General features: G+C 44.1%; 2 non-coding genes across 2 annotated transcripts; both read right to left on the minus strand.

The window, feature by feature from the left end:
• Positions 1-21,846: 21,846 nt before the first annotated feature.
• Positions 21,847-21,928, minus strand: trnas-aga (transfer RNA serine (anticodon AGA)). The gene has a single exon. It is a non-coding gene; the product is annotated as a tRNA-Ser (tRNA).
• Positions 21,929-23,364: 1,436 nt separating this feature from the next.
• On the minus strand, positions 23,365-23,437 carry trnar-ucg (transfer RNA arginine (anticodon UCG)). Its single transcript has one exon. It is a non-coding gene; the product is annotated as a tRNA-Arg (tRNA).
• Positions 23,438-72,089: the final 48,652 nt, after the last annotated feature.

Here is a 72,089-nt window from a genome sequence, read left to right on the forward strand (position 1 = left end):
CAGACAAACTACCATATCAACAAACTACCATATCAACAGCCAAGGAATTAGAAAAAAAAACAACTCCATATCTGGAAAGGAACTCGAATGTTTCAGGCCACTGACCTTGAAGTGTTGTTAAGAAGAAGCGAATTGTGCTTTAAAGGGAATATGTGAAAGCTATCAGGCACCCATTACATGAGGCGTCTTGCCAATGTATTACCTGGGACACGGGAAAACCTGAATTTGATGGAACTCCACGCGCTACATGCTGAAAACTTTCTGGCCCAAGAGAAGGAAAAACGGAAATTAAAGATGGAACAGCAAACACATAAGGCTCAGCTGACTATGATGCAAATGGTCGCCCAGCCGTTGGAAGGAGGTGCTGCGTGAAAAGAAGGGCTGGCAGAGGTAAATTTGGCGGGTGCTTTGTTTGCAGAGCAATGAGTGAGACAGTGCACGCCCAGACAGTCTCAATCGGCCGTGGAGGCTGGGCAGCAGGGTGACTAATGGAGGAAGGTTGAGGTGGAGGTGGGCAGCCCCAAAGTTACAGGTAAACCTCTTTGCTTTATGCTTGCAAACGAATAATCGCTTATGCTCATCTCTACTACTAACCTTATTGGCACTAAAACATGTCCCACCTCTACACTGAGCATTGAGTTTGCGAAGCATGAACTATATTTTCAGTACAACGATGATGCATATAAGTCAATGCTTACATCTATGTTATATGTGGAAGGTGCGCCTCTTACTTTTTTGGAAGATACAAGGGCAACATATTCAGGTCATAAATCAAGGCAGTTCAGAGAGTCGACGCAAATAAAGATGAACGGAAGCTTCCTGAACTTAATCGGTGCATCAGGAGTCGTGACACGAGAGAGTTTTACCGCACCCCTATTGTGCAAAACCAGTAATGGGGAAACATTCCAATTCTCATTTCTGTTATCGGAATTCTGTTCTTTAAATCTGATGTCGCGGGATCTCATAGTGAGACTGGGGTCGGATTTGCGCAGTACCCCGACGGGCTTGCAGGTAATACAAAAAGAAGATTTAACAGTGCAGGCTGGAAAATACGAATCACGACCCCTGATGCATGTCAGAGAGCGATAGGTTCCATGAGCGATTCACTCACCCAGGAAGCAAGTAGCCATGTTAATCCCATTAACACCGATTTTCTTGCTGGAGATATGCTGCACTGCACAGCACACATACACCGCGATGGTCCTGACAAATCATAAGAGAAGGATTGGTTCAGGAGATTGGTTAAACCAGATCAGTTGTTATTGTGTGAATTTTATTGGAATGATCACAGATGTGCTGTCACTTTAAACGTTTTTAAGTATCTGTGACGGTAAGTAGACCATGTTTTTTTTTTTATGTGGAAGGCTTTTTTCCTCACGGATCATTGGCGAAGGCATCCAGCGACAGGTGTCAGAATTTGGGACCATGGGTACGACAGGCACAAAAAACGAAAGATTGTAAATTCAGGGTCGGTGTGGTTATCTGCTTCAATGCAGTTATAAGGACGTATAGGAAGATACTAAATTGGCTAACTCAGGCAGACAGGGCACTCCGGGTAATCCCCACCAGGAGTGTCGTCTGGCGTTTACCTATGGTAGATGTCTCGGACCCAAGATTAAGAAGGGTCCCAACTGATTTCAGGGCAAAAGGCAAACACGATGTTACTACTTGTGAATCGGGGGAATGGAGGTTTGTTCATGACCTGCAGTTTATCAAGAACGCTGTTGTTCCACACACCCCAAATGTTCCCAACCCCTATATTATATTGGCTCAAATTCCACCGGATGTAAATGGCTCTCTATTGTGGATTTAGCAAATGCCTTGTTTTGTGTACCGTTACACGCCAACATTCAATTCTGGTTCACTTTTTCATTCAAAGGCAAATAGTATACTTTCACGTGACATTTTCAAGATTACTGTGAGTCCCCGCCATAATTAAAGAGGCTCTACACAGGAGTCTGGAGAGTCTTGTTTTAACCTGGGGGATCAGCACTTCTGCAGTATGTAAGCGAATGCTTAATCGCAGCATCAACACAGAAACAATGTGAGAAAGGTAAGCTTGCGATGCTCTGCCATCGAGTCTCGCAAAATTACAACTTGTGGAACAACAGTTGAAGTTCTTAGGTTTGAAGCCCGAGACCAGACGTGTAGGATTCACCAATTTAGAATCTGGATAGGCGTTTTATTGTGGATAGGTCAGCATTCAGAAGCAAAGAGATAGGCCAGTGTCTGGTATGTTGTAGCAACTACCCACGAGGTAGTCAAAGCGGGATAACTTCCTTCTCATCTGTCAGCGCAAGCAGCAGAGCTGATTGCCTTGATTGAGGCATGTAAATTGACCGAAGGCAGAACAGTGAATATTTACATCGACAGCAGATATGCATTCGGGGTTGTACATAATTTTGGATCCTTGTGGAAATACAAGGGCTTCTTGACCTCCACTGGAAAGCCAATCACATAACATTGCCAGATCCCTGACCTCCTGAAAGCAGTTCGATTGCCTAAATCAATCACTGTGTGTCCACGTGAAGCCCACAGGAAAAATTATGATTCAATTTCTCAAGGCAATGAAGATGTAGACTCAGCGGCAAGGACGGCAGCCAATCAGCCGCCAAGTGATCAGTTTGACATGTGTATGTCAAATATTTGTAATCCAAAGCAGACTTATGGGAGTTACAGTCGCAGGCCACATCGAAGGAGAAGCGTGAATGGACAAGGGCAGGGTGCAGAATGAGGGAATGAATGTAGTGTGGTCCCAATGGCAAACCCTGTCTACGACGATCTTTATTCCCTTTCTATGCCAAAGTTACACACGGTAAGGACCATGTGTCAAAAGTGGTGATGGACGACAATATTTCAGCATGCTGGTACAGAAAGGGATTTACTCATTACTCCTAATAAAAATGTGAATAATCTGTTATCTATGCCACTAAAAATGTGGGGAGTGGAATACAAATGAATCAGGCAGAACACCCCCAATCCCAAAGACCCTTTGAACATTTACAGATGGATTTTATTGAAATAACACCCAGCGAAGGGAAAATGCATTGTCTGGTAATAGTTGATGTTTTCCCAAGGGATGGAAGTGCTCCCAAGTCTAAACAGGATGCCAGTGCGGTAGCCAAGGCTTTGCTAACTGAAAGAATTCCGAGATGGGGCATCCCTGAACGGGTAAGCAGCGACAATGGAATACCATTTATAAATATTGCCCTGCAGCAGATCAGTGATTACTTGGGAATAAAGGTGAGGCAACATTTTGCCTATCACCCAGCGAGCGGTGGGGTAGTGGAAAGAGAGAAAACTACCCTTAAAAATAAATTGGCAAAATGTTGTGAGGAACCAGAGGTGACATGGACAAAGGCATTTCCAATTGTGCTAATGTATATGAAGGAGAGGAAGAGTAAATCTTAGGACGTTTGAAATTTTGTTTGGAAGGTGGCCCAATACAGGAATTGGCCCAAGACAGATTGTAAGACAGATAACAGAGCACTGTGAGGACGAGATGGTATGTTACGGTATAAAACTCTCCACACTTCTGTCTCAAATACAGAATCAAAAGAAGGGCAGCACTACCCCAATCAGCAGAAGGGAAGATGCACAATCACGAACCTGTAGACTGGATAGTGGTGAAAGACATCAGGAGCAAAAGCATGAAGGCGAAGAGCTGGCTGGGACCGTTCCAAGGGCTCCCTGCAACACAGACAGCTGTTAAGATCGCGAAAGAGCCACGTTGATACACGCCAGCCATTGCAAACGTGTAGCTGACCTTGAGGAGACATCGGACAACACCGGATCCAAATAAGTGTAAGTAGTGATTAGAAGACTCATAGAAATATGGGGCTGCATGGCAGGACGAGTCGTGAAGGCAGGAGTGTCTGGGATACAACTGCAGACGGCAATCTTAACCAAGGATGTTAAGTTGACATTTACATGCCACCCATGCCCGTTTGGTAACCAGGGCGACTATAAATAAGGCAATAAATATTTACGCAGAGATCCTTGTGTACCCAGTTACTGGCACTAGGGAGTATCCACCACGGCTACAGGTACACCTGACACGGGATATCGCTTTCCTTTTATCAATGAAGGAGGTGCCATGGCAAGGTTAATAATAACCAAGATTCAGAAGAGCGATGAGGAAGCCTGGTGGTGTGGAATAGATAGACCCTTCTCCGATATCTATCGACAGGTGAATATAGTGGTACAGCCTCGCACCCACCCCACCCGAGATGCAGTGCAGAAGGTCCTCCAAGAAATAGTAGTTCCTGGACTCGAAAAGATGAATGTCCAACAACCCGCACTCCAGATGAGCGGAAAGGCCTTTTCCAAGCTGACAGAAATGGAAGAAAGAAAGAAACTGATGTGCAGCTAAAATGATCACAAATGAAAAAAGCAAAAGTGGATTCATTGAGAAAACTTACAGCGCCATATTTCACTTTCCGTGGAAGTCTACTGTTAAGGACTGTATGAGTGACAGTAATAGGGTGGTTGTTATGGGGGACTTTAACTTTCCTGATATTGATTGGGAAAACTATAGCTCAAGTTCGTTAGATGGGTCAGTGTTTGTTCAATGTGTGCAGGAGAGTTTCCTGACACAATATGTAGACAGGCCAACAAGAGGTGAGGCCATACTGGATTTGGTTCTGGGTAACGAACCAGGCCAGGTGTTAGAATTAGAGGTAGGTGAGCACTTTGGGGATAGTGACCATAATTCGGTGATTTTTACTCTCGTGATGGAGAGGGATAAGTGTGTACTACAGGGCAAGAGTTATAGCTGGGGTCAGGGAAATTATGATGCGGTGAGGCATGACTTAGGATGTGTGGCTTGGAAAAGTAGACTCCAAGGCAAGAGTGTAAATGATATGTGGAGCTTGTTCAAGGAGCAACTATTGAGTGTCCTTGATAATTATGTACCTGTCAGGCAGGGAGGAAAGGGTCGTGCGAGGGAGCCATGGTTTAATAAGGAATTGGAATCCCTTGTTAAATGGAAGAGGGCGGCCTATCTCAAGATGAGACGTGAAGGTTCAATTGGGGCGATTGAAAGTTATAGGGTAGCCAGGAAGGACCTGAAGAGAGAGCTAAGAGCAGCAATGAGGGGACATGAAAGGTCCTTAGTCGGTAGGATTAGGGAAAACCCTAAGGCTTTCTATAGGTATGTTAGGAATAAAAGAATGACTAGGGTAGGAATAGGTCCAGTCAAGGATAGTAGTGGGAAGTTGCGTGTGGAGGCGGAAGAGATTGGGGAGACACTGAATGAATACTTTTCTTCAGTATTTACTCAGGAACAGGGCATTGTCGTCGATGTGAATACTGAGTCACAAATAAGTAGAATGGATGGCTTTGAGGTATGTAGAGAAGAGGTGTTGGAAATCCTGGAAAAGGTGAAAATAGATAAGTCCCCTGGGCCTGATGGCATTTATCCTAGGATTCTCTGGGAAGCAAGGGAGGAGATTGCAGAGCCATTGGCCTTGATTTTTATGTCCTCTTTGTCTACAGGAGTAGTGCCAGAAGACTGGAGGATAGCAAATGTGGTTCCCTTGTTCAAAAAGGGGAGTAGGGATAACCGTAGTAACTATAGGCCGGTGAGTCTCACTTCTGTTGTGGGCAAAGTCTTAGAGAGAATGGTAAGGGATAGGATTTATGCACATCTGGATAGGAATAATATGATCAAGGATAGTCAGCATGGTTTTGTGAAGGGCAGGTCGTGCCTCACAAACCTTATTGAATTCTTTGAAAAGGTGACGAAGGAGGTTGATGAGGGGAAAGCGGTAGATGTGGTATATATGGATTTTAGTAAGGCTTTTGATAAGGTTCCCCATGGTAGGCTACTGCAGAAAATACGGAGATATGGCATTGAGGGTGAGTTGGAGGTTTGGATTAGGAATTGGCTGGATGGAAGAAGACAGAGGGTAGTAGTTGATGGCAAAGTTTCTTCATGGAGTGCCGTCACTCGCGGTGTTCCGCAAGGATCTGTTTTGGGACCATTGCTGTTTGTCATTTTTATAAATGACCTGGAAGAGGGGTTAGAAGGTTGGGTGAGCAAGTTTGCGGATGATACGAAAGTCGGAGGAGTTGTTGACAGTGAGGAAGGATGTGGCAGGTTACAGCAGGATATAGAGAAGCTGCAGAGCTGGGCAGAAAGGTGGCAAATGGAATTCAATGTAGCTAAGTGTGAGGTGATTCACTTTGGGAAGAATAACAAAAAGATGGGGTACTGGGCTAATGGTCGGATACTTGGCAGTGTGGATGAGCAGAGGGATCTTGGTGTTCATGTACACAGATCTCTGAAAGTTGCCACCCAGGTAAATAGTGCGGTGAGGAAGGCATATGGCGAACTGGCTTTTATTGGGAGAGGAATTGAGTTCCGGAGTCCTGAGGTCATGATGCAGTTGTATAAGACTCTGGTGCGGCCGCATCTAGAATATTGTGTGCAGTTTTGGTCGCCATACTATAGGAAGGATGTGGAGGCACTGGAACGGGTGCAGAGGAGGTTTACCAGGATGTTGCCTGGTATGGAAGGAAGATCGTATGAGGAAAGAATGAGACACTTGGGGCTGTTTTACATAGAACATAGAACATAGAACATCGAAGAATACAGCGCAGTACAGGCCCTTGGGCCCTCGATGTTGCGCCGATCCAAGCCCACCTAAACTACACTAACCCACTATCCTCCATATACCTATCCAATGCCCTCTTAAATGCCCATAAAGAGGGAGAGTCCACCACTGTTACTGGCAGGGCATTCCATGAACTAACGACTCGCTGAGTGAAGAACCTACCCCTAACATCAGTCCTATATCTACCCCCCCTTAATTTAAAGCTATGTCCCCTTGTAATACCCGACTCAATACGCGGGAAAAGGTTCATACTGTCGACCCTATCTAACCCCCTAATCATCTTGTACACCTCAATCAAGTCACCCCTAAACCTTCTTTTCTCTAGTGAAAACAGCCCCAAGTGCCTCAGTCTTTCCTCATACGATTTTCCTTCCATACCAGGCAACATCCTGGTAAACCTCCTCTGCACCCGTTCCAACGCCTCCACATCCTTCCTATAGTATGGCGACCAAAACTGCACACAATATTCCAGATGGGGCCGTACCAGATTCTTATACAACTGCATCATGACCTCAGGACTCCGGAACTCAATTCCTCTACCAATAAAAGCCAGTACGCCATATGCCTTCCTCACCGCACTATTTACCTGGGTGGCAACTTTCAGAGATCTGTGTACATGGACACCAAGATCCCTCTGCTCATCCACACTACCAAGTATCCAACCATTAGCCCAGTACCCCATCTTTTTGTTATTCTTCCCAAAGTGAATCACCTCGCACTTAGCTACATTGAATTCCATCTGCCACCTTTCTGCCCAGCTCTGCAGCTTCTCTTTCTCCTGCTGTAACCTGCCACATGCTTCCTCACTGTCAACAACTCCTCCGACTTTCGTATCATCCGCAAACTTGCTCACCCAACCTTCTAACCCCTCTTCCAGGTCATTTATAAAAATGACAAACAGCAATGGTCCCAAAAAAGATCCTTGCGGAACACCGCTAGTGACGGCACTCCATGAAGAAACTTTGCCATCAACTACTACCCTCTGTCTTCTTCCATCCAGCCAATTTCTAATCCAAACCTCCAACTCACCCTCAATGCCATATCTCCGTATTTTCTGCAGTAGCCTACCATGGGGAATCTTATCAAACGCCTTACTAAAATCCATATATACCACATCTACCGCTTTCCCCTCATCAACCTCCTTCGTCACCTTTTCAAAGAATTCAATAAGGTTTGTGAGGCACGACTTGCCCTTCACAAAACCATGCTGACTATCCTTGATCACATTATTCCTATCCAGACGTGCATAAATCCTATCCCTTACAATTCTCTCTAAGACTTTGCCCACAACAGAAGTGAGACTCACCGGCCTATAGTTACTAGGGCTATCCCTACTCCCCTTTTTGAACAAGGGAACCACATTTGCTATCCTCCAGTCTTCTGGGACTACTCCTGTAGACAAAGAGGACATAAAAATCAAGGCCAATGGCTCTGCAATCTCCTCCCTTGCTTCCCAGAGAATCCTAGGATAAATGCCATCAGGCCCAGGGGACTTATCTATTTTCACCTTTTCCAGGATTTCCAACACCTCTTCTCTACATACCTCAAAGCCATCCATTCTACTTATTTGTTCCTCAGTATTCTCATCGACAACAATGCCCTGTTCCTGAGTGAATACTGAAGAAAAGTATTCATTCAGTGTCTCCCCAATCTCTTCCGCCTCCACACGCAACTTCCCCCTACTATCCTTGACTGGACCTATTCCTACCCTAGTCATTCTTTTATTCCTAACATACCTATAGAAAGCCTTAGGGTTTTCCCTAATCCTATCGACTAAGGACCTTTCATGTCCCCTCCTTGCTGCTTTTAGCTCTCTCTTCAGGTCCTTCCTGGCTACCCTATAACTCTCAATCGCCCCAATTGAACCTTCACGTCTCATCTTGAGATAGGCCGCCCTCTTCCATTTAACAAGGGATTCCAATTCCTTATTAAACCACGGCTCCCTCGCACTACCCTTTCCTTCCTGCCTGACAGGTACATAATTATCAAGGACACTCAATAGTTGCCCCTTGAAAAAGTTCCACATATCATTTACACTCTTGCCTTGGAGTCTACTTTTCCAAGCCACACATCCTAAGTCATGCCTCACCGCATCATAATTTCCCTTACCCCAGCTATAACTCTTGCCCTGTAGTACACACTTATCCCTCTCCATCACGAGAGTAAAAATCACCGAATTATGGTCACTATCCCCAAAGTGCTCACCTACCTCTAATTCTAACACCTGGCCTGGTTCGTTACCCAGAACCAAATCCAGTATGGCCTCACCTCTTGTTGGCCTGTCTACATATTGTGTCAGGAAACTCTCCTGCACACATTGAACAAACACTGACCCATCTAACGAACTTGAGCTATAGCTTTCCCAATCAATATCAGGAAAGTTAAAGTCCCCCATAACAACCACCCTATTACTGTCACTCATCTCCTGAATCACCTTCCCAATCCTTTCTTCAATGATTCTAGGACTATTAGGAGGCCTGTAAAAGACTCCTAACAGGGTGACCTCACCTTTCCTATTCCTAACCTCAGCCCAAACCACCTCAGATGGCAAGTCCTCATCCATCGTCCTTTCCACCGCTGTAATACTATCTTTGACAAGCAATGCCACACCTCCCCCTCTTTTACCCCCACCTCTGACCCTACTAAAACATTTAAATCCCGGAACCTGCAACAGCCAATCCTGTCCCTGTTCTAGCCATGTCTCCGTAATAGCCACAACATCGAAGTCGCAGGTACCAACCAACGCTGCAAGTTCACCTACCTTATTTCGTATACTTCTTGCATTGAAGTATACACACTTCAAGCCACTTCCCTGTTTGCAGGCACCCTCCTTGGAAATTGATGCCATGTTCCTCACCTCCCTACACTCCAGGCCCTGCACCCTGAAGCTACAATCTGGGTTCCCATGCCCCTGCCGAGTTAGTTTAAACCCCCCTCATTAGAGAAAAGAAGGTTTAGGGGTGACTTGATTGAGGTGTACAAGATGATTATGGGGTTAGATAGGGTTGACAGTGTGAACCTTTTCCCGCGTATGGAGTCGGGTATTACAAGGGGGCATAGCTTTAAATTTAGGGGGGGGGGTAGATATAGGACTGAAGTTAGGGGTAGGTTCTTCACTCAGCGAGTCGTAAGTTCATGGAATGCCCTGCCAGTAGCAGTGGTGGACTCTCCCTCATTATGGGCATTTAAGCGGGCATTGGATAGGTATATGGAGGATAGTGGGTTAGTATAGGGTAGGTGGGCTTGGATCGGCGCAACATCGAGGGCCAAAGGGCCTGTACTGCGCTGTATTCTTCTATGTTCTATGTTCTATGACTCAGTGGTCTCACTGCTGTAGCAATGGGGGATTTCCTCTGACCGTTTATGTTGTTGACAACCTTCCCAAAGCAGCGAATGTTGTATGGAACTGGCAATTAATCGAGTATTGTCACAAACAGGATTCAGACTAGCATAAAACAAAGAAGTACGAATCCTAGAAATCTGAATCAACAACAGAAATTGACAGAGAAACTCTGCAGGCCTGACAGCATCTGTGGAGACAAAGAGATTTAATGTTTCTCTCAGAGATTCAGGCTACTTATGCTTTTTCTTGTTTTATTACCTGGGTAATTGTCAATTTCACTTCGTGAAACAGCATACTTACCAGAATCTCTCATTAACTGACAGACGTCATCTGTAAAAATGCAAAATTCCTTTATCGGCTGTAATACTGTTGCTGTTGCCCTGAGTTGGTGAAAGGCTGGCCTTCATTACCTTTTTCTTCGCCTTTATGTCAATGAGAAGCCATGGTGAATGGAGAATTTCTGTTTGTCTCCCTTTGTGTCTCTGTACTATCTCACTCTCTTCTACATTCTCACACTCTCTGTCTGTCAATATCCCTCATTTTTCATTTCTTTTCTTGGAAAAGTGTTAAAATAGAAGGCTGTTCCGTGGCTTTCTCCTCCCCCCGCCCCCCGACCAGAGTGTGTAGAACTGGACTCATAGTCTCCAAGTAATGTCTGTGTTACTTAGGTCTGAGATCAGGTGACATTTGTTCACTGAAAACGTAATGAGCTTTTACAATTCTAAATAGTATTCATAATAGACCAGAATAAAAAAAGCAGTTTCACTCCAATTATAGGATTACTATGATGCCATTGCCGTTTGCCTAAAATCAATGAATGGTGACAGCAGACAATGAGAGCAATTATCTCATTGGATGCGTTATTATTACAACATCGTCCTGCAAGTCTGCAGTGTCTCCTGTGTCTCTTCATTATTCCCAAAAAAACTTGAAAAGATGGACGGAGAATAATAGTAGAAGAGATAGACAAATCCTTGTCGAACAGAGTAAAAAGAACTCTGCGTTGAATTAGCAGGATAGAACATAGATGAATGGGTCCACATCAGGCGGTAGGGCTTGGTAGCACGAAATAACAACGGTCTGAGCTCAAACACAAGAAGCATGCTGATCCATCACTTTCGCGATGTTGGATAAACAATACGGCTTTTACAAGAAGTTTAAACAATGAACTTTCAATGTACAGAACATTTGACAGCATTTGACAGCATTTGACACCATTAACGCCTGGTTACTACCATATGCTTAAACTGACGAAACCACAGACACTGTTCTTCAAAGCAATAAGGGCATTTAATGAAGTATTTGCTCACAGTTATCCAGACCACCTTTCTGTAACAAAGCTGCTCGATGAGAATTTATATCAACGTCCTCTTGTGCAGGAAAGAAGTTCACAGCTGGTGACTCTCCACTGAAAATGTACAGGAAGAGGCAATCTCTTTTTGCTTTGATTTCAAACTGATGCCTTCACCTCTTTAACCTGACAGGATAAACGATATGCGTTCATCCTCTCGGGGCCGATTTACCGCGTGAATATGCACAGAGGGAAACTCATACTAAGAGACCAGGGTAATTGTGGTGAATTTACCAGGACTGGTGTGTGAGTCGGTGTTAACAGTGGGCAGGAAGGGCTAAATCATTGACACTGACATTGATCCTTGTACCAACAGCCCCTCACTCACTTTCTGCCTCATTCATCCCAGTCATCATTGACTTTCAGTTTATCCTACTTTCCCTTCGAAACTTTACACTTGTTCCGGACCACTTTCGGGTGTCCACTTGGAAACTGCAGCTTTTTCAAACGAAATTCTGGAGAATGCACGTCACTCTTTGGGATAGGCTTCACTGCCCAACCATAATTACTCAAGAGATTGAGATGATAAGTTACTTTACTTCGTCCTCGAAGTGCTCAACACAGTGATACAGCCATGATGTCGATAGGGAGGGAGTTCCAAGAATTAGACATAGCGACATTGAATGAATAGCGAGATAGTTTCAGCTCAGAAAGGCGAGATCCTGAGATGGGATTTGCAGTGACAATTTATTCGTGTATGTGCTGCCATGGCTGCCAGAGGATGTGGTGGAGGCTCGTACAATTGCAACATTCAAGAGGCATTTGAAATGGTATATAAGTACCATTCGGGTTTGGAGGGATATGGGCTATGTGTTGGCAAGAGGGACCAAATTGGGTTGGGATTTCCGGTCAGCATGAACAGGTTTGAACGAAGGGTCTGTTTCCCTGCAGGACATCTCTATGTCTCTATGATTCCAGTTGGATGCAATCAATCAGTGGATTCCTTCTGGCAGAACCGGGTCTGTGCTCTCTGTGGAAGCAGAAAATGGTTTTCATTCAGATTAGCCACAAGAAGAGGAGAAATAAATCTTCATTTCCTGACTTGGAATTTTATCCAGGCCTGGGCGATTCAAACCCAGACTCTGAAGCAGGGACTCCACTGAAGTTCACAATAACCCTTTCGACCTAACCTGTACAAACTCTTGTGCCTATCGTTCTTTGTCCCCACATTTTGAAGCACTGGTCCTTGCCGTGGGTGGTGAAGGAGCTAACTACTGCCTCGCAGAAAAACCGTGGGGTCAGAGACGCGATCGATCTGTCATGCAGCGGGGATTGCATTGCTCAGAACAGACGTGTTTGCTGTGTGGGACTGAAATTGAGCTCGATCACACACAGATACGGTGTAACAGCTGCCAGCAGATGTGGAGACGGTTGGGACGGTTTCATTCGCACTCTGGGAAAAAAACTGGATCCTAAATTCAGGGGGGCTAAAAGTATCTCAGATAGAAGGCTGAAAATTAGTTTGGGAACGATATGAGTCATGACCGAATGGCGGCAGACCAGATGGGCTGAAAGCTCTAACTGTCCTCCGATACCTTCTGGTCTCTTGCCATCCATTATCTAAGGAAATAGAAACAGAGTTAATCGTGCATTTCGAAGGCCTCCTCTGATAACTCGGCGAGGTGAGAGATGAAACAGTTCTGCTATTAAATTTTGAGACTGGGAGAATGTTTGGGGACGGAGTAATAAAAGAGAAACTAAGTATAAAGTTGAGAGTCAGGAGATATTCAATAAAAAGGTAGACGGAGATGGACATGGAGAAATAAATGTCACTGGTCTTGAATACTGAATTCGGATTTCCTTTCCAAGATTCTACCAGACCTGCTGAGATTTTCCCGCAATTTCTTTTGTTGATACTGAAACAGAAGGGAGAAGTGTGACCCTGGACCAGCTATGTCTGCTCTGTGGACGTTTGAATTCCCTGTTCGAACAAATCACTTCTGACCCACACAGAAACCTCACTATCCTGCATCACCCCCATCCATGTTACTGTCAATAAGCTGTTCATGACGTAAACGCATATTGGTACACAACAGCATCATTTACCGAGTGAATTGGGAAAATTTCAGGGAGAGTTCCATTCGGTTTCCATCAGAGCATTCTCATTCAGTTAATTCTATTGCAGCACCATTTGACATGCAGCTGTCACTGTCATGTGGCCATTCGCATTCGACGTCTCTGGACATTTTGGTTGGGGCACGTTTGGAATGGTACCTCACATTTTGGAAGAGACATCGTTTATAGCATATTCGGCTGAACTGATAACCTTGTCTCTTGCACCTGCAGTACAGTGGAGACAGTTTTCACTCAGAAACTAAGAGATGATCAAAAACGGAGGAAAAAATGTGTCAACAAAACCTGCCTCAGCGAGCGAATTCGCTCTTGCAACATTAATGGAAAGTGGCAAACATATTAACAAACAACAGCGCCCTGCATGGGTCTCGACCGCACATCATTGAGATTAAAGGTCTCAGGCTCTACCGACTGAGCGAGCCAGGACAGGACTGGTGTTGGTTAATTTATCATTTCATACTGAGTTGAATTCTGCTGACACGGCAATTTTCAAAAATCTCGTTCATTCCTCACCATTGCAAGTAACATTATTAAAGTCTTTCAATTCTCAGATTTATTCCTTCAAACGATTACAATCCATTTAGGCCTTGCCCCAGGATTTACTTTTCTCTGTTAATATTTTCATATTTTGACCCTGATCCTTAGGTCGCCGAAGTGATTCCCAGACAATCTGGCAGACTGCAAATCAATCGGGAAAATACCTCAGGAAATCAAATCATTTCTGATTAGAGTATAGGTAATCCAATCTGCTGAAGAGACAGAGTCATCACCATCAACACTTTCTTTGTTCTACCTGCCTACAAAATTTACCACTTCTAATATTCGAGACAGGAATTCTGATTATAATTTTTTTTAAAAACAGGAACAATCTTCTGAAGCCATTTCCAATTTGAACTAGAATTGTTTACCCTTTCACACGGTAACAGCCGTTCCTGAGGAAGGAGTTTCCATGAGCTGTGTCCCAGGTCTGGGCAGGAAGCCGCTGATTGAAACGGCAGTGGCCCTTTCTGTTGGCAGCGGGGGCTTGTAGAGAGTGGGATCACATTCTGCTGCACGTGACCGTTACACTCACTGCGGACTCAGGGTCAATCATGGATGAGTTCTCGAGGTTGTATGTCAGTACATGGTCGGTCTCAATACTTAGAGTCATAGAGTCAAAGAGATGTATAGCTCTGTGCTCTTTTTGGGCTAGGAGAACCAACATTTCAGCCAAATGCTCTGACCATCTGAGACACAGCAACTGGCAGCAAAATTGTGCGTGTACACATCCAAACGCACAGTGCTCGAGAGGATGTGGACAGCAGTAGTTCTCATTATTTTAAGAATCAGTTGCTCATGTACCCGTGTTTACCGCAGAGAGGGTGAGAGACCCGAGGAGTAACAAATACACCCATAAAACAATATCAGGACCTGTGTAGTTCATTCATAAAAAGCTGCCTGCTGTTGTTCTATTGCAAAGTTGGGTTTCAAACCCACGACGCAATAGAGACTGGACCCTAAACCCAGCACATGAAACCTCTCTGGATTAGTGGTGCTGGAAGAGCACAGCAGTTCAGGCAGCATCCGAGGAGCAGTAAAATCGACGTTTCAGGCAAAAGCCCTTCATCAGGAATACAGGGTTTCGCCCGAAACGTCGATTTTACTGCTCCTCGGATGCTGCCTGAACTGCTGCGCTCTTCAGCACCACTAATCCTGAATCTGGTCTCCAGCATCTGTATTCATTGTTTTTTACCTACATTAAACTACTCAGCGACGCTCCCTGACGATAACTAAGCGCCAAACCTGTCAAGACTAATGTTTCAGCATCGCCTCAGTTCAGGCAATTTCCCCTGGCACTTTCTATGAATACCTTCGCATAATTAAAAATAATATTTACAACGATTTGAAAGGTTTGCACGGTGTGGGCATTAGTGAGAAGCTGAATATTCTTCGACAGTTTTTCCTGGAGCTTCAGGCCTGAGGGATGTCCTTGGAAAAGTTTACAAAATCATGAGGTAGACGAGCAGAGAACATAGTCAATCTGCACTTTTTTCAGAAGTCACGCGAGTTTAAAGTGAGATAGCATAGTTTTAATGTGAGAGCAGTACAATTTGAAAGGGATGTGAGCGACACTTGATTTAATACAGACATTTTTGTGCGTGTGGAATAAATTGCCACATTTAGTGGCAGAGTTTGGTGCACTCACAACACTTCAAAGGCATCTAAATGGGTATACAGAAAGGAAGTGTTCGGAGAGATAAGGGACAAATATTGAAAAATATGTTTAGATTAGTTACGGTCATCTGTTCAGTAGGTGCAAGTTGGATAGGAAGGTTTGCTTCTGTGCTCGGCAATTCTGTGACACTCCAGTACCTGACAACAGTTTCAATAGACCACTTGCAAAAACGCATGCTGTTTGTTACTAAGTCAGCGTGTTTGAATTGTATTTTTCTTGAGGCGTAATGTTTTGAAATGACACAGAGAGGAATGTTTTCCAGACATTTACAGACAATGACCATTCTCCTTGACACATTCCCAAGTTCTCCATCAAATAATTTCGTTGACTAAAAAAAACCTCACAAATCGTGTTGTCCCCTCAACTCTCCAGTGAATCCAAAAACTGACAGCTCTTAACGTGGACCAGGTGCAAAACTCAAAAGGCAGAGTCATTATCAGACACACAAACTCATTACTTCTGTCTGTGAGGCAGTGCGAGGCGTGTATGTCCAGAACTGCTCACACAAATAGCACCGAAACAATTCCAAACGGAGCTTCCCGATATTCTGGAGATTTAGTGCATTGCCAAGTAACAGAAAGTGCTCAAGTAACATAAAACAAAACAGAAAAATGTACCATGCAATGTGAATATTACCAATTATATTCTCGATTAAATTAGCTCAACAATGCGCTGGTGCCTCCATCTGATCGAGCGAGCCAACCTCCATCCTCCCTCACCAGGACAGTAATGAAGGAAATGAGAGAAATATAACAAAGTTTTACGTTGCGATTGCCCAACTTTTAGCCACAACAACAAAAAACGAGGGAGCAGATTTAGTGCAGGATCTGGCTTCACAACAGCGGTGAAATAACGACGTCCACTCACTTTCAGGGAAAACTGTGAACAACTCAGATTGTCCAGAATATGAAAACACAGCGCAGGCTGTTTAGTTCCCATATTCTACTGCTGCCCTGACATTCATACGAAAATGTACCTTTCAAAGAGAGCGTTTGTAGCTGTGGAATGACAGTGGCAGCTGTTTCCCCTCGCTCTTACTGCCGCCCTTGGTAGTGTAGGGGCTGGTATTCTCATCTTACACGCGGTAGTTGAGTGTGCAATTCTCTGTTGTGGAAAAGCGGAGTGTTTTGGAGCAGAAAGATGTGAAGTTCGGATGCTTCTGGATTTCTTGTTGAAAAGTTCGGTGACTCGAGGAAGATGGTTTGCAGACTTTTCCTCGCCTGTCTGGGTGACATTATCAGCGCTGCAGAGGTTCCTGTGAAACGCCGCTCTCATGTTTTGGTCCGAATTCATTTGGTTTCACTCCCGCTGCATCCGTTTGTTGGGATTGCAGATTGGGTCCAACGGATGGAATCCGTGGATGAGTGCCCTGCTTCCAGGAATTGTCTGGCTGTCTTCTGCTTGCCCTGTCCTATTATTGTTGTGCTATTCTAGTCGAATGTGTGGCCCTTGCCGTTTGTACCTATTGCTACTAGGGACTGCTGGACTGACGCCCACACAAATTCTTTGCCAAGAACCAATATCCACACACCTTCATTCGCAGATGCATGGCACACAAACTTCGCAACGAGGATATGCTTTGAGGTAATTATTAAATCATGCTTCCCTGTATTAAAAACAAATTCTGGAAAACGATATCCAGACTCCTCCGAACACTCGGACTTATGACAGCTCAGAAACCGAGAGCCTCACTCAGACAACAACTCACGAGAAAACAAGGCCCAATATGCATCATGTGCAGGTCAAACGTGGTTGTCGAGATTCCACGCAGGGACTGCACGAAACACGACATAGGAGAAAGAGGCTGACAACTAGAGAGCTGCATTCATAATTTCATCTGGACTGTAAACGTCTCGGACAGCTGTTCCTTGCAGTTATGCACAGAATATTGAATGTCTCTGATTCCAGGGCTTGGAACTCGGATGATATGACCGTCTGCAGCACTGGTTAGTTCCTTTTGTGAGGTAACTCCTGATGGAACACATGTAACACTCTATTGCTCATTGAGAAATATATCCAAAATAGGAGCTCATAGCAGCATTTCTGTTGTCTTTCTGTTGCTGTCCCTGACATGCCCTGTGGCACTGCACTTATTCTATATTTCCTGAGGGTTTGGCACATGCTTCCACGATCGTATTATGGGCAGTAATCTGCATTTTCGCTTCAAGGACACGTGTGTGAAGCGGAGGTCCACCATTCTCGATGCTATTTTTCTCTTCTTATGCGCAACTGCAGTACAGTAAAGGATCAATTAATATTGTAAGATGATATACAGAGGCCTGTGAAATATTGAAGTTTTAATGACATCTCTGCAATGGTTATAGATTACCTTGATTCAGGAAATAAGGATGTAAAGTCTGTTTGGCTGGAGTTGAGGAACAGTGAGGAATGAACTCACAAGCATGTGTAGTTTACAAGCCCACTCGCAGTAACCACAAAGCGAAATAAATCGTACAAGGAAAAAATATTGTGTGTGAGTGACAAAATGGCAATAGTCATGCGTGATGTTAACTTCCCTTCTAAAACTCTCGGTTCCATTGTAAAAACGTTTGGAGAACCATAATCAAAAACATCCCACATGTCCCATAAAACATCACGAGGGATATCTTGGTAATTGCTTACTCTACTGGTGACTTAATTTTCCTATTTTCTTGGAAACCATCTCTTTAATTGTGAGCATCAGAAAAAGCTTTCTTTTGCCAGCAAGAAATAAATATGTGATTAACCTTTGTTCGTTTCATGTACAAGAACACTGAGACTCCTCTGCACTGCACATCTTTTGCGTTTCTAACGATTTTAATAGTAGCGTATCTTTTGATTCTTCCCAACAAAGTATATGACCTCGCATTCCCGACATGAAACTGCATCTGCCAAGAATACTCCAATTGTTGGAGGGAATCCTGAGGAACAGAATGTACATGTATTTGGAAAGACAAGGACTGATTCGGGACAGTTAACATGGCTTTGTGCGTGGGAAATCATGTCTCACAAATTTGATTGAGTTTTTTGAAGAAGTAACAAAGAAGATTGATGAGGGCAGAGCAGTAAATGTGATCTATATGGACTTCAGTAAGGCGTTCAACAATGTTCCCCATGGGAGACTGATTGGCAAGGTTAGATCTCATGTAACAGCAGTGGACCTAATACCGACCCTTGTGGTACGCCGCCAGTACCTGGACACCAAGAAGAACATGTTCCATCAACTACAACACTGTTTTCTATTGGCAAGCCAATTACTGATCAAAGCTGCAATCTCTCCCACAATTCCATTCCATTGGGGGGAACCTTATCGAACAACTTTCTGAAACCCATATACACCACATCAACCGGTTTACTGTCATCTCCCTGTTTGGTCACTTTGTCAAAAAAGTCAATAAGATTCGTTAGGCAAGGCATACCCATCACAAAACCGTGCTGACTGTCCCTGATCAGATTATTCTTTTCTAGATGGTCATAAATCCTACCTATAATAACCTTTTCCAACACATTACCAACAACTGCAGTGAGACTCACTGGTCTGTAATTACCAGGGTTGTCTCTACGACACTTTTTGAACACGGCAACAACATATGCTATATTCCATTCCACAGGAACTATTCCTGTAGACAACGATGATTTGACGATTGATGCCAAAAGCTCATCAATCTCTTCCCTTGCTTCCCAGAGGATCCTAGGACAGATCCCATCCGGCCCAGGGGACTTGTCTGTTATCACACTCTGCAGTATTTCTATCACCTAATCCTTGTGAACCTCAATCTCTAGTACTCTGGAAGCAAGTATCTCAGTATCTTCCTCGCCAGCATTTTCATTTTCTATAGCGAACACTGTCGAAAAATATGTATTTAGTGCTTCCCCTATCTCCTCTGACTCCACACACAACTTCCCATTATTATCCTTGATTGTCCCAAATTTAACTCTCGTCATTCTTTTAATCCTGACATACCTATGGAAAACCTTAGGGTTAACCCTGATCCTATCTGCCAACAACTTCACATGTCTCCTCCTGGCTCTTCTCAGCTCTGTTTCGATCTTTCCTGATATCGTTGGAACCCTCGAGCGCTCTAACTGAGTTTTCACATTTTGTCCTAACATAAGACTTCTTGTTCTTCTTGACCAGGGATTCCACTTCCTTTGTAAACCACGGCTCACGCGTTCTATATCTTCCTCCCTGCCTGACAGGTACATACTTATCTAGGACACACAGGAGCTTTTCCTTGAATAAGCTCCACATTTTAATGTGCTCACCCCCTGCAGTTTCCTACCCCATTCTACGCTTCCTAAATCTTACCTCATCTTCCTAAATCTTGGGACTTGTGCCTCACAACACACTTCACATTCAACAACCAGATATACGAACAAATCAACGGAACACCCATGGGCTCACCGATCTCGGGACTCATAGCAGAAGCAGCAATGCAAAGGTTAGAGCAGTCTTACCGCAAATTCAACCCAAACACTGGTTCAGATACGTGGATGACACCTTTGTAATAATTAAAAACACGGAAATAGAGAAAACACACAAGATCATCAACTCCACACTCACAGGAATCCGATTCACCAGAGAGGAAGAAAAGGACAACCAACTCCCATTCCTAGACGTGATGGTACAGAGAACACCTAACGGAGAATTCGCCACAAAGGTACACAGGAAAGCCACACATACAGACCAAGTCCTGAATTATGAGAGCAACCACCCCAACATACACAAACGAAGTTGCATCAAGACACTATTCAAAAGGGGCACAACACACTGCAGCACACCAGAACTGCAAAAAGAGGAAGAGGAACACCTATACAAGGTATTCGCCGAAAACGGATATCCTCGCAATTTTATCAACCGATGCCTAAGGGATAGACCACGGAATGAGGACATGCCACAACCCAAAGGACTAGCCACACTACCACACATCAAGAACATCTCCGAACTGACAGCCAGACTACTGCGACCACTAGGACTCTTAACAGCACACAAACCAACAGCCACACTCAGACAACAGCTTACCAGAACTAAGGACCCGATACCCAACATGAGCAAAACTAATGGAGTATACAAAATCCCATGCAAGGACTGCACAAACACTATATAGGACAAACAGGAAGACAGCTAACGATCCGCATCCAGGATCATCAACTCGCCACGAAACGAAGCGACCAACTATGCGTAGTCGCCACACACACAGACGACAAGCAACATGAATTCGAGTGGGACAACACTACTATTATAGGGCAAGCCAAACAAAGAACAGCCAGGGAATTCCCAGAAGCATGACACTCATCCACAAACACCATCAACAAACACATCGACTTGGACCCAATATACCAGCCACTGCAGCGGAGAGCTGAAACTGACAACAAGAAGCGGCAAGGACAGGCCACTATAAATGCCGCAGGAAACACCACAGAAGCGCTTCACAGGAGGCTCCCAAGCACTGAGGATGCCACCTAGACAGGGGACGAAACGTTTCCAACAAAAACTTCCAGCTCGGCGAACAGAAACACATCATTGTCTTGAGTGTTCCAGAGTTTTTCATTGTCCCAGAGTCCAGATGAAGTTTGCATTCCTCACGTACGTGAGCGAGAATGATTTCAATGTCTCAGATCAGTTCCTGTCCCGAGAACATCACAATCAATGTCCCGTCCTCTACTCGGTCCGACAGTTCACACTTCTTCATTCTCCTCTGATTCCATTTCCCAAAGAGTTTCTCAAGATTTACAAAGCTGGAGCCTAAATTATATGGATTGCTTCCTAAACATTTTTTCAACTGCCAACTGACAATATTTTCACAGTATCTCTTCACAATCCTCTGGCTTGCACCATGTCCAGGGATGAGAAGTCCCGTTTGGTGGAGAGATTCCCGAAGCTGATGAGTTTCACTTTGGAACAAAGATGGTTAAGTGGCGATTTCCTGCGGTTGTTTGTAATGATGGGAGAGGGAGCGGTGGGGAATGAGCACTTTGACGAGCAGGAGGAAGTGTTGCCACTGACCCGAGTCAGAGAACAGTGGACAGGGATTAAAGGAATCTAATGAAAAGCAGCACTTCTGCTCAGGACGTTCAATAACAGCTGCAGAAACCCGATGTGTCGAGCAGTGCATCTGGAAAGAGAAACAGAGATAATGTTTTAAATATGGAACATTTCTGATGTAGAACTCGAGTTTCCCAAGTCTAATCAAATTATCGGCCTGGTTCACAAAATAGTTTTTCTGAACTTTGAGCGAAAATTGTACCAGCAGGAAAGCATTCATAACGTAGTCAGCAGGATTCGAACCTACGTGGGGAAACCCCAATGGATTTCTAGTCCATCGCCTTAACCACTCGGCCGTGACTACAGACAGCTCAGGTGGGTTGAGCATTGACCAAATCAGCCGTGATCTCATTGAAAGCTACCGTTGACTTGATGACCGAAATGCTTCCATCTCCTTTCATCCCTTTGCTGTCATTTGTAAGGTGCGAGACACCAATGTACAAGAAGAAAAGCAGAAAGGTAGGAAAAGACATTTGCAGGCAAACTGAGTCAAAATTATTTATTGAAAGGAAAATCACACTTGGCAATTTGCCATATCTCTTTGCGAACATGACTAGCAGACGGAAGCAAGGGAGCTATTGATCTGATTATTCTCGGACCTGGAGCAAACAAAGGTTAGTGACATATTCATCTCTTTTTCTGGCGAACGAAATGATCTTTCCTGATGGTTACAATGAAAGAGATGGTTCCCAATAAAAGACAGAGATTAATTCGCATGTAGATATATTTCAATGTGACACGATTCATTTTCAGTCCCTAAGTACCCCAGAGATGGAGGAGGTGAGTTACTTTTCTTCACTCTTCAACTCCTCAGCACGAAGGTACAAACATGAAACCGCTAGAGATGGAGTTCTTGAATTGTGAACCAGAGACACTGAAGAAACTAGGCAAAAGTGAGGACTGCAAATGCTGGAAACCTGACTTTAGATCAGAGTGATGCTGGAAAAGCACAGCAGGTCAGGCTCCATCCGAGGAGCAGGAGAGTCGACGTTTCTGTTGCCAGTCATGCTCCGCTGCACAAGCAATTTTCGTTTTTGGCTCAGATTTCCAGCACCTGCAGCTATTTGTTTTATGTTAACCTTCATAATGTTTTGGACAAAACCAATGACCTGCCAGCATCGGAAAATCGGCAGAGGTACTGGTACACCGATATGTTTGCTGAATAATACAGCCATTCCATGAGCGGGAATACGATCCGAGCCACGGTGCTGAGAATACCGAATCCTCACAAGTAAATAACAAGACAAGGCGATAGATACTATCGTATTTGGTGTAAATAAAAAACCCTGTCTGAACATTTTCGTTGCAGATGTTTTTCAAATTGTCTTCGAAGATTTACAAAGTGAGAAAAGGCCATTCCGCCCGTGTGCATTGTGGCTAATCAGAGAGCCATCCATTCGAGTAGCAGTTTCGAACTTTGGCCCAAAGTCTCGTGTGTTCTAATGTTTCAGGTCAAATGTCAATGAGGTTGTCCTATTTTCTAACATGGCACAATAATTGGACAGAAGTATAACGAATTGTAACTCTTTTGAGGAACTCATGCTCATTTTCCCCCACAGAGGGAGACACACCAGAAGATACCGCCAAACTGACGGAGGTGTCCCTTGTGGAGAGCTGGAATTTGAAATGGATAAGAGGACAAATGCAAGCTTGACATGCGGAAGCACAGAGGCGATGTCCCGAGAGAACTTTGCAGGGGAGCGTCAACGTATACCACGGTTAAAGCAAAACATTCCCCCTCGAGCCAGGTAGGACTCGAACCTACAATCTTATGATCCGAAGTCAGACGCGTTATCTATTACGCCACTGGCCCATGAGAGAAGCCTGCACTTGGCAGAATGTCGATATGTTATGCCATGGACTTTCACGGAATCAGAATTAAAAAGGTGAACAAGCAGCGAAGATAATCACCAACATTGCTTCACTTCGAAGTTTCCAATTTGTGAAGCAGTGCCTTTCACTGGCAAAGGAGAAACATTTGTCCTCAGCTGCCTGCTTCACGGTCGCCACCTTTTCTGCTGGAATTTTCCATCGTTTTATTCACAGTCACGACGCGATTTCATGATCCATTCCAGTGAAAAAGTGTCATGGTGTCGTCCAAACAAGACCCTGCAGAAACTCAGCGAGAAACCTCTGGTCATTTCGAGCTCTGGATGTGGAATTAGACGAGATGCGTGACACCTTTTATTGGCGCCGCCACTTCACTGAAATTAGCGGCTCAAAACGAGCCGTTGTCAGCATCAGCTTGATTTGTACGTTCCTGCAGTGCATTTGCTAAACAACATCAGATAGATCCCATCCGGCCCAGCTGACTTATCTATTTTCACACTCTGCAGTATTTCTAATATCTCTTCCTTGTGAACCTCAATCTCTTCTAGTCTAGACGCAAGTATCTCTGTACCTTCCTCCCCAACATTTTCATTTTCTATAGCGAACACTGTCGAAAAATATGTATTTAGTGCTTCCCCTATCTCCTCTGACTCCACACACAACTTCCCAATTATCCTTGATTGTCCCAAATTTAACTCTCGTCATTCTTTTATTCCTGACATACCTATGGAAAGCCTTAGGGTTAACCCTGAACCTATCTGCCAACAACTTCTCATGTCTCCTCCTGGCTCTTCTCAGCTCTCTTTTTTGGTCTCTCCTGATATCGTTGGAACCCTCGAGCGCTCTAACTGAGTTTTCACATTTTGCTTCACATAAGACTTCTTGTTCTTCTTGACCAGGGATTCCACTTCCTTAGTAAACCATGGCTCACGCGTTCTTTTTCTTCCTCCCTGCCTCACAGGTACATACTTATCTAGGACACACAGGAGCTTTTCCTTGAATAAGCTCCACATTTGTAATGTGCTCACCCCCTGCAGTTTCCTACCCCATTCTACGCTTCCTAAATCTTACCTCAATGCAACGTAATTTCCCTTCCATGAGCTGAAACTCTTGCTCCGTGGACTACACCTATCCCTTTCCAACACGAAAGTAAACCTGAGAGAATTGTGATCGCTGTCTCCAAAGTGCTCACCTACTTCCGAATCTAAAACCTGGCCAGGCTCGTTACCCAGTACTAAATCGAAAGTGGCTTCGTCTCTTGAAGGCATGTCTACATACTGTGTCAGGAAGCCCTCCTGCACACACTGGATTAAAACTGACCCTTCTATATTACTCGTACTGTAGTGTTCCCAATCAATATTTGGATATTGTCTTGAGTGTTCCAGAGTTTTTCATTGTCCCAGAGTCCAGATGAAGTTTGTATTCCTCACGTACGGGAACGAGAATCCTTTCAATGTCTCAGATCAGTTCCTGTCCCGACAACATCAGAGTCAATGTCGCGTCCTCTACTCGGTCCGATATTTAACGCTTCTTCATTCTCCTCTGATTCCATTTCCCAAAGAGTTTCTCAAGATTTCCAAAGCTGGAGTCTAAATTATATGGTTTGCTTCCTAAACATTTTTCCAACTGCCAACTGACAATATTTTCACAGTATCTCTTCACAATCCTCTGGCTTGCACCATGTCCATGGATAAGAATCCCGTTTGGTGGAGAGATTCCCGAGGCTGGTGAGTTTCACTTTGGAACAAAGATGGTTAAGTGGCGATTTCCTGCGGTTGTTTGTAATGATGGGAGAGGGAGCGGTGGGGAATGAGCAATTTGACGAGCAGTAGGAAGTGTTGCCACTGACCAGAGTCGGAGAACAGAGGACAGGGTTTAAAGGAATCTAATGAAAAGCAGCACTTCTGCTCAGGACGTTCAATAACAACTGCAGAAACCCGATGTGTTGAGCAGTGTATCTGGAAAGAGAAATAGAGATAACGCTTTAAATATGGAACATTTCTGATGAAAAACTCGAGCTTCCCAAGTCTAATCAAATTACCGGCCTGGTTTGCAAAATAGGTTTTCTGAATTTTGAGCAAAAATTGTTCCAGCAGGAAAGCATTCATAACATAGTCAGTAGGATTCGAACCTACGTGGGGAAACCCCAAAGAATTTCTAATCCATCGCCTTAACCAATCGGCCATGACTACAGACAGCTCAGCCGCCCTGAGCATTGACCAAATCAGCCGTGATCTCATTGAAAGCTCTTGCTGACTTGATGAGGGAAATGCTTCCATCTCCTTTCATACCTTTGCTGTCATTTGTAAGGTGCGAGACACCAATGTAAAAGAAGAAAAGCACAAAGGTAGGAAAAGATATTTGCAGCCAAACTGAGTCAAAATTATTTATTAAAAGGAAAATCACACTTGGCAATTTGCTAGACCTCTTTGCGAACATGACCAGCAGAGGTCAGCAAGGGAGCTATTGATCTGAGTATTTTTGGACCTGAAGCAAACAAAGGTTAGTGACATATTCATTTCTTTTTGTGGCAAACGAAAGGGTCTTTCCTGATGGTTACAATGAAAGAAATGGTTCCCAATAAAATACAGAGATTAAGTCGCATCTAGATATACTTCAATGTGATACGATTCACTTTCAGTCCCTCATTCCCCCAGAGATGGATGGGGTGAGTTACTTTCCTTCACTTCTCAACTCCTCAGCATGGATGTACAGACATGAAACCGCGAGAGATGGAGTTCTTGAATTGGGAACCAGAGACACCGAAGTAACTAGGCAAAAGTGAGCACTGCTGATGCTGGAAACCAGATTTTAGATCAGAGTGGTGCTGGAAAAGCACAGCAGATCAGGCAGCATCCGAGGAGCAGGAAAGTCGACGTTTCTGTTGCCAGTCTTGCTGAGTTCCGCAAACAATTTTCGTTTTTGGCTCAGATTTGCAGCCTTCATAATGTTTTGGGGAAAAAACAATGACTTGCTCGCATCAGAAAATCGGCAGAATTACTGGTACACCGATATGTTTGCTGAACAATAAAACCATTCCACGATCTGGGCCACGGTGCTGAGAGCACAGAATCCTCACAAGTAAATAACAAGACAAGGCGATCGATACGATCGTATTTGGTGTAAATAAAACACCCTTTCTGAACATTTTCGTTGCAGATTATTTTCTACTTGTCTTCTAAGATTTACAAAGTGGGAAAAGGGCATTCCACCCATTGTGCATTGCGGCTAATCAGAGAGCCATCTATTCTAGTCGCAGTTTCCAACTTTGTCCAAAAGTTTGGTTATGGTGTCATGCAGAAACTCAGCGAGTTCACTCAGACATTTTTGTGTGTGCAGAATGATTTGACACATTTAAGGCAAATTCAACGGCATCCGAATGGGTATATACACAGGAAGCGTTCGGAGAGATACGGAACACATTTTGGCAAATATGGTTCAATTAATTTCGGTTATCTGTTCAGCAGGGACAGGTTCGATTGTAGGGTCTATTTCCATGCTCGGCATCTTTGATGTGCTCCCGCAGCTGACACCAGTTTTAATGGACCATTTGCAAAAGAATGCACTCTGTTTGCTACGCAGTCAGCGTGTTTGCCTATATTTCTGGAGGGTGGATGGGACGAGTTGACCCAGCGATGAGGGTCTTTCCGGACTTTTTCTGCCAATGACCATTCGTTTAGCACCTTCCCAACTTTGCCATCAAAGGGTTTGGGTGAAGAATAATACCGCACGGATAATGTTACCCTCCTCAGCTCTCCAACGAATCCAGAAACTGACAGCTCTTCATGTGGAACAGAATACACACCGAAGCATGCATGCTGCCTTTGCTGCAGTGCAAGCCGATTATGTCATGAACTGCTCAGAGAAACGGCAGCGAGGCAATTCAGGACATACTGGAGAATTAGTGCATTGCCAAGTCACAGGAAGTGCTCAACAAACATAAAACAAAACGGAACAGCAATGGAGTTTACCAATTGCACTCGTGATGAAATTAGGTCAACAATGCGCTGATGTTTCCATCTGATCGAGAGGACCAATCACCAGCCCCCTTCACCAGGACAGTAATGAAGGAAATGAGAGAAATACAAAAAAACATTTCTCATCGCGGTTGCCAACCTTTTCGCCACTGCAACACCAAAAACGACGAGCAGATACAATGCAGAATCTGGTTTCATATCAGTAATGAAATAGTAATATCCATTCACTTTCAGTGAAAACGGTGAACAAAGGAAATTGTCTGAAATATGAATACCCAGTGCAGGCTACTTGGTTCCCCGATTATACTGCTGCACAGACTTTCATATTTAAAGGTACCTTTCAAAAAGAGTGTTTGTGGCTGTCCATATGACAATGGAAATTGTTGCCCTCGCTCTCACTGCCATTATTGATCGTGTTGGGTTTGGCATCCTCAAATTGCATGCGGGAGTTCAGTGTACAATTCTCCGCTGTGAAAAATCGGAGTGCTTTGGAGCAGAAAGATGCGAAGCTCGTGTGCTTCATGGAGATGTTGTTGGAATGTTTTGCGGTGCTGGGAAGTGGGATCCTCACAGTTCTAGGTACAATCCTCAGGGTTGCAGAGCCTGTTGTGAAGCCTACTGTCCTGTGGTGGTTGGAATTGATTTAGTTTCAGTGCCGCTGGGTCCAGTTGTTGGTGTTGCAGATTGGATCCTGATCAATGTGTTTATTGATGGAATCCATGGATGGGTGCCCTGCTTCTAGAAAATCTCTGGCTGCCTTCTGATTGCCATGTTCTATTACTGTTGTGCTGCTCTCGAGGATGCTCTCTGTCTGTACGTATAGCTACTCGGGACAGCTGGCCGTGGCAATTAGTGACGGCCACACAAATTCTTTGCCAAGAATATGTATCCCACAACTGCATTCCCAGATGTCTGGCACACTAAATTGTCAACTAGGATATGCCATAAAGCTTTTGAAACACCATGCTTCACTATAATAAAATAAATTTCTGGAAACTGATAGCCAGACTCCTCTGAACACACGGATTTAGGACAGCACATAAACCAAAACCTCGCTGAGGGAAAGCTCACCAGAAAACAATATCCAATGCCCATCTTGTGCTGGACAAATGTGGTTGTCAAGATTCCACGTAGGGACTGCACGAAACACTATATCGGAGAAACAGTCGGACAACTAGCGAGCTGCAATCATGAACTTCAGCCAGCCCGTATACCCCACGGGCAGATGTTCTTGTAGTTGTATGTAGGGCATTGAGTGTTTCTGATTCAGGGGCTTGGACCGTCTGTAGCACTGGTTTATTCCTTGTGTTGTAACTACTGTGAGAACATATGTAAAACGCGATTGCTCATTGAGATGTACATCCAAAATATTAGCCGAGAGAAGGAATTTGGTGGTTTTTCTGGTGCTGTTCCTGTCATGCCCTCTGGAACTGGACTTATTGTGTGCTTCCTGACGGTTCGGTGCATGCTTCTGTGATCGTATTTTGGGCAGAAACCTGCGTTTTAGCTTCAATAGCGTGCGTTTGCAAATCTGGTACACCTCCCTGTATTTTGTTATCTCTTATTGTGTGCAATTGCAACACGGCAAATTATTAATTTACATTGGAAAGTGACAAACGGAGGCGTGTGAAATGCCAAGGTATTAGTGACATTTATCAATTGGTTGCATATTACTTTGATTCAGGAGATAAGGATGTAAAACGTGTTTGTGGAGAAATGAGGACCAGTGAGGAAAGAAGTCATCCGCAGGTGCAGTTTACAAGTGCACTCGCAGTCACCACTACGTACAAGAAAAAAAATACGACATGTGAGTGATAAAAGATGGCAATAGTTACGGGTGATCTTAGTTTCCCATCTCCCACTCACGGTTCAATGGTAAATAAAAAAGTTTGGATGACAATAATCAGTAAATCATATCTGTCCCAGAGAACAACGCGAGCCATATTTTGGTCATCGATTAGTTTACAGCTGACTTAGTATCTGTCTTTTCTTGGAAACCATCTCCTTTGTTGTGACCATCAGGAAAGATATTACTTTTGACATAAAGAAAATGAAGATTATGTCACTAATCTTTGTTTGTTTCATGCCCAAGTACAATCAGACGACCTTGATCAACTCTGTTCGTCATGCTAGCAAAGAAATCTGGAAACATGCCAAGTGTGATTTTTCGCTCAATAACTAATTTTGATTCAGTTTGATTGAAACCACCTCTCCCTAAAGTTGTGCTTTTCTTCTTTTAAAATGGTGTCCGGTATCTTCCAAATGCCGGCAAAGATATGAGAGCAGATGGAAGCAATTTAGCCGATCAAGTCTGCGACAACATTCAATGAGATCATGGCTGATTTGGTTAATTCTCAACCCCCGTTTTTATCCTCATTTCCGTGATGCTCCATGTCTGTCTATCACAGCCTTGAATACACCTCGCCTTCACAGCCCTCTGTTCTTAGGAAACCCACGGATTTGCTACCCTCTGAAAGAGTAAATCCTTATCATTTTCTTAAATGTTTGATCCCTTCAGCTGTGAGAACGCACTCTCGTCCCAATTTCTCGGGGGTGTACATCAGAGCAGAATAAGTCCCTGAAGGTAGGTCTGCACTCTCCAGTGCCGCTCCGTGTATTTGAAACATTTTCAGATTTTGACCTCTGATTAAAAATAGTAGACCTAATTTGCACATCAGATTTGCCAGTGGTGAATTTTTTCAAGAAGACTTCAATGAGAGTAATTCTACTGGCAGTGAATCGGGCTAGACAAATTAGATTACTTACAGTGGGGAAACAGGCCCTTCGGGCTAACAAGTCCACACCGCCGCGCCGAAGCACAACCCACCCATACCCCTACATTTACCCCTTACTTAACACTACGGGCAATTTAACATGGCCAATTCGCCTGACCTGACCTGCATATCTTTGGACTGTGGGAGGAAACCGGAGCACGCGGAGGAAACACACACAGACACGGGGAGAGCGTGCAAACTCCACACAGTCAGTCGCCTGAGGCGGCAATTGAACGTGGGTCTCTGGCGCTGTCAGCCAGCAGTCTTAACCACTGTGCCACCGTGCCGCCCGAATGCAAGGACATTTTTCTTTCGCGATCCAGTGCTGTGTTTATTCACCTCTCTGCGCATGAAAATGGATCCTACCCATCCACTTTATCTCTCATCAATATGTGTGCAATTCAAATTGATGCGGCCATGACGACACGCGCACAATGCTGTCTTAGTATGTCTTATGTAATGGAAAGTTCCAACCTGAAACACCAGTATTCGCTGTCAGACTCTCTTGCTTTCGAAAGGAGGAGGATGCTGGGGTGCCAAGAAAAGCCAAATCCTGGTGTTTCAGTTTGGAACTTTCCATTACATAAGATATATTAAGACAGCATTGCACCGTGTAGTCATGGCCGCGTGATACAGGTGATGGATTAGAAATCCATTGGGGCTTCCCTCCGCAGGTTCGAATTCTGCTGGTTCAGTTTTCAGTGATGTCATGCTGGACGAGTTTTCACTCACAGTTCAGAAATCTCGTCTCAACAAACAAGACCAGTCAGTTGATTAGACTTAGCAAACTCAAGTTATTAATCAAAAATGCAACACACTTAAAACATTATCTCCGTTTCTCTTTTCACAGTTACTGCCAGACCCATCGAGATTTTGCAGTATTCTTTGAATTTTCTGTGCAGAAGTGCTGCTTTTGAATAGATTCCTTTTACCGCTGTCCTCCATTGACTAACTCTGGTGAGTGGCAACACTTCCCCCCGCTCGTCGAAGAGCCAATCCCCACCACTCATTTTCCCATCATTATAAATAGCCGCAGGAAATTGCTGACAAACCATCTTTACTCCGAAGCAAAGCTCACCAACATCGGGAATCCCTCCACAAAACGGGACTTCTCATACCTGGACATGGTGAAATACAGACGATTGTGAACAGAATTTGGGAAAATATTGTCACTTGTCAGGTGAAAAAATGTTAAGAAGGCAAAACACGTCACCCAGTCTCCAGCTTTGTGAATCTTCAGAAACTCTTAGGGAAAAGGACTCAGAGGAGAATGAAGAAGGGTGAACGTCAGACTGATCGGAAACAGTCAGGACAACTTCCCATTCTTTAAGTGGACGGGACATTGATTCTGATGTTCTCAGGACAAGAACTGATTGGAGACATTGAAGTAATTCTCGGTCCTGTACATGAGGAATACAAACCTTATATGGACACTGGGACAAAGAAAATACTGATTTCACACAAGATACTGAGAGGTTCGAAGATAGATGTTCCCGATTGGAGCAGAGCTGGTTCCCAGTGACATGGGTGTGTCTGTCGTGGATGGGATCAGACTGTTCCCATGTCGCTATTATGAATGTCCCAGTCTTTATTTCGGAAAAGTAAAACTGATAGAGGACAGTTGTCGTTCTGGGAATGGCAGCCTGAAGTGGGAGGTCAATCACAGACTGCTTTCGAGGATCGTCCAAGATGTTAGGTTGGAAGTATCAGCTCATTCGACTGTTAACTGAAATATTACTGGTTCAATAGCGCCAGGGCGACAGCGATTGATGTTCTTACTGCATCTGTTTTCTGTGCAGCACCGTTTCGTGTTTCTAATGGGGTCGGGAAAATGTTTTCCAAACAGAAACATTTGGTATGACGAACGATAAAAAAAAAGTTTCTGCATTGCTTTAATGGTTAATGTAAAGAACTGCGGATTCTGGGAATCTGAAGCAAAAACAGAAACTGCTGTCGAAACTAACCTGTTTGGCAATGCCTGTGGGAGATGACCGAGTTCTGATGAAGTTTTGAAATATTTGTCTCTGATTCTCTCTGAATAGACGCTGTAAGATCTGCTGAGATTGTCCTGGTATTTCTGTTCGTGGTTTTCACTGAATGCCTATTCCATTTATAAGGATTATACAGCCAAACCCACCACAAACCAAAATTAAGAAATAACACCTCAGCAAGCCCAAGGATAACTGCACGATACTGCACTTCTCCAGCTTCCACCCTAAATATATTAAAGAAGCCATACCGTAAGGACAAGCGCTTCACCTGCATAGGAACCGCTTAGATTAGGAATAATGCGACAGACACCTAAAGATTTTGAAGGATATCCTCATGATAATGGGGTACATGTTGAACTCATTGATCGCCAGTTCCGGTGTGCCACAGTGAAAATCTGCTGTGAACTCGTCAGAAGACAGACAGAGGATGCGACTAATAGAGTATCTTTCATCGTCAGTACTTTCCTGGAGTTCAGCACGTTCTTCACAGGATTCAGCATGTCACCGATGATGATGATCATCTCACTAAGAACATCCCCATGACTTCAATTCTCACCTTCAAACACCCAGCAAAATTATAACATACGACCGTTTACAGTAAACTACTCAGCCTTCACATAGCATTAACCACAACACCACAGCACCATGCCTTCGCAACCTTTGCAAAACATGGACACTAACATCACCCGTTGGTACACTACCCACCACGTACACGACAGGTACTCATGTGACTCAGGCAATGTTGTTTGTCACATATGCAGCAGGCAATGATACCACAAGATGCCACAAGATACCCAGTAATGGTATATTGGCGGAGACCATGCAGATGGTGTGCCAATGGATGAATAGTAACGGCATAACAATTGCCAGACAGGATAATTCACACCCAGTCGGGGAAGAGGTCAGCAATCAAGGACATTTGGTTTTCAATCTTCGACTAAATGTCGGCCAAGGCGGCTTTCGAGGTACACAACAACGCAAAATCGCCAAACAGAATTGGATCGCCAACTGCCTTCGTTGGGGTGATGGCATCAACCATGATATTCGGTTCATGTCACACCACATGTGACCCACCACACTGTTCTGTATCTGTGAAATCTTCCTTATTATTCTGTTTTCACACCATCACCGTGACAAGTTGTTATTGTGTCTCTACCTTAATCACTTTGTTCAATATTGGCTAACTGATAATTGGGTCAAACTCGCGGCATGCGACTCTAGCCAAATAAAAATCAGAAGAACTAGGAATGTTGTAAACCAGGAGCAAGGGCAAGGGTTACTGGGCGGGGTGGGGGAACGGGACTGGGGCATCGTGGCGAAGGGGGCAGGTGTTTCGCTGGTCTGGGGACATCTGTGGAGGAACATGAGAGTTAATGTTTCGGAACTGGTGACCCTTCCTCTGGTGTTTTTGTTGTGGAGTGGTTTTCCAGTTGCTTCTGTTTCTGTTCCATGTCATTCCAGTGCCTTGACCTGTCTCCAGTACGACTTTATTTTAACGGTTTGTAATTATCTCTCTGCCTCACTTTGTTGGATCATCGGTCATCCATTCTGTTGGCACGCAGTTATTGACACATTACTCACACTGTGAGACACTCTTGTTCACTTGCAGAGACTAAGTCTTTCACACTCCGCACCCACAATTTGCCTGATATTTTGATCTGTCTGCCCTTGATCTCTCTTCCCTTAAATTCAGTGTTCTGTGTTATTCCATCCCACTTCACCTAACGAAAGTGCTCTGTTCCTTTATCTTGTTATTTCAAATAAACATGTGCATCTATAACCTGGTGTGATTTCTGAATTGGTCCATCGCAGTCCAAAACCGCAACCTCCACAGCAGGTACACGGAAATACCACCACACGCACTGTCCCCTCTACACTATGTTCAAGCTCATTTACTCCTGTTGCCTCATGTAATTCTGAACTTGTTGTTGTTCGTGATGAAATCTTAAGGTTCAAGCGGTTCTTTTGCAATGTATGTACTTTGGAATGTGGTTCAATGTCAAAGAAAAACATACTTCAAGGGACGATATATGCTTCAAAGCTTTGTCTGAGTTGTTTAAATGTCATTTATCCTGAACCCAGTGAGCTGACGGAAGAATAAACATGCTTTGCACTTCTACCACACGGTGCCAGGGACCCAGTTCAATTCCAGCCTGTGGCGACTGTCTGTATGGTGCTTGTACTCCTCCCATGTGTGCGTGAGTTTTCCTCCCACATTATGAAAGCTGTGTAGTTTCGGTGGATTGCCAAATGGAAAAATACCCAACTTTTCCAGGTATGTGGACGTCAGGTTATTTCGCTGTGAGAAACTGGAAGAGGATCGATTAGGAAGTGGTTTTTGTTGGGATAATCTTCACTGCTTTGGTGTGGATTTGATAGACTGAACGGCCTACTTCCACACAATTGGGATTTTACGAAAATTATTGCGATCGTGCGATTTTCCAGACAGTCCGAAAGATAAATAATGTTTCCAGGTGTCGTTTTGAATGTCTGCAAACGATATTCCAATTCTCACACAGGAACGACACCTCGAAGTCTGCACTTACGCAATTTAAAGTTGTGCATTCAGTGTTCACGCTTCGGAAATCACAGCTTTTTACCATTAAGATCAAATCTTGTGTTTCTTAATCTATATCATAAACAGTCGAATTAGTCTCATTTATCTACATTTAATGCATATACTTCAAACTGATTGGAATGGTAACTTCTCAGATTCAGGTTCATTTTGATCGTGGATAGGTAGATGACAACCACCCTTCCCATCATCCCAAGTGGATGTGGAAGGCATCGATCACCATCGATGAGCCGTGCTGCTCCCTGGGAGAGGGTGAAGTGCGGTGATGGCCTGTTCGGTGACATCATACATGTATTTGTCTCCAGTTAGTTGCTATGGAGTCGGACTGACAATGAGGGGAGGTTCGAAGGCAAGAGCTGATTCTGGGAGGGGAAGCCTCTTGAAGAGGTTTTGGCAGTATCTGAGAGACTTTCTAACCTTGAAACAGGCAAAGTCATTGAATAAAATCTCGGGAGATGCCATCTAACAGGAGAATGGTGTAACCGAAAATATATAACATAGCCTAAATGAAGATAAATACCGCAGTCTTAGCAGGACGAATGGTAAGAAGAACATATTTGATTGAGGACTTCCTGCTACAGCCTTTAAGTATCGCAGCTTAGTCAGCTGCTCATAAATGATGATAAAACATCTATCCTCTAACTGATCACCTTCAGCCACGTGCTGGAGTATGTCTAGTCTACTTATGTCTACCTTTTGCTGCAAAATGGCTATGGAGACGTGTATGTCTTTGATATCGGTCTATTCGGAAGAATGGCTCCACTAAGGTTTGATGTTTGCTTTCGTGATTCGTTGGTTAGCACTGCTGCCTTACAGCATGAAGGACCTGGATTCGATTCCAGCCTCAGGCGACCGTTTAGAGTTCGCATATTCTCCCTGTGTCACCATGGGTTTCTTCGGGTTGCTCCAGTTTCCTACTACAGTCCAAAGATATGCAGGTTAGATAAATTGGATATGCTAAATTGTACCTCGTTCTCCAGAATGTGTTGGTCAGGAGCAGTGCAAAGTAATAGGGAAGGGAAATTGCTGTGGGTGGAATACTCCTTAGAGGTTGCGTGTGAACTTGTTGGGCCTAATGACCTGTTTCCACACTGTAGTGATGGTATGATTCTGTTTCATAACGTCGATACTTTAACAGCGTAAGGCATGGTACAACTCAGCAGCTTGCTAGTAAAATGGCGAATGATGGATTCACGCTGATTATCTGTGGCAAAGTTAACTGGCAAGTGTTCATCTGAATTGGAATTGACGACTGTGCAAATTTACTTGAAACAGAATCATGGCTGGAAAATACCTCCAGTGAGAATGCATCACCAAATTCAACATTTCTATTCATGGCAAGTTGCTGACTCAGCCTATCTCAAATATCTGATTACATGAATCTGCTGCATGAACACAGGGGTACATATTTCCAAACTGCTCCTCTCAACACTGTAGCTTAAGCGTTACATTTTTGTGAAGGTTTTCTCACCTCCCAGTAAGTGTTGGCCTTCTAACAATTGAGTTTGACAAAGTTTATTTGAAGAGTTCATTAAACTATTTGGACGTTTTGAAATGGGGGAGGAGAGCAACCCTCTGATCCACTGGGACAGTGAAGGACTGACTGAAGAAATACCTGTCCAATTGTGATGTTTACTAGCTTGGAAGGGAACATACAGATAATGATTTTACCATTCGTTAACTTCCTTTGTCTTTAGGACGATAGTCGCACAAGAGTTGGAGTGTGCTGTCAAATGGAAATTGTTGATGAATCAAAAAGCTGCGACAATGGTGAATGGACTGAAATTATACATAAAATGCCAATCGAACTGACTTAATTGCCATGGAGTGGAACGTTCTGAAGAAACTCAGCCGACCTGGTAGCAACTGTGAAAAGTGTCAGAGAAGTAATGTTTCTTGTCCTACATGTCCTCTCTTCAGTGCTGTTCTGAAGAAGAGTCATTTTGGCCTCAAAAAGTTAACTGTATTTCTCTCCAAGTATGCTGTTAGACTTGCTGAACTTCTCCAGCACTTTCTAGTTTCATTTCAGTTATTAAATGTCCGCAGCATTATTTTTTTGTACGAATGTTTCATAATGGCGCTGTCCAAAATCTTGAGGTATGTTGTCGATATATTTTTTCAGTCAATTGGGGAGTATTCCATCACACACTTGACGTGATCCTTCTCAGTATTAGAGAAGCGATTGGAGTCAGAAATCCCATGACTGATGGCGGTTTTCTTGTAGCCACATTATTTATGTAGGGAGGACAGTTCATTTTGGGATTAATAGTAACTCCCAGATTGTTGATCGTTGAAGACTAGGTAATGACAACACCATTGAATTTCCAGAGGTATTGATTAGATTATCTTAATCAGGATGTGTGAAATTAATTTCACTTGTCTGCCCAGGCCTTCACATTGCCAGAATTCTGCTGCATTGTGAAATGGAATGCTTCAGGAGTTGAGGAGTTAAGAATGCGGCTGAACTCTGGACATTTATTAACGAACAGAATCATAAATAATTCCTGAAGTGAGGTCCTGAGGTTTAGATAACTGACCTGCAACAACCAATCCAGTTTCTGTGCGTCTGGAGTCACATGTATCTTGGAGCAAATAAGAATAGCAGCTTTACTTCCCTAAGGGGTAGAGGCGAATCGGAAGGGATTTTCCATGGTAAGTTGTAATGGGTTAAAGGCATTAGACATAGAATTTCAATTTAGAATTCATGGCATCTATCGCCGTAGGGTTTGAATTAGCTCTCTGATATCAATTCTGGAACATCTTCACGTGAGCTGATTATCTTGTACTGATGAGCAATGCTTCTCCAAAACTGGGATTAAGCTTGTTATTAAGCTTCTTCATTTCTCAGAAATTTGAATAAAAAACAAAAACAAAAGTGAGCAATGCTACAGTCTCAGTCTCCACAAGCTGCTTACACACAGTACAATGCAACACCTTTGGTGATTCATCAAGTCAGATTTTCAAACAAGGAGCTTGTCAGTTGCCTGAAGGAGATATAACGTCGCACAGAAAACTGCATCAAACAATTCAAAAATGTAGAGAAGGTGATCCTCACTATCCTGGTCTTCATTGGCATTCCTTATAAGGCATTATGACAATTTCACTTGTTTTAGTCTGCTGCTGATCTGCTCTTTGGTTTTAACTTTTGAACAATAAAGTCTCCAAATCACTGACAGGTTTCCTTATTTAGATACAGGAAGTGCGATATCAGTTCACTGAGCAGTAGTCTCCTTACAATTCTCCAGTGATAGAGACTCCCGATGTCACTGCAAATGCAGAACTTCCGAATCTCTGTGTTCTGTCATCCGTTCCGGTTTCATACCGTTTGTAGGTATGATAAGAAATCAGGCAAGTCAGTTGCAAAGAATGGTAAACGGAAGTGAAACATTAACTCTTGCTATCCCACAGACATGCTGAGCCATTTCTGTTTCTGATATACAAATGAAGCCTGTTTTTGCGACAACTTTGAATGTTAAGTGGTGACCTGAGAGAAGTAATGCAAGACACTAAAATGAAGCGATAAACTGTTTCTGTTCGCTGTGGATTCTGCAATGAGTCTGAAAATGAGGTTCAGAGTATTCAGGACAGATGTTAGTGAGCACTTCTACACACAATATTTGGGAGAGGTTTGGAACTCACTTCCACAAACGACAGTAGATGCAGGGTTTTTATTTTGGTTACCAGAATCAATCCTGTGATTGTTTACATCTATCTCTAAGGACAATAGCAGCAGAAACAAGAGAAAACTGTGACCGCAAATCACCTATCAGGGATCTCGCCTTTCTGAGTTAGAAGTACCTGGCTATTCCTAAATCCTGGAACTTTCCCTCGCTAACAGCATTTTGGCTGTACCTCTATGTTCAGTTCGCTCAAGTTTCTGTACAGTAGCTCATCATCTCAATCACTGGAGTAATTAGGGATGGGCAGTGAATCCAATGCCATTGAGGTTCAGAAAAATAGGTTTTCTGAACTTTGAGCGAAATTTCGCCCAGCAGCAAGTCATTCATAGCGGAGTCAGTTGGATTCGGACCTACGCAGGGAAACCTGAATGGATTTTTAACCTATCACCTTAACCACTCGGCCATGAGTACTGACTAACAAGCAGAGTTGAGCATTAACCAAATCAGCCATGATCTCATTGAAAGCTATCGCTGACTTGATGGGCTCAATGCTTCCATCTCCTCTCCTAACTCTGCTGTCAATTGTAAGGTGCGAGACACCAATGTAAAAGAAGAAAAGCAGAAAGTTAGGAAAAGATATTTGCAGCCAAACTGAGTCAAAATTGCTGATTGAAAGGAAAATCAAACTTGGCAATTTGCTAGATCTCTTTGCAAACATGATCAACAGAGGTAATCAGGGGAGCTATTGACCTGGGTGTTCTTGGACCTGAAGCACAACAGAAATACGTCTCTTGGGTACAATTGTGGATGTATTTCTCAATGAGCTATCATGTTTTACATATGTTCCATCGGGAGTTACCTCACACAAGGAAGTAACCAGTGCTGCAGACGGTCATATATTCCGAGTTCCAAGTCCCGGAGTCAGAGACACTCAGTGCCCTGTCTGTACCTACAAGGAACAGCTGTGCATGGGGTTTACAGGGTAACAGAACTGCATGAATGCAGCTCGATGGTCGTCTGTCTGCTTTTCCTCTATAGTTTTCTGTGCAGACCCTGCGTGCAATCTTGTCAACTTTGTTTGTCCGGCACAAGATGGGCATTGGTCACTTATCTCTGAGAGAGGCTGTTGGTTTATGTGTTGTCATAATTCCGAGTGTAAGGAGGAATCTGGTTGTCAGTTCCCAGAAACTTACTTTAATAAATGGAAGCGTGCTTTTTAACTTGCCGTGTGGCATATCCTCGCTGCGAAGTTCGTGCACTGCGAATCACGTTGCGGGACAATCCAATTTTGGCAACAAATATGTGTGGTAGTCACGAGTTGCCACGACCAGCTATCCCTAGTTGCAATACGGACAAACGGCAAGAATTACAAATTCGATTAGAGCAGCACACGTTTAATGTGACAGGGCAAACAGAAGCCAGCCAGAAGATTTCTGGGTGTGGGGCAATCACCCAAGGTACCTTTTCGTATGAAAGTCTGTGCATCAGTAGAATCTGGGACCCAAGTAGTCTATGTTGGTTATTCATATTCCAGACAACTTGTGTTGTTCCCAATTTACTCTGAAAGTGCATAGACACAGTTATTTCATCGATATTTCGAAAGAAGATCCTGCATTGAATCTGTTTGCCTTTTTTTTGATGCTGTGGTGCAAAGGTGGGCAATCGCGATGTGAAACGTTGCTATACTTTCATTTTCTTCGTTACTGTCCTGGTGAGGGAGAAAGGTGATTGGCTCTCTCGATCATTTGGGGGCACTGGCGCATTGATGGCCTAATTTAATCACGGATATAATTGGAAATGTTCACTTTTAATGGTTCGTTGTTGTTCTTTTTTTATATGATACTTGAGCACTTTCTGGGACTTGGCAATTAACTAAATCTCCAGTAGGTTTGGAATTGCCTCGCTGTTACATGTGCGAGCGGTTCATGTCAGAGACGATTCACAGTGCCTCACAGACAGCACTTAAGCTTCAGTGTGTCTGATCATCGTACTGCCTTTTCAGTTTTAATTCTGTTCCACGTTAAGAGCTGTCAGTTTTTGGATTCGCTGGAGAGCAAATTGGGTAATGCGATATGGGAGGTATTTTTCGTCAGCCAAAATCTTTGATGGCGAACTTCAGAAAGTGTCAAGAAGAATGTTCATTGGAAGCAAATATCCGGAAAACCTTCATCTCTGGATCGGTTGGGCCCATCCACCCTCCAAACAAAATAGCCAAACTGGCTGACTGAGTAACAAACATCATGCGTATTTTTGCAAATGGTGTATTCAAACCGTTCCCCGTGGCTGGAGCATCTCAGCGTTGTCGAGCATGGAAACAACCACCGATCCAACTTGCCTTTGCTGAATAGATAACCTAAATTAATCCATACATATCTGCCAATATTTTTGCCTCATCTCTCCGCGGTCTTCCTGTCTATAAACCCATTCAGATGCCTTAGAAATGTTGTGAGTGCACCAGACTCTGCCACTAAATGTGGCGATTCATTCCACACAAACAAAAGTTCTGTGCGAAAAACATTTGTCCCTCACATCCCTTTTAAATGTTTCCTCTCTCGCATTAAATGTTTGCTATGTAGATTTGAACTCGCGTGTCTTGTGAAAAAGTGCTCCCTGAGTATTTACTTTGTCTGTCTTCCTTATGATTTTATAAGCTTCTGTGAGGCCATATCTAAGCACTGAAGCTCCTGGGAATCTGACGAAGCTTATTCAGTTTCGTTCTCATGTCCAAGCAGTGCAAACCTTGCAAATCCTTGATAAGGTTTTCTAAACTTATACTTGCAAGAAGTGTGTCCAACTGCAGCACTTGTTTGACTGCGTGGTCACTCTGGAGCTGCGGGTGGACTCACTGTGGAGCATCAGCAATTCTGGAGAGTTATGTTGCATCCCAGGTGCTCAGGCGAGGGATGTCGCCCATCGGCTGAAGAGCATTCGAAAAGGGAATTGTGAACAGCCAGTTGTCTTGGTGCATACAGGCACCAACGAAAAAAAAAACGAGATGAGGACCTGCAGGGAGAATTCAAGGAGCTAGGAGAGAAATTAAAGAGGAGGACCTCAAAGGTAGTAATCTAGGGATTACTGCCGGTGCCATGTGACTGCCAGCGTAGAAATGAATAAAAAAAGGCACGATGAACACGTGACTTGAGGAATGGTGCTGCATGGCGGGTTTCTGATTTGTTGGATTTTGCGACCAGTTCTGGGGAATGTGGGACTATAAGTAAATTGACAATGTACATCTGAAACAGACGGGAACGAATGTCCTTTCTGGAGTTTTTGCTACGGCTGTTGGGTAGGTTTTATACTAATGTGGCAGGGGACTGGGAACCACAAGAGTAAACAAGTCGGCAGTGAGGTGGAAACTGGAAACGATAAGAATCAGGAAGATAGCATTAGTAATGGGAAGAGTAGACAGAGAGCAGATAAATGTAAAAGAACTGGTGGCCTGGAATGCATCTACTTTAATGCATGGAGTATAGACAGATGAACTTAGGGCATAGCTTGGTGCCTGAGAATATGACGTTATTGCGATCACAGAGATTTATTTGAAGGAAGGGCATGGTTGGCAACCAAATGTTCTAGGATGTAGATGCTTCAGACAGGACAGGGAGGGAAAAAAGGGGAATGAGTTGCATTGTTGGTCAGGGATGATATCATGGCTGTGTGAAAGGAGGACACCATGTCGGGCTTGGGTCGTGAGACACTATGGATGGAGCAGTGAAATAATAAGGGTGAGGTTAGATTTTTGAGGCTGTATTAAAGTGAGCGTGAGGTGTAAGAAGAAAATAGTTAAACAGACCATGGAAAGACGTAGAGGCAATAATTTAGTGTTGACTGAAGATTTCCGTTTTCCCAACATTGACCGGGATACTCTTAGTGTCAGAGGTCTGGATGGTATACCATTTGTAAGAAGCCTCCAGGTGAATTTTCTGGAGCGGTATATCAATAGTCCGACGAGGGAATAGGCCATATTGGAACTGATATTGGGGAATAAGCCAGGGCTGGTGATAGCAGTTGCCGTGGGTGATTTCTTTGGGAAGTGTCCAATATTCTGTAAGTTTCAGAATACTCATTGACAAAGATGATCGTGGTCCTGAGGAAAGAGTACTAAACTGGGCCAAAGCTAATTATATCAAAATTATGTAGGAGGTCGGAAATGTGGATTGGACACAGCTATTTGTAGGAAGGTCCACAGTTCATATGTGTCAGGCTTTCAAACATAGGTTAAATATAGTGCAGGATAGGCATGTCCCGTTGAAGGCAAAGGATGTGAAAGGCAATATTCGTGAATTGTTGATGACAGGACAATTGTACGACTCGCCAAGAGGAAAAGGGAAGCATACATAACGCCCCGGCAGCTAAGAACATAATGGTCCCTGGAGGAACATGAGAAGAGTAGGACAAGACTTAAACGAGGAATGAAGGGGGTTAAAAGGGGTCATGAAACAACTTCACGCTAGCAAAATTGAGGAGAATCCTAAAGCCTATTATTCAGATATAAGAAGCAAACGGGAAACCAGAGAAAGGATTGGTCCACTGAAGGAAAATGAAGGAAGGCTGTATGTCGAATCTGAGAGAGTGGTAATGATTCTGAATGATTATTTTGCATCAGTGTTCACTGAGGAGAGGAACATGATGAATGATGAGTCTCGAGTAAAACATTTGATTAGTCTGGATCATGTTGACATAAGTAGGGAAGCTGTGTTGGGCAGGCTAGGGGTAATTAATGTGGACAAATCCCCAGGGACGGATGGGATCTATCCCTGGTTCCTGAGCGAGGTGAGAGTGGAAATAGCTGGGGCCCTGACAGATATCTTCGTGGCATGCTTCAGCACAGGTGAGGTTCTGGCCGACTGGAACGTTGCTCATATTGTCCCCTGTACAAGAAGGACAGTCGGGATATTCTGGATAACTACAGAATAATGGGCCTAACATCAGTGTTGGGAAGGTTGCTGGAGAAGGTACTGAAGAATAGGATCTATTCATATTTAGAAAATAATGTGCATATCAGTGAGAGGCACAGAGTTTATCGGGGAAGTGCCCAAGTTGATAGATGAAGGAAAGGCTGTTGATGTCATATACATGCACTACAGTATGGAGTTAGATAAGGTTCCCCATGATAACCAAATACAGAACGTAAAGTAACATGGTGTGCAGGGTGTTCTAGACAGGTGGATAAAGAATTAGTTGAGCAATAGGAGACAGAGAGTGGCAGTTGAATGGAGTTTCTGGAAATGGAGAAAGATGACCAGTAGTGCTCCACAGGGGTCAGTGTTGTGGCCACTGTTGATATACATAAATGATCTGGAAGAGAGCACTGTTGGAATGATCAGAAAGATTGCAGATGACACGAAGTTTTCTGGACTACCAGAAAGTATAAGTGACTGTTTAAGAATACAGGAGGATAGAGATATACTGGAAAGTTGGGTGGAAAAGTGGCAGCTGGAGTTCAAAACAGACAACTGTGAGGTGACGCATTTCGGTCAGTCTAATTCTAGCTGGGGTTATACAATGAACGGACGAGCTTTGGGAAGTTGATGGACAGAGAGATCCGTGAGTGCCGGTCCATTACACACTGAAGGTTGCTGCACACGTGGATAGAGTAGACAAGCAGGCATATAGTATGCTTCGCTTCATTGGATGGGGTATTGAATACAATGGCTGGCAAGTCATGTTAAAATTGAACAAAACATTGGTCTGGCAACACTTAGAATACTGTGTAAATTTCTGGTCGCCACATTACCAAAAGAATGTGGACGCTTTGGAGAGGGCGCGTAAAAGGTTTAAGCGGATGTTGCCTCGTATGGAAGGTGCAATCTAGGAAGAGAGGTTGAGTAGGTGAGGTTTGTTTTCATTAGAAAAAAGGAGTTTGAGGGGGACCTTTTTGAGGTTTACAAAATCATGAAGGTACAGACAGGGTAGATAGAGAAAAGTTTTATTTCCCAGTTGAAGGATTAAATACCGAGAGATCACGGTTTCAAGGTGAGAGGTGAAAAGTTTAAGAGGGATACACGCGGCAACTACTTGACACAGCGGGTGTTGGGTGTCTGGAACGCGTTGTCATCAGAGACGGGAGAGGTAATCACGGTAGATACATTTAAGATGCGTCTGGACAGATGCATGAGGAGTTGGGGAGCAGAGGGATACAAATGCTTAGGAATTGGGTGACAGACTTAAACAGTAGATTTGGATCGGCTCAGGCTTGAATGGATGAAGGGCCTGTTCCTTGTCTGTACATTTTCTTTAGTCTTTCTTCTTAAATTACGCCAATTTCATTACAAAATTTGCGAGGTCTAAGTGCCTGAAGTGAATCGATGCTGAAACACTAGCCAAAACAAATCTGAGTGATGGCTTTTGTGTGGTAGCGTGGTCGAGCTGTCTAATATGCTGGATTTTTGGCTTCAGTTTCTTTCGAATCGTGGCTTCAAATACCAGCATCGTAAGTGAACTGCTGTGTGGAGATGTATGTGAGCACAGTGCGCATGCGTGGATGCCTTTTAATTTGAGTGTTTGCAGCTCCTCAGTGTGCTTACCCTCTCGGTGATAAAATCAGCGACCGTCTCTGAAAACAACGCAAGTTCCTGCTGTCCGATGTATCCTCATATCCCGTCGATAACATTGCTTTTTGGATATCTGCGTTGCCAGTTTCTGTATCTCAAATGGTCGGCACAATTGGCTGAAATGTTGGTGGTTCGAGCCCACCCAGGGAATAAGCCTCAAATATTTCAGCACAAGCATTTACCCCGACCATATATTGACATTGTAACTGGGAAAACTCATCCATGATTCACCCCAAGTCCGCAGGGAGTGAGACGTTTACACGCAGCAGAATACGACATCACTTCCTCCAAGCTCCCGATGCCAACAGAAAGCGGCCACTGCAGCTGCAATCAGCGACTTTCTGCCAAGCCATGGGAAACAACTCGTGGAAACTCCTTCCTTAGTAACAGCTCTTTTCGTGTGAAAGGAGAAAACCTTTCACTTAAAATTGGAAAGGGCTTCAGGACATTGGAATGTCGCTCCAGTCGTTGTAACATGTTATAAATAAAACTCCTGACTTGAAAATGAGAAGTGGTAAAGGTTTTAGGTAGAAAGAACAAAGAAAGTGTTGATTGAGACGACTCTGTCCAACACTGTAAACGGAAATGATTGGGTTTCCTTCGTTAATTTCCCGACTGATTTACTGTCTGCCAGAGTGATTGGAAATCACATCAGCGACATAAAGGTGAGGGTAAAAATATGAAGATATTAAGGCTGAACCTTAAATCCCGGGACACGTGCTGAATAGATTGTAATGCTTTGAAGAAATAACTGAAGTGAAAGGTGTGAATGATATTTTTGTGATTAGGAGGAATGAACTGGATCCTAACAAATTGCTGATGAATTATGCTCGCAATGTAATAGCAAACTAATCCACAGTGCACCGTGCTTGGTTAGCTCAGTCGGTGCAGTGTGAGATGCTTAATCTGAGGGTGGTGGGTGCAAGCCTCACAATGGGCGCTTTAACGGCTTAATACAATTCCCGCTCTTCGTTCCACGTGCAGTATTGCAACCCTTCGCAGGGGAATGTTCTTGCTGCTTTCATTGTCCGCCTGCTTTTGATCACACGTCGGTTTCTGAGTGAACACTGTTTCCATTTTACTGGAGGCGCCAGAAACAACTTTATCAGTGCAGCCGAAAATACAATGAATGATTTCCGTTTCAAAACGTGAGGTTCCAAACCAACCGTGCACCACCCAAAGTGGTCAAAGGCACGGAAAGCGAATGGCCACTTGCTAGGGGTCTGACAGAGACGGATCAATATCACATGGGTCCTGAACCAATTTTCAGTGATTCAGATTGTTCTGATGGAAACCGAAGGGAACTCTCCCTCAAAGTTTTGCAGTTGTTCTTCTTGTGTTTAACGTAATGAGCAGTATATTGTCAGTAATGAGGGTGGAGGTGCGGCAGGATCGTGAGGTTTCAGTGTGGGACATAGACACAGTAAGTCAAACATGCCCAGAGCACGGGAGAACTGTTTGGTCCAGGATCACTGCCATCTTGTGTTTCTAAACCAACAAATGAAATTACTGGAAAATCTCAGCAGGTCTGGTGGCATCTTGGAAATATAAGTCGATTTAAGACTTCGGGACGAGTGGCACTTCTTTTCCATGTCCATCTCCACCTGCTTTTGCATACTCTTCCTTTTTATTAAATGTCTCCTGACTTCCAATTTTCTATTCAGATTCTCATTTATTACTTCCTCTCCAAACATTTTCCCAGTCTCCAATTTTGTATCAGAACTGTTCCATCTTTCACATTGCCCAGGACATCGAACTGACCAAATAACTCTGTTTCTATTTCCTTAGATAGCAGATGGCCAGAGACTGGAAGGCAGTGTTATTCAGAAAACTCATCCATGATTCACCCCGAGTCCACGGGGAGCAAGATGTTTACACGCAGCAAAATACGACGCCATGTTCTCCAATCGCCCGATGCCAACTGAAAGCGGCCACTGCAGCTTCAATCAGGGCTTCCTGCTAAACCCTGGGACACAGCTCGTGGAAACTCCTTTCTCATTAACTGCTCTTCCCGTGGGAAAGGAACAAAACTTCCATTTCAAATTGGAAACGGCTTCAGGAGATTGGAAGGTTGTTCCTGTTCTTGGAACGTGTTATAAACAAAACTCCTATCTTGAAAATAAGAAGTGGTAAACGTTTTAGGCCGGAAGAACAAAGAAAATGTTGAATGTGAGGACTCTGTCTTGTCAGCAGATGGGAAATTCCCAGTACTGTAAACAGAAATGATTGGGTTTTCTAAGGTAATTTTCCGACTGATTGCGTCTGACAGAGTGACTAGAAATCATTTCATGTGAAAATATTTGGGTTGATTCTTAAATGCCGGGACAAGTGTTAAATAGATTGTAATGTTTTGAAGAAATAATGAAAGTGAAAGATGTGAATGATGTTATTTGTGATTGGGAGGAATGAGCTGGATCTTTACAAATTGTTGTGCCAGGTGAATTATGCTCAGAATAAAATAGCCAACTAATGCATCGTGTCCCAAGCCTGGATATCTCAGTTCGGTGAAATGTGAGGTGTTTAATCAGAGAGTCGTGCATCCAAGCCCCATAATAGTCGTTTTCACTGTTTAATAGAGTTCCAGCTCTTCGTTCCACATGCGGAATTGCAAGCCAACGCTGGTGGAGGAATCCTGTTGCTTTCGCTGAAACATATGTCCTCCTGCTTTGATCACATGTCGGTTACTGAGTGAAAACTGTCTGCACTTTACTGGAAGCGCCAGAGACAACTTTATCAGTGCAGCTGAAAATGCGATGAATGATGTCCATTTTACAACGTGAGATTCCACGACATCCATGCACCGACCAAGGTGTTCAAAGACACAGAACGCGAATGGCCATTTGTTAGTGGTCTGACAGAGACGGCTTAATGTCCCATGGGTCCTGAAACAAAAATCAACTGATTTAGAATGTGCTGATGGAACGGAACGGAGCTATCCCTGAACGTTTTGCAATTGTTCTTGCTGTGTGCTCATGTAAGATTATGTAATGAACAGTTTATTGCCAGTAACGAGGGTGCGGGTGGGGAAGGATTCTGAGGTTTCAGTGTGGGACAGACGTGATCTGATCAAACGGGTAAGTCAAATATTCCCAGAACGTGCGAGAGCTGTTTGGTCCAGGATCACTCCCATCTTCTGTTTCAGAATCAACAAATGAAATTGCTGGAAAATCTCAGCAGGTCCGGTCACATCTTGAAAATGAAAACCGAATGAGATTTCGGGACTGGTGACACTTCTTGTTCCATCTCCATGTCCCTCTGTCTTTCTACAAACTTCCTTTTTATTGAATATGTCCTGACTTCAAACTTTATATTCAGCTTCACTTTTATTGCTTCCTCTCCAAACATTTTCCCAGTCTCTAAAACTGTATCATGCTTGTTCTATCTCTCACTTTGCCCAGGACTTCCAACTGAACAAATAACTCTGTTTCTATTTCCTTCGATACCAGATGGCCAGAGATTGGAAGACATCGGAGCGGTTAGCACTTTCAGAATATCGAGTCTGCTTCGCCATTCGATCTTGACTAATATCGTTCTTGACCCCATTCTCCAGTCCTCTACCTGAACACTTGCTCCCCAGTCTTAGGATCCAGTCTTTTTCCCAGAGTGGGTCCTAATCCTTCCCAAAACCCTCTACATGTGTTGGCAGCTGTTACACCATGTCGACGTGACATCAATCTCAGTTTCAGTGATTATCGGCAAACACGAACTGTTCTGAGCAGCTCGATCGGGTCTCTGGCCCCACTGTGATCCTGCGGGGGAGCAGCAATCACCTACAACTCCTCCGGAAATGATCGGCGCTTCAACAAAAAACGGACAGAAAGAAAGATAGGTTTGTGTGTCAAAATATGTGGAGGTAATTTCTTTCTGACCAGGTCAGTAAACCTTACTCTGTATATCCCCGCACATTCTAGCTGTTGTGGTGAAAGGGAATACAAGTCCAATTTATTGCCATCTACGCTTTTATTCGATATGTGTCTTCCTTGTTCTGAATATGCAGGGAGTTTCCAGCACTGATGGTCACCATTTCTAACAGTGCATGCCGCGGGTCCTGATCTTTTCTGGAGAGTAGCAGTATCAGTTTGTGCGAAAGTGGCCCAGTACAAAGCTTAGAAGAAACATTGTTGTTCCCTCTTTCCGGACGACAGTCTTTCATATCATGATCGATGGGGCTTTATTGTATTCTCATCAGCAAACCTTGTTTTGAATTTACTCGCCCAATACTACTGTAGCGGTGAAAAGAAGATAATTCAGAATACCTGCTGCGTGAATATCATTTTCAAATTTCTATTCGCAGTGGTCCTTCATATGTGGCGATGTCTATATCACTGCTGGCCATCCTGTTTAAGAGTGCCATTACATATGTTCCTCTGTCTTGGCGCTGCAGGGAAAATTGTCTGCGCCTTTTCAGCCAATATTTCCTGGATATTTCAACATGGTCTTCTTTATTTTTTCAATCATGTCCTCTTTAAGGACACAGTTACCGAGCACTGATCCTTTCTGTAACAACAGTACCGCATTTGCTTGACATGCGAAGGTGGCCTGGATCAGTAACAAGGTGAGCATTCATTTCCTTCTGTCACAGCGAACACTGGATTCATGATGTTAGTCTCTGTCAAATGCATCCGAAAATGTGCTCTGAAAGCTTCATTTGAACGCTGTCTGGCGTTTCTCAACGTGTGTCAACCAAAACCACAAATCCTCAATCATAGTTTGGAGCAGTTCACATATTCGAGTTTCGAAGCAGCAGACACGGATACAGTTCATTCAGTCAACAACAGGAATGAGAAGATTTACAGACACAGATGAACTATCGACTCTTGTTCTCATACTGTTACTAATATTACCGTGTGGCCTGAAGTCTAAGCCATGTTGTAACTAAAAATGAGGAAATCACAGACAGGCTGCCGAATGGCGCAGTATGTATTTTGTTTTCTTGTTCTCACAAAGTTCCAGGAAAGTATGACAGCGAGGGAGAGGAATGCAAGTCAAGTGCAGCTCTGGTGAAACACCTTCTGTCGGATTCAGTCATCAACAAGAAACGTGAAGGCGACTAAAGCGGGAAACCTTTTCAAAACTCGAACAAAGAGCAATCACGAACAGTGACCACCTCTTTGACATCTCAGATCGCCTTTGACCTTCCCCTGAATATGTATACAAACTAATTTTTGTACAGCTCAAAGTGAGAAGTGTTTGATTTACCGACATTAAGTGAGCCGCATGTCCTTGATTCACACATAGGTTTCCAACTCAGCTTGCAGCCAGGTGGCAGTTGTTCATGGCTCTGCTGGATAATGCACTATTATGGAGAAAGAAAAGGAAAGTTGGAACTCTTATCGGCTCTGGGTTTCGAATAATCTTGCTACGTGTTCTGCCATTCTCGGATTCCAGTGAGAAACCAGTTTTTCTTGTCATCTGAGCAGCAGGAGAGTCGCCGTTTCTGGCAGGAGCAGGATTCATCATATCCAGTAATCACTTTATCTGAGGAGAGAAAATGAACAAAGTTTCACACAGCGACTAATCAGAATTGCATACCGTTTCAGCATGGTAGCAGGTATGGGCTAGCAAATTCAAAGCCAGATTTGCTGATGAGAACAACAAGCACGACCGCTCAGATAGAGCAATTCCTTCCCACCGCTTATTCTGCAGAACTGGTGCAGTTGCTGTGAGTATGCTGCAGGGTATCATCAGGTACATGCTCTTGGGTTTCCGGTTTTGGCCTTTGTGCTCGCGTGGCTGAGCAACCTGAGACTCTGATTTCAGATTCCACTTCTTAAGAAGGCTTGTGTTTGCATCCCTGCGCGGCCACGTGTGCTAATGGACTAAGCTGGCAACGTTTCGCAGGGATGAGTTTTGTTAAAGTTGAACAGAAAGAAAAAGCTCTCATTTCTTCTAACCCGCGCTGATGTGGCACAGCAGAAAACAACCAACATGTCAGTGCCCATGTTTTCCCCTTCTGCTGTAGTTGTCACGTTCCCCTCCAGATCGAAAGGCCACCAGCATAATATGCGACTCAAAAACAGGCTGCGCCAGTCTTTCATATTCCAGACAATTTGCATTTTTCACCGTTTCTCTGAAAGTGAATGGAGATTTTTATTTCCCTATTGATGTGAAATTAGGTTCTACATTGAATCTGCTCGCAGTTTTCTGTTGTTGTTGCGAAAAGGTGGGAAATTGCGATGTGAAACTTGGTTATTTTTCCCTAATTTCCTTAATTTCTGTCCTGATGAGAGAGGCTGGTGATTGGTCCTCTCGATCCGGTGGAGACATCAGCCCAATTGTTAACCTCATCTAATCGAGACTGTAACTGGTAATCTTCACTTTTCATGGTTCATTGTTAGTCAGGTCTGATTCATGTTACTTGAGCACTTTCCTGGAAGTATTGGTGCACTAAGGTGCCAGTACGTTGAAAGCACCATTTGGAATTGCCTCGCTGCAATTTGTGTGAGCAGCTCATGACTCAGACGACTCGCTCTGCCTCACAGACAGCATTCATGAGTCCGTGTGTCTGAAAATAGGTTCTCTTTGTCAGTTATGCTTCTGTTCATGAGTTGTCAGGTTTTGGTTTCGCTGGAGAGCCGCGCGGGCAACATGATTTGTGAGGTCTTTTCTGCAGCTAAAATCTCCCACTGAGAAGTTGGGAATGTGTCAAGAAGAATGGTCATTGGCAGCCTAAGACTAGAAAAAAATGATTCGTTGCTGGTTTTAACCTGTGGGATTAATCTCAAATGGGAGTGGACTCGCTTTGCATGCGAGAGATTGCGGGGTTGCTAGCTGCGTTCTCCATCCCCTTTTAGGGCGGCACGTGGCTCAGTGGTTAGCACTGCTGCCTCACAGCATCAGTGTTCCACGTTTGGTTCCTGTGCGTAGTTTGCACATTCTCCCTGCGTCTGCGTGGGTTTCTTCCCACATTCCAAAGATGTGCAGGGCAGGTGAATTTGACATGCTAATTTGCCCATGATGATCGGAGAATTAGTACAGATCCATATGCCTTTGAAATGTTGAGAGTATACCAGACTCCACCACGAAATCTGACAATTCATTCCAAACACACAAATCTTTCTGTGTGAAAAAAACAATGTCCTTCAGATCCCTTTTAAATTTTGCTACTCTCTCCTTAAAACATTCTTCCCTTGTTTTGAACTTGCCTGTCTTGGGAAGAAATAGTCATTAACCATTTACTCTACCGTCTCCTTCATATTGATAAAAACCTCTGTAATCCCATCCCTCAGCCCTCAAGCTCCAGGGAGAATTTTCACATCCTATTCAGCTTTACGCTACAGTCCAAACACTGTATGCCTTGCAACATCCTCAAAAATATTATCGATCTTACGCCAAGTTCGCCATTGAAAGTGCGTGTGGGTAAGTGCCTGAAGTGAGGCGATGCTGAAACACTGATCATGAAAAACGTGGTTGCGGGGGTTTGTGTGGCAGCGTGGCAGAGGTGTCGAAGGAGCTGTCTTTAAATTATAACCTCGATCCTGTCATTGGTTAGAATTCCCACCACGACCTAAACCACAGGTGAAGTCGGGAACTCTGTTTTTCATGAAAGACCTATAAACAGTGAGATGTCAGGATTTCATCCCATATTCGGCTGTTTTTTGACAGGAACTTGCACTAACTACGGCTGAGGGAGTGCCCAAGCTCAACGATTCAAAACCATGCGTGCATTTACTTGACTATTCGAACACAGGAACTCGGATTCATTTTTTGTGTGTTTCACAGTTACTTGGTGTAAATTTAAAACAGCCTCTGGTTATGCAGAAGAGTTCAAAGCTGGATATTCTCCACTAGAAATGCACAGGAAGAGGCAATCTCTTATTGCTCTTGTTGTAAACTGGTAACTTAGACTGTTTAAACTGACAGGATAACTCGGATCCATCCATCCTCTTGGGCACCTTGAACCGTGTTAATATCAGCAAAGGTAAACTCACACTAAGAGGAATGGGCTCATTGTGGTGAATTGTTAAGGAGTGGTGTGTGAGTCAGAGTGAATAGTGGTCAGTAAATACTGACACTGACATTGAACGTTGCAACACCAGCTCCTCACTCACTTGCTGTCTCATGCCTCCCAGTCATCATTGCCTTTCACATTTTCCTCTCGTCCGTTGCACTTCTCAACTTATTCCCGACAGCTTGCAAGTGTTCCCTTAGAAACTGCAGCTTTAGGAAACGTATTTCTGGGATAAATGCATTGCTCAATGTGATGGGATGCACCGTCAATCCCTAATTACTCGAGTGATTGAGATTTTGAGTTACTCCGCAAAACCCTGGATGTCCTCAGTAGCGGGGTGCAGGCATGATGCCATGAGGCAAGGATTTAGACCTAGTGACATTGAAGGAACAGCGAAATATTTTCAACTGGGAAACGCGAGAAATTTGGAGGGGTAATTGCTGTGATAGCTTTCGCTTGTATTTGCTGCCATTGTCCTTCCAGACAGATTCTGATCGATCACTAAATTGTTCTGGCAGGATCCGTGTGTGTGTTCTGGGTGCAGCCAGGATTTACTTTTCATTCGGATAATTCACAAGAAAAGAATTAAATCGACATCCCCTGACTGGGAATGAAAGCCTGTTCTGGGCAATGCAAAATCAGACTCGTAATCAGGGATGTCCATTGATACTGCAGAAGCCTTTGGGACCTGTACAAACTCTGGTGCCTGCTCTACACGTCATAATCGTCTTCTCAGCAGTGTTTCTCTCTCCATGTTTCCAAGTCGGTTCATATTATCACCCTTGGTTTAAATGTGAAGAAAGCAATGCTGTGATAATCTGAAGTTGTTCAGCAGATATACTGCAGCAAGTTAAGTAAAGACTGATGCTAACACGAGCTCGTTTTGAGCTGCGCTGATGTTTTGGCAGCAAGAAAGGCATCGCTCAACTCGCCTCATTCCGGATGACGGGCTCGAAATGACCAGTGGTTTCTCGCTGAATTAGTTCAGGCTCTGGAATGTAAAAAACTTCAAATATGAAAGTACAGCGAAAGGTAACGGTTCACAGAGTGGGGAATTCCAAGTGAAACAGTGACGGTGATTATGTTTGCTGATTTTTCACCTTGTGAATGCTGTTTCCCTGATGTGGACGTTTACATTCCCTATAGACAAAGTGTCACAGCCAAACCTGGTCTTTGGGGCAGTGACGGAATTGGTAACACGCCTGACGTCGAGTTAGGGGATTGTCGGTTCGCATTTAAAATCACAAGGATGCAGCGTGCTCGTCTATTCCTGTTGTCTGTCAGGAACGGAAGGGTTTGGGTTTTGTTGAATTTACAGTTTCTTTCGTCCACTTCAAATTCTAGCTCAGATCAACGTCTCTCATTGTCTGTAGAACTGGCTTTGGTTTAACCAAAAGCTGCCTTTTGGCGGTTGAACTTGCATATTGGAGCGGGCAGCTGAAGTGAAGCACAAGGAGCTGGTCAAATCCTGAGAACTCTGCCACTCTCGGGGAATGTGTCTGTGCTTCTCTTTCTGTGGGAGACACGACGTGGGTAATAACACAGTGTGACTATGTCAAACTTCAATCCCATTGTTGTGTCATCTAAGGTCAACGCAAGAACCTCACTGCCATTTCCACTGGAAACATCAGAAGAGATAAGGTTATGGACCAAAGCTGGAAACTGGGAATAGAATAGATGAATGTCTTTAAACCAGACTGCACCATGAGCCAAATGGGATTTTCCGTTCTGCAAAACTTGAAGACGAGTAGAAACCAATCTGCAGTGAAACTGAGCAGAAATGAAAGGGAAAGGCTATTTCATTGAGAATAGGTGCAAGAGTGTCTGTGTTCATTCCGTGTAATCTCGTAGTTAGGATTTGGAACTCTAACCGCCATAGTGTTGGTTCTATTCTCGGACAGGGAATGAATGTTTTATTGTGCAAATATATCGTGGTAACAGTATTTCTGACCACTGGTCCGTACCTGGTAATGCTTGGTTTTGTGCCAGGTTATCAAAAATCAAAAAGATGCAAGTTTTGGAAATCTGAACTAAAAACGAGAATTGATAGAGAAACCCACTACACCTGGCAACATCTCTGGAGAGAAGCACATTTTTTTTAGATGGACAGGAAACAAGTTAGTTATAGATTTCTAGATTATACTGTTGGGAAAATGATAATTTTACCTGTCGAATTAGTATATTTATCAAAATCACTCTTGAGCTTACAAACGTCGAATTTACAATCTTAAAAGGACTTAATCAGCTGTCATGCAACTTTCATTTTCCTGAGCTGGTGGAAGGCTATGTTTTAATGGCTATATTTCCTTTTGCTTTCTGTTATTTAGCAGTCACGCCGAATGGAGAATTGTTTCTTTCAGTGTCTGCCTCAATATATGTCTTTGTTTTTTCTATATTTGTCTCTGTATCCTCCAGGGCCTTTTTCACATTCTTCGACTCTCTGGCTGTCCATATCCCTCATTTCCCATTTCTGCTCTTGAAAAGCCTGACATTCAGAGACAGTTTGAGATTCGAACTGCTGAGAGGCTTTCTGACTCCTGGCTGGCGTCGGTCGAAGTAGTCTCACATTCTCTGGATAATGCGCCTGTCATTGAGACCTGAAGCAAGGAGACATTTCTTCCTCAAAATCTAAAGAAACTTTCGATGTTAAAGTTGAATTCCTTATCCAACAGAAAAAGAAAGTAATTACATGATAGCTGAAGAAGAATAAGGATGCATTTACTGTTGGTGTACAACCAATGAATGGTGACAGCAGAGAATGACGGTGATCATGTCGTGGTGTCAGTGCCATTACAACAACATTCCCCGGGAATGCTGCAGTGTCTCCTGCCTCACCAATTAATTTCCACAAAACTGGGAATGAAGGAATGAGAAGAAGATAATGAGAAGCAGAAGTGCTTGTGGAACTGCGGGAAGAATCTCCCGGTTAAACTAGTAGTTAAATAGAGCAACATACACTACTGGATTTAAACCAGGAAAATGAAGCCGGAACGCGAAATCAGAATATGCAGCAATTCAAACAGGACACTGCGTTTCTCGATCAGCAACACAATACTTGCGAGAAATAACGAGCTTTCAATACAATGAGCAGGCATCAGTGTGATGGGAGGTGCTTTCACCAGCTAAGCCACGGCGCGACGTTAAAATCCAGATTTCTCGTCCATATGTGCAATGTCTGAACCACTTGATCACAGGAATTTCAAAACGCGGTTTCTGTATTAGCGTTGCTCAGTATGAATGGCAATCAAACTCTGCTTGTGCAGAAACAGACATTTCAATGCTGAGCATGCCCCACTGAAAAGGCACAGAAAAAGATAGTATCCTCTTGCATTGGCATCCAACAGATATTTTCATCTGTTTAAACTGACAGAATAAAGAGGATGTGCTCATCTCCTCTCGCGTCCCATTAACCACGTTAATACACACGCAGGGATTTTCAAAGCAATATGAACAGGCTCATTGTTGTGAATTGACAGCAGTGGTGTGTGAGTCATTGCGAACAGTGTGCAATAAATGCTGAACCAATAGCACTGACACTGAGCCTTGCACCATCAGCTCCACACTCACAACTTGCGTCATGTCTCCTCGGCATCAGTGCATTTGACTTTAATTATTCTACCCTGCACCTCTCCTCGAATTATTCCCGACCACTTGCAGTGTCGAATTAGAACGTGCAATTATCAGAAATGCATTTCTGGGACACAGTTATTCACTGCCCATCCCTAATTATCCCAAAGATGTAGGGGACGAGTTACTTTTGTTAACTCCTCAAATCCTTAGTATGGAGGTACTGACAAGAAACCGCTAGAGATGGAGTTCCTGGATTGCGGAAAGCAGACCGACCCCAAACTGCTAACGTAACTCACCCAGGGAAGAGCAGATGGACCCCACTCTGTCAATGTAACTCAACCAGGGGACAGACGTCTGACATCACACGTTCAATGTAACTCAACGAGGTAATTATGGCCTGACCGCACTCTGTTAATGTAACTCACCCAGGGAAGAGTAGACTGACGCCACTCTGTCAATGTTAGTCATCCAGCGAATAGCAGACTGAACCAACACTTTATATGTAACTCACCCAGCAAATGGCAGACTGACACGACTCAGTCAGTATAATTTACCCAAGAAAGAGCAGACTGATGCCACTCTATCAACGTAACTCACTCAGAGAAGAGCAGGCTGTACCCATTCTGTCTCTGTCACTCATCCAGGAAAGAGCAGGCTGGTTTGATTCTGTCAATGAAACACAAGCAGGGAGACGAGCCTGACTCCACTCTGTCAAAGTAACTCACTCAGAGAAGAGAAGACTTATTCCATTCTGTCTATGTGAATCATCCAGCGAAGACAGTAATGAAACCACACTTGCTGTTAAACTCAGACAGAGAAGAGCAGACTGTCACGGCTTTGAGAAAGTAACACGCCCATGGAGGAGCAGACTGACACCACTCTCTTAACGTAGCTCACCCAGGGAAGAACAGACTGAGTGTATCATTTGCGTATGTTGCTGTACAAGAGTCACTGTTCAAGTCCAGCATCAAGGTACACTGGGAGATACCCAAAAGGAGTCTCCCCCGATTGGTGCAAATACACGTTTCTCCCATGCAATCCACGGTCTGGAATGCTGTGGTCGGTAGCGTGTCAGGCTTGGGGCTGTAGTTAGCCTGGAGTTCGGGTGGTGACACGAGATTTGCCCAAATTGCCCCTCACTATCAGGGTCAGGCGAGTCGCGTCCCGTGGAAGCAGACAGCTGGCATTTCTCGCCAGGCTGTCAGTAATTTGCTGGGCAGTCTACCTTTGGGCTGTGTGGAAACATATCCAACAAGTGGAGCCAACGTCTAATCTCTCGTTTTGTCGTATGACCAAAGCACATGCTCTGTTCCCTTCACATCTAGCAATGGCCCTTCACAGCTCCCAACCTACTGGCGTCGCATTTACGCCATTTAACTCCAGCAGGCAAATTCCCCTCCTGCTTTAAATTCGCTCTCTTGCCACGGCCGTCTACCTTCGGGTTCGGGTGTGTCATTAATGACCTTTTCCCCCCTTGGGGTTAGGTCCATGATCTGGTTTGATTGGTTGCCATGCCCCACTGCTCCTATCGTCTGTAGTACATTCTGCACTGGAACTCGGAGGGTGGGGGTGGGGTGACTGCACCACTATATTCAACTGTCGACAGATGTCGGAGAAGGATCTATCTATTCCACACCACGAGACTCTCTCATTGCTCTTCTGAGTCTTACTTTGATCATAGAATATCTATTTCCCATGTCAGGTGCCCCTTTTGTCGTGGTGGCTACTACTAAGTGCCAGTCACCGGCGCGGCATGGATCCCTGCATAAATCTGAATTATCGAATTTATAGTCGTCCTTGTTACTGAACAGCTATGGGTCGCATGTAACGATCCATTTCGCCCTATCAGTTAAGATTTCCGTCAGCTGCTGCAGCTCAGACCCCCCTGCCCTTATGAATAGTCCTACCAGAGCGCTTGCCAACAGTGTGAACTGGGGCAGCCCCACATTTGCTGAAGTCTTCTAATAAATACTTGCTCTAAATTGGTTTTGGTGTTGTGCGATGTCTCGTCAGTCCCAGCTGCAAGTTTGTAATGGCTGGTGTGTATCCACGTGGCTGTTCCGGCGATCTTAACAGCTATCTGTGCTGTAAGGCGTACTTGAAACGGTCCCAGCCACCTCTTCGCCTGTTTTCCCTCCTGAAGTCTTTCGCCACTATTCAGGCTCCAGGTTATAGATGGTACATCTTCCCTTCTGCTGATTGGGGTAGTGCTGTCTTCACTTGATTCTTTATTTGGGACAGAAGTGTAGAGAGTTTCATGCAGTAACACAACATCTTATCCTCACAGTGGCCTGTTATTTGGCTTCCCTTACGTCTCGGGAAAATTCCTGTGTTTGGGGCCTACCAAACAAAATCTCAAACGGGCTAAGATTAGCTCTCCCTCTCCTCCTAGATCTCATACACATTGGCACAATTGGAAGTGCCTTTGTCTCTGTCATCCCTAGTTCCTCACAGCATTTTGTCAATTTATTTTTGAAGGTAGAATTTTCTCTTTCCGATGCCCTCCCGCTCGTTTGGTGGTAGGCACAGTGTTATCTCATGTTTATTCCCAAATACTCACTAATCTGCTGTCGGGCATTATGGACAAATGGTGTTCCACTGTCACTATTAAGCCTAGAGTGTAGTTTTGCTCGCTGAGCTGAAGGTTTGATATCCAGACGTTTCATTACTTGGCATATGGAGGTTAGTGGGCGAGTGTAGGTTAGTTGGGCTTCGATCGGCACAACATCAAGGGCCAAAGGGCCTGTACTGCGCTGTATTTTTCTATGTTCTATGTTCTGGGTGACATCATCAGTGACGAACTCCAAGTGAAGAGAAGCTGTTGTCTCCTGCGTTCCAGTTATATGTTTGTCCAGGTTGGGGTTCCTGGGGTTTGTGGTGATGCCATTTCTTGTTCGTTTTCTGAGGGGTTGATAGATGCTATCTAGATACATGTCTTTTTTATGGCGTTGTGGTTGGAGTGATAGACCTCAAAGAATTCTCTGGCATGTCTTTGCTTAGCCTGTCCCAGGATAGATGTGTTGTCCCAGTCGAAATGGTGTTTTTGTTTCATCCGTATGAAGGGCTACGAGGGAGAGAGTGGCTAGCTGGTGTTCTGTATCGTGGTGGCTAACTTTCTTCCTGTTTGTCCTACGTAGTGTTTGTGGCAGTCCTTGCATGGAATTTTGTATATGACGTTGGTTTTGGCCATGGGTTGTACTGGGTCTTTTTAATTTGTTAGTTTTGTTTGAGACTGTTGGTGGGATTCCGAGGGGTCTTAGTAGTCTGTCTGCCACTTCTGAGACTTCATTGATGTATGGAAATGTCGATAGGGTTCCTGGCTGTGTTAGGTCTACTTGACGTGGTTTGTTCCTGAGGAATCTGTGGACTGTATTTTTTAAGTATCCGTTCTTCTTGAATACGTTTTATAGGTGCTTCTCCTCTGTTTTCCAAAGTTCGTCTGCGCTGAAATGTGTGGTGGTTCGTTGGAATAATGTTTTGATACAGCTTCCTTTTTGCGTGTTTGGATGGTTGCTGGTGGAATTAAGTATTTGGTCAGTGTTTGTCGGTTTGCTGTATATGCAGACACAACAGAGAATTCCGAGAGGCCTCGCACTCCAATCAAAACGCCATAAACAAACACATTGATCGATTTACCATCTGTCAACCCCTCAGAAAACGAATAGGAAATGACATCACCACAAACCCCAGGAACCCCATCCAGGACAAACATATAAATAGAAAGCAGGAGACAACATCTTCGCTTCTCTTGGAGGTCGCCAATGATGATGTTACCTCGCCAGGTAATGAAACGTCTGGATAACAAACGTACAGCTCAGCGAGCAAACCTCCACCCTAAACCTCAACCGGAGCTATAAACCTTCGCAAACCTTGGGACTACTAAGCCTCTCAGGGATGCTCCATCTCGGAATTATTTCAGTTAGGAAAGCTTTGGTTACGGCACTGGCATTCTGTTTTTCCGTGAGGAACGCTTGCACCCATTTGGAAAATATATCAACTATTACCAGACAATACCTTTTTCCTTTGCAGGGTGTTAGTTCGCTTAAATCCAGTTGTAAATGTTCAAATTCTTTTTGGGATTTCGGAAATGCTACATAACTCATCTGTATTCCCCTCCCCACATTATTGTCGCACAGATAACACATCGTTCACAATATTTCTGGAAGTAATGAGTAAATCCCTCAGTGCACCACTGTCCTGAAATGCTGTCATATCTCCCCTCTTTTGACACATGTTCCTTACCGTGTGTCAGTTTGGCATAGATTGGAAATAGTGATCGTGGTAGAAAAGGTTGAGCATTGGGGCCAAATCATACCCCTTACCTCAAACTGCACTCTGCTTTTTCCCACTCAAACGTGTCTTCCAGCCTGGACATCGACTGTGACTCCCTTAAGTCTGCTATTTGGGTAAGGATTTTTGTCATTCCCATGTCAACTGATCATTTACCGGCTGCTGGGCTGCCGTCCTTGCCGCTGAGTCTGCCCTTGCATTTCCTCGAGAAACTGAATCGTTATTTTTCGTGTGGGCATTATATTTACACACAGCAATTGATTTAGGCAATACGACCACTTCCAAGAGGTCAGAAATCTAATCACGGGTGTGTGATGGGCTTTCCGGTGAAGGTCAAGAAGTCCCTGTATTTCAACAGGGTTACAACATCTTGTGCAACTCCGAATGCGTATCTGCTATCGGTTAAATATTGGCTGTGTTTCCCCTTGCCAATTTACATGCCTCAGTCAAGGCGATCAGCTCCGATGCTTGCGCTGACAGTTGAGAAGCGAGTGATTTCCGCTTTGAATACCTCAATGGTAGTTACTAGAGCATGCCCAATAAAATTCTGACCTATCTCCTTGCACCTGAATGCTGTCCCATCCACACCAAAAAACGCCATATTTAGATTCTGAATTGGTGAATTCTGCAAGTCTTGTCTAGGCAGCACATTTCATTAATTACAGCGATACAATCATGTGGGTCTCCGTCTCCTTCTCCAGTGAGAGGATTAGCAGCATTAAGGACGTTACATCGTTTTATTGCAATGTTAGGCTTCTCCAATAACACAGTATTGCATCTGAGTCAAAGTGCTGCCGACGTATGTGCTTTCTTTTGCTCGGAAAGCAGTAAGGATACTGCATGTGCGATCAGTTTGGTTAAGTCGCCATAGCCGATTATATCCCTGGACACTGCAACCAGAGCTCACAGGCAATCTGATACGCAATCCTGCCGCTACGAGGTCTAGCTTAGCCGAAAAACAAGCTGCCAGCCTGAATTTTCCCCCATGATCCTGCAACATCACAGATGTCATGCAGCCATGTTTCTCATCTACCGTTTGACAGAAGGCTTGTTTGGATTCTGAATCCCCAGTGTAGGTATACTTTGAAACGGCTTTTTCAGTTCAACTCGGCCGCTGGGATCCATTGCAACGGACCTTGGTTGTGCTACCCTTTTCATGGGCCATGTCACTTCAGGGCGCCTCCAGATTTGTGTAATGTGGGATAAACGTTCTTCAGTAGGAGCGTATGCCCCAAAAGGATAACAATTGTTTCCTCATGTGAGACCTTGGAATTTGCTGAATTACTTGCACTCTGTCTTCACCAATGGCCTTCCCTTGTTCAGATATTAAGTGACTGAAGGACTTCACCTGTTGTTGCATAAATCGAAGCTTTGCGAGACTGGCTTTGTGCCCTTCCCTCGTGCAATGCAAAGGAATCCTTCTCACATTGTTCCTCTGTCGTTGCTACTATTAAGCAATCGTCTACAGATTGCAGAAGCGCAAACCCAGAGGTTAAAACAAGAGTCTCCAGACTCCTGCGTAGAGCCTCATTATATATGGTGGGTGACTCACAGTAACATTGACAAAGTCGTGTGAACTCATAAGATTTCCATTTGAATGAAAAAGCGAACCAGAATTGACTATCTGGATGCACTGTTACACTAAAGAATGTATTTGCTAAATCCACAGCAGGAAACCATTTACTGTCCGGTCTAAATTGAACTAATACAGTATAGGGTTGGGGAACATTTGATGCGCGCGGGACAACACTGTTATTGACTGCCTGTAGGTCTTGAACAAACCTGTATTCCTCCGGTTCACTTGGAATTTTAGCCTTTTTGATCAGAAAAATGGGAGTTCTCACCGGTGAGTTTACATTGGGGATTATCTCTCTAGCCTTTGGGAAGGATTGAAAGACTGGAGTAACTACGTCAATGGCCTCGGGTTTTTACGGGTATTGTGCCCTGCAAGGACGATAATCCGACTTCGTGGTTACTCGTATTGGTTCACAACCTCGTATAAGCCCCGAATCATGTTTTCCTTTTACGCATAATTCAGTTAGGACCGTTATTAATCTTGGGTCTGAGAAGTTCATCTTAGGGAAACGCCAGGCCAGCCTTTTAGGCTCTTCAGGGCTCGCGGGGGTTACCTCGACTGTTCTATTGCCTGAGTTGGACAAATTAATTTCTTCCTAGATATCCGCACATCTGCATTAAACCACATACCCACATCGTCCCAGAACACCCAACATTTCGTTCTTTATGCCTTTAGTACCCATGGCCCAAAATCTTGCCACCAGTCACTGGACACCTTCGCCAGTGACACGCGAGGAGCGTAGTCTTCCACATCAAAATTATAGAGTTTACTTGCCGTCACAGGTACTTGACGTAAGTTCACACTGACTGCACATCTGCCATCCCTTCAATAAAATTCGCACAATAACAACTGACCTAGTTTAACCAATCTCCTGAACAAATACTTCTCTTATGGTTCCTCAGGGCCATCGTGGTATATGTGTGCTGTGCAGTGCAGCATATTCCCGCAAAAAAAAATCGGTGTTAATAGGATTAACATGGTTCCCTGCTTCCAGGGCGAGTGAATTGCTCAATGAACTCATTGCTCTCTGGCTTAATTGCCACTCATAGACATACACCAGGGGTCGTGGATTGTATTTTGCAGTTTACACTTGTGAATCTTCCTTTTGAATTACCTGCAAACCCGTCGGAGTACTGAGCAAATACAACCCCAGTCTCACTATGAGATTCCGAGCCATCAAATGTAAAGGACAGAATTCCGCTAAAAAAATTGAGAATTAGAATTTTTACACATTACTGATTTCACACAATATGGGTGCGGTACAACTCTCTCATATCACGACGCCTGATGCCTCCATTGAGTTCAGGAACATTCCACTCATCGTTATTGGCGTCAACTCTCTGAACTGTCTTGATTTGAGGAGTGAATGTACATTGCTACCTATTTTCTTGTTTCGTACATCATTCCATTGATGAAGCTGCTCCTCAGGTGTGCATCATACAGTGTGATCTCTGCCGTCGTTATGTCCTTGGGTAGTATCAGTCCACAATAGACGTTATCGACTTTCGTGAGGTGCTTAAGGTACTGGGACATTGTCTCGACTTCTTTAGGGATTCTTTTCAATTGATTGTGGGTACGATATGCTATTGGTGATTCAGCAGACCCTGAGGCGGCGACCGTTGACTTGGAGTCTTCGCGAAGTGGATCTGGTAGGGGGGCTGTAGCTCTTCGAGGGCACCCATTAAGGTCAGGATCTGATCCAGTCTTAAGACACTGTACAGCTTCATTTGGTTGTTTTCCGTGTGTGTGTACATGTGCGCTGGTGTTTGTACCTGTACTTGATCCATCTTTTATTCGAGATTTTCTTTCCCTGAAATCAGGCTCAGCATTCAACATGTTTATAAGCACTCCAATTCACAAGTTCTATTTTACCCTTCCGTTTCTCCTTCTCTCTCTCTCCTCCAACGGTGACCTCAACATTTGCAACTGCTTGTTAATAAAATTTCCTTCCTCCAGAAAAACATATTCCTTGATTTACATTTTTAACTGCTTTACAGAAACTGGGCCATAATTATTTAGCATATATTGTATTTTTTCTTGACCATTCCGAGTTGTCTGTCGACCCTCTTTTTGTTCGCTCTTGCTGGAGCCGATTTTCATGGATATTGGAAAAGTGTTCATCTCTCTCTGTCTGTCTCTCTATCTGTATATCTGTCTATCTCTCTCTATCTCTCTCTCTCTCTCACGATACCATAATCTTCTCTTTGCCAATGTAACTTGCTTTTACCTCCTGAGGTCCCCTCTCATTGGGCGCTACCGCCTCATTGCCTTGGTTTTCACAAACCAAGAACCCACGTAACCGGTACAGCTTTGGCGACTCCAACGCTGCCCATGGTGGCTCCAAGTCTCAAACCACCGTTAATCTTGCTGTCCCTTAAACTCTCTAGAGACGGCAATCCTTTCCCTTGAATTTTACTCGAATACCGCGCGAGAGTTCACTGGCGCCTCTTCCTGGTTCATTTATTCTCTTCGAACGAGTCTCTATGTCGGATTACTTTAGCCACAACTCTTACCCCGACCCTATTCGATTCGGAACGCAACTCTGGGGCGATCCACTTATCCCCAGTCCTCTCACGCAAAGGGGCCAATTCAGCACTCGATATGAAGTGAAAGACCTTCAAGGCAGTGGCGCGTACACCTGGGAATCTTCAAAATCTTACCCAGTCGCAGAGTCCCAGGCGAGCCCCCTGGTTTACTGCCGTGGAATTTCAATCGACTCGACGCAAATGCTACCAAGAGCATTATTTTTGAAATTTGCAGAGTGGACCCGACACATTTGCAAGACGCTTCATAACAAGGACGCCTGACGGTTTTCACATATTCCCTTTATACTATAAATCGCCTTGCTTTATCACACTTCAAGCCAGGAACCTGGATCAGTCGAGATCCTTTCCACATATGGAGTTGCTTTTTCTAATTAATTGACTGCTGATATAATAGATTATTGGCCTTGAGAGTCAGCTGTAAATTAGTTTGAACTTTACATTTTCTCTGTCTTTTTGCAAAGTTAGGACTATAGTTCTTTGTTTCAACCATGGTTTCACAGATTTCCCAATAAATGATAATTTCCCATTACAGGGGTTCAGGCTGACAGTGACTCAATAAGTGTGATGGAGTGAGGATGATAGTGACACAATGAGGGTGAGGTGTCAGCGTGGTAGTGACGCAGACTGTGTGAGTGGATCAGGCCGATAGTTGCGCAGTGAGGGGGGTCAGAGTGATAGTGATGCAGTAAGTCTGAGGGATCAGACCGATAGTGACGCAGTAAGTGTGAGGTGGTCAGGCGATAGTGAAGCACTTCGTGTGAGGGGTCAGTGTGACAGTGACGCAGTAAGAGTGAGTGGCCAGGCTGACAGTGACGCAGTAATTGGAAGGAGATCAGGCTGATAGTGATGCAATAAGTGTTACTGTGTCAGGCTGATCCTGACGCATAAAGTGGGAGGGGACAGGGTGATAGTGATGCAGTAAGTGAGATGGGGTCAGGCAGAGACTGACGCAGTGAGGGTGAGACAGTCAGGGTGATAGTGAGGGAGAAAGTGTGTGCGTTCAGGCTGGTAGTGACACAGTAAGTTGAGAGCGTCAGGCTTATCGTGGCCAATAAAAGTGAGGTGTTAGTGGAATAGTGACATAGTAAGTGTGAGGTGTCAGTCTGATAGTGAAGCAGAAAGTGTGTGGGGGTCAGGCTAATAGAGATGCAGCAAGTGTGATGGGGTCAGGCAGATAGTGTTACAGTATGTGTGAGGGGTCAGGCTGATAGTGATGCAGTAAGTGTCCGTGAGTCAGAGTGATCCTAATGCAGGAAGTGAGAGGGGACAGGATGATAGTGACGCAGTGGGTGTGAGGGGGTCAGCGTAATGGTAACGGAATAAGTGTGAGTGTTCAGGCTGATAATGATGCAGTAAGTTGAGGGCGTCAAGCTAATACTGGCCAGTAAGTGTTAAGTGACAGGGTGATAGTGATGCAGGAAATGTGAGGAGTCAGACTGATAGACACGGTGAAATTGTGAGGGGTCAGGCTGATAGTGATGCTGGAAGTGTGCGAGTGACAGGCTGATAGTGACGCAGTGAGTGTGTTGGGAGCAGAGTGACAGGAACGCAATAAGTGTGAGCGGCTCTGGATGATAGTGACAGGTCAGTATGAGGGGGAGGATGGTAATGATCCAGTGAGTGTGAGGTGTCAGGATGACAGTGAAGCAGACTGTGTGAATGTGTCATTTGTGATGGTGACATGGCAAGTGTGATGGGGTCAGGGTGACAGTGACGCAGATGCTTTCAGGGGGTCAGGTTGTAGTGATGCAGTAATTGTGAGGGGTCAGGGTGATAGTGACGCAGTGAGTGTGAAATGTCAGTGTGATAGTGACGCAGAACATTTGAGGGGCCAGGCTTATAGTGACGCAGTATGGGCAAGGGGTCAGGGTAACAGTGTTGTAGATGCACTCACAGCACCAGGTTGTAGTAAAGCTGTAAGTATGAGTGTCTCAGGCTGATAGTGATGAAGTAAATGCGTTGGGGTAAGGTGGATAGGGATGCAGTAAGAGTGCAGGGGTAGTGCTAAAGTGACGCAGTAAATGTGAGTGTTGAAGCTGATAGTGACGCATTAGTTTGAGGTGATCAGGCTGATCTTGACGCAGTAAGTGTGACGTTGTCAGCATGATAGTTACGCTGTCAGTGTATGGGCGCACAATGATCTTGACGCAGTAAGATTGGGGAGTCAGGGTGATAGTGACGCAGTAAGCATGAGTGGGTAAGTCTGATTGTGACGCAGTATATGTGAGGGAGTCAGCCTTGTAGTGGCGCAGTATGTGTGAGATGGTCAGGCTGATATTGATGCAGTTAGTGTGTTGGGGTCAAAGTGATAGTGACGCAATAGGTGTAAGTGGCTCAGGATAATAGTGACACAGTGGGTGTGAGATACCAGTGTGATAGTGACACAGTAAGTGTAAGGGGTCAGGATGACAGTGACACTAAGTGTAAGGCCCTCAGTGTGATACTGCCGCAGCAAGTGTGGGATGTCAGGGTGTAAATGACGTCGTAAGTGAGAGACGGGCATTGCGATAGTGAAGCAGTAAGTGTGAGGGTGTCAGGCTGATAGTGACACAGTCAATGTGACGGAGCAGTGTTTTAGTGACAAGATAAGAGTGAGGCGTCAGTCTGATAATGACACAATAAATGTGATGGAGTCCGGCTGATAGTGACACAGAAAGTGTGGGGGGTCAGACTGATAGTGACACAATAAGTGTAAGGATTCAGGGTGATAGTAACATGGGAAGTGTGAGGGCGTGACTGAAAGTCACGCAATAAGAGTGTGGCGGTTAGGCTCATGGTGACGCAGTAAAACTAAGGCCGGCAAGGTGAAAATGGCAAAGATTGTGTGAGTTGGTCAGGGTGATAGTGACGCAGTAAACGTGAGGAGGTCATGGTGAGAGTGACGCATGAAATGAGAGAGGATCAGAGTGAGAGCGACGCAGTAAGTATGAAGGGGTCAGGCTGATAGTGACACAGTCAGTGTGATGGGGCAGAGTTTTAGTAACATGGTAAGCGTGAGGCTTCAGTCTGATACTGACACAAAAAGTGTGATGGAGGCAGGCTGATAGTGACGCAGTAGGTTTTAGGAGTGAAGGTGATATTAACATAGGAAGTGCGAGGGCGTCACTGATAGTGATGCAATATTTGTGTGGCTGTCAGGTTGATAGTGACGCAGTAAAAATGAGGATGTCACGGTGAAACTGGTGGAGTAAGTGTGAGGATGGCAGATGGACAGTGATGCAGTAAGTGCGAGGGGTTCACGCTGATATTGAGGCATGCAAGTGTGAGGGGCCAGGTTGATAGTGACGCTGTGTGCCGGCGGGTCTGGCTGATAACGACGCAGAAAATGTGAGTGTCTCAGTGTGACAGTGACGCATTACGTGTGAGGGGGTCAGGGTGATAATGACAGAGAAAGTGTGAGGTGGTCAGGTTGATAGTGATGCTGTAATTGTGAGCTTGGTCAGCGTGATAATGAGGGGCTCAGGCTGATAGCGACACAGTTATTGTGAGGGGATCAGGGCAGTAGTGACGCAAAACGTGTGAGCGGGTCAGGCGAATAGTGATGCAGTATGTGTGAGGTGTCAGGCCGATAGTGACGCAGTAAAGGTGAGAGTGTTGGTGTGCTAGTGACGCAGTAAGTGTGAGCCGCTCAGGATGATAGTGACGCCATAAGTGTGAGGTTTCAGGTAGACACCAATGCGGTAAGTGTGACGTGTTCAGGGTGACAGTGACGCAGACACTTTGAAGGTGTCAGATTGAGAGTGACACAGGAAATGTGAGGGGACAGTTTGATAGTGACACAGTAAGTGGAAGGGGTCAGGCTGATAATGATATGCTAATTGTGATGGAGTCAGGATAATAGTGGTGCAGTGAGTATGAGTTGTCAGGGTGATAGTGATATACACGGTGTGAGTGGGAGAGAGTTATAGTGATGCATCAAGTATGAGGAGGTCAGAGTGATAGTGTGCAGGGTGTGGCTGAAGGTGACGCAAGAAGAGTGAAAGGTTCAGGGTGATCCGGACGCACTAAGTTTGGGGATCAAGGTAATGGTGATGCTGTAAGTATTTAGTGGGTCAGTCTGATAGTGACACAGTACGTTTGAAGGGATCATGCTGGTAGTGATGCAGTAAGCGTGAGGGGGTCAGGCTGATATTGATGCACTAAGTGAGAGAGTGTCAAGGTGATGGTGACGCATCAAGTGTGAGCAGGTTAGAGAGAGAGTGACGCCGTTAGTGAGTGGGGTTTCGCTGATAGGGATGCAGTAGGTGCGCATGTGTCAGGGTGTGAGTGATGCAGGAAGTATGAGGGTGCCAGAGGGATAGTGACGCATTAAGTATGAGGGGGTCAGAGTGATTGTGACGCAGTAATTCTGAGGGAATCAGAGAGATACCAACGCAGAAAGCATGTGGGGGTCAGGCTGTTAGTGACGCTGTCAGTGTGAGTGCCTCAGCCTTATAATGATGAAATAAATTTGAGAGAGTAATGCTGATTGTAAGGTGATAAGTGTGAGTGAGTCAGGCAGGTAGTGACGCTGTAAGTGTGAGTGTTGAAGCTCATAGTGAAGCAGTAGTTGTGAGGTGGTCAGTGTGATTGTGACGCAGTAAATGTGAGAGGGTCAAGGTGATAGTGAAATAGTAAGTTTGAGGAGGCAGTGTTGCAGTGACACGGTAAGTGTGAGGCGTCAGTCTGATACTTACATAATAAGTGTGATGGAGTCAGGCTGATAGTGACACAGTAAGTGTAAGGAGTCAGGGTGATAGTAACATAGGAAGTGTAAGGGCATGACTGATAGTGACAAAGTAAGTGCTTGCAGTCAGGCTGATAGTGACGCAGTCAAAATGAGCGTCTCGAAGTGAAAGTGGCGCAGTAAATGTGAGGGCGCCAGATGGATAGTGATGCAGTAAGTTTGAGGGGTTCACACTGATATTAAGACGGTAAGTGTGAGGGGTCAGTTCTATAGTGATGCAGTAAGTGTCGGCTGGTCAGGCCGATAGTGATGGATTCAAAGACCAAATATCCAAGGCTCACTGTAGTGCTGAATAGTGAGACTTCTCAAGGCTAAGACAAAAATCAATAGTTTTCATCCTGGTCATACATCACAATGCTTCATTTTAATATTGTCCTCTCCTGCTTCTAGATTCACCAATGAGGGAACAAAATTTAATTGCACCACCTTGTTTATCTCTTCAAATATTTTGCAACTCTCAATGAGATTACCTCTCTTGTTTTGAAACTGTTAAGAAAAGGCGGGATTTGCCCAATTTCAATTCAGAGGACTAACGTTCATCCATGATATCAAGGCTAATCACCATTCGTGGTATTCCTCATATGGCATTAGTATCTTTCCTAAATTGAGGATTATAATTCCTCATACTGTCGTCCAAGTGCGGTCGAACTGAGCCACCATACATTGGAAATAATGCTTCGTTCTCGTGCCCTGAAATCCTTCTGCAGCTTTCACAACAGACTTCTACAACTGCTACTAGACTTCAATGACTTATTAAAAACTTCTCCAAGATGCATTTCTAAAAATCTGTACAAACGACTTTCGACTTCATACCTTCGACAAATAATCTCCACACATTTCCCTCCTGACAAGTATGATAAAGTCAAATCATTGCTATTTATTAGATCATGAGGAACATGGATAGGTTGACTCGTCAAGGTGTTTTCCGGCAGGTGAGGAAGTCAAAATTTAGAAAACATCGGTTTTAAATTAGTGGGTAAGGATTTAAAAGGGATGTCAGGGGCAACTTTTTCAGACGTGTCCAGAATGAGATGCCAGAGAAATTGGTGGAGTCTGATGCAACTGTAACATTGAATGGCATCTGGATGGATATATGAGTAACAAGGTTTAGAGGGATGTGAGCCAAATGTTGGCAAATGTGCCCTATTAATTTAGGATATCTGTCCACCATGGTCAAGTTGGAAAGAAGGGCCACTTTCCGTGTTGTATTGTTCAACGACTTGATGACTCGAGAACAACCGCAAAAACTTTGCAAATAATTCCGTCAAGACGATTTCAAGTTCCAAATCTTCGGTTAGTCTTCCTCTCTTGTGCTCACAAGTTCATTACCTGATGTCAGAACTTACAGATAAGTTGCTGGATCCATTTCTGTAAATTGGTTCTGCATTCTTTCTAATTCCGATTTTTTTTACTAATGTAGCTAGTGTTTATGGACTTAGCATCAATTTTTCTAATACCATATTTCGATGAATATTAAAACACAACAGCATATATAATTTGGAACCAGATGATGAGCAATTGAGTCAAAATCGATCGGACGCAGTGAGACAATGATGTACATTGTCTCACTGTCTTCGTGGTGTACATCCGTGTCTCTATAATTCGACGAAGAATCATTCCCTCAACTTCAGCTGTGTCAGAATCTAGTTTGCGGTGAAAGCCTGTCAATCTGCTAAGGTAACGTTCGTCTGGGTCTCTGCAAAGGATTTGGCGAAATTTTGGGTCTTGACAATTTGTTCTTCCAACAAATGAATTCAGTTGTTTTACTGTGAAAATTGACATACTTGCTGCAGCTGTGATGGCCGAGAGGTTAAGGCGTGGGATTTGAAATCCAATGGGGTCTTCCTGCGTAGGTTGGAATCCTGTTCACAGCGTTGAATCTTTTAAAAGTCATTAATTCCTTTGCAGGATTTGAATTTCGTGGAGCTTGAGCTTTGCATTCAATCGAAAGTAAATTTTCAACTGTGAAGAATCCGAAGTAATTTCAAGACTGACCCAGTCATCTAATTGAATAAATTATATGTCGAGACACAAAAAGCCACCAACTTCCAACACGAATCAGTTTCAACACATTTGTCGAACTATCGTGAAATTTGGATGTTCGGGGTGTGGAATTCAGCAAAACAAGAAGCAATGCAATACACTTACCTGCAGGTGATGAATTTTTTTTTTAGGATCAGTTGAAAGTCAAGCTGAGAAAGTTCAACCTAATTTACAGCTGACTCTCAAGGCCAATAATCTATTATATCAGCAGTCAATGAATTAGAAAAAAAGAACTCCGTGTGTGGAAAGGAACTCGACTGATCCAGGTTCCTGGCCTGCGATGTGAAAAGGCAAGGCGATATCAGCGGAGTAGAATTTTCTGGAAATATTAGAAATGGAATGTTAACGGTCTTCTGCTGTCCACATTCGTAAGAAACTGTGCATTAAGAACTGAAATTGAAAATTAACGATGAAAATCAGACTTAGCCCTCTGCTTGTGGTG

This window comes from Chiloscyllium plagiosum, unplaced genomic scaffold (assembly GCF_037043375.1).
Source record: "Chiloscyllium plagiosum isolate Xiang-an unplaced genomic scaffold, Cpla_swu_hap1 HiC_scaffold_42, whole genome shotgun sequence".
Classification (NCBI taxonomy): Eukaryota; Metazoa; Chordata; class Chondrichthyes; order Orectolobiformes; family Hemiscylliidae; genus Chiloscyllium; species Chiloscyllium plagiosum.